General features: G+C 37.0%; 2 protein-coding genes and 1 pseudogene across 3 annotated transcripts in view; 1 reads left to right on the top strand and 2 right to left on the bottom strand.

Annotated features, from left to right (window-relative positions):
* LOC123245630 (olfactory receptor 10J5-like) overlaps window positions 1–17041 on the top strand; it is a 69640-nt gene extending 52599 nt beyond the window's left edge. Inside the window, exon 2 of the mRNA XM_044674597.1 lies at window positions 16104–17041. Within this exon, the coding sequence (XP_044530532.1) occupies window positions 16104–17041 (938 nt within the window). The remainder of the gene's footprint in view (window positions 1–16103) is intronic.
* A 20855-nt stretch (window positions 17042–37896) lies between these two features.
* Window positions 37897–38724, bottom strand: LOC123246047 (annotated as a pseudogene).
* Window positions 38725–49064: 10340 nt separating this feature from the next.
* On the bottom strand, window positions 49065–50082 carry LOC123245635 (C-reactive protein-like). 2 transcript variants are annotated; one of them, XM_044674603.1, is made up of 3 exons: window positions 49957–50082; window positions 49622–49750; window positions 49065–49261 (listed from the first exon to the last, which is right to left on the bottom strand). In XM_044674603.1, exons 1-3 carry the CDS (start codon window positions 50024–50026, stop codon window positions 49143–49145), a joined length of 318 nt encoding a protein of 105 aa, XP_044530538.1. In that variant the 5' UTR covers window positions 50027–50082; the 3' UTR covers window positions 49065–49142. The 2 variants fall into 2 exon arrangements, with proteins under 2 accessions (XP_044530538.1, XP_044530537.1); XM_044674602.1 differs by having other exon boundaries at window positions 49065–49750.
* Between the last annotated feature and the right edge of the window lie 22007 nt (window positions 50083–72089).

The following is a 72089-nucleotide window of genomic DNA, read 5'->3' as shown; positions in this document are numbered from 1 at the left end:
TACTTTGTGTCAATTCATGTAAGTTTTTCTAGGTTTTTATGAAATTATCCTGCTCATCATTTCTTATACCTCAATAATATTTTATCATCATCATATGCCACACCTTGTGCAACCATTTCCAATTGATGGACATTCCTTCAATTTCCAGGTCTTTTCTATCACACACACACACACACACACACACACACACACACACACACACACAAAGAAAGAAATAGAGAGAGAGAGAGAGAGAGAGAGAGAGAGAGAGAGAGAGAGAGAGAGAGAGAAAGAGAGAGAGAGAGAGAGAAAGAGAGAGAGAGAGAGAACTGCAGTAAATATTTTAGTAGAAATAAGTCTTTTCCCCTTTTTATCTTCTTGGGGTATAGACCAAATAGTGGTATTTCTGGCTCAAAGTTTTTGCACAGTTTTAGAGCTCTTTGGGCATAGTTCCAAGTTGCTTTCCAGAATGGATGGATCAGATCACAACTCTCCCAACAAAGATGTAAAAATTTTAAATATAATGTTAGCATGGAGATAACAGCAATATATCACATAGACAAGCATTGTGACCAGGTGGGATGAATACCAAGACTGCAGGGCTGGTTCAATATTAAGAAAAACTATCCACATAATCAGACTGTCTCAACAACAAAAACAACAAAAATAATATAATTTTATCAATAAATGTAGAAAAAGCTTTTGAAAAATGCTATGCTTATTCATTTCAAAAACACTACAAAGCATAACAACAAATGGATCTTTCCTTGAAATTATAAGTAGTGTTTAACTAAAACTATTGGTAAGCATTATCTATGATGGAAATAAGCTAAAAACCTTCCCAGTAATATCAGAGGTGAAGCAAGGATATCCATCATCATCATTATTATTCAATACTGTAGTAGAAATGTTGGATATAGCAATAAGAGAGAAAAAAGAATTGAATAGGCAATGAGGAAACAAAACTACCACTTTTGCAGATGATATGATGCTATACTTAAAGAATCCTAGAGAATCAACTAGAAACCTAGTTGAAATAATTAACAACTACAGCAAAGTTGCTGGATTTAAAATAAACCCCCATAAATTATTAGCATCTCTATATATTCCCAACAAAGTCTAGTAGGAAGAGACATAAAGAGAAATTCCATTTAAAATAACTGAAGACAATATGAAACATTTGAGAGTCTACCTAGCAAGACAAATCCAGGAACTATTTCAACACAGCTATAAAATGCTTTTAATACAAATAAGGTAAGAACTAAACAACTGGAGAAATACTAATTGCTCATGAGTAAACTGAGCCAATATAATGCAAATTATAATTCTACCTAAATTAATTTACTCATTCAGTGCCATACCAATCAAAGTACCAAAAAAAATTTTATAGAGCTAGAGAAAAATAATAAAATTCCTCTGGAAAAACAAAAGGTCAAGAATATAAAGGGAATCAATGAAAAAATATGAAGGAAGGTGGTTTTGTAGCACCACATTTCAAATTGTCTTACAAAATGGTAACCATCCAATGATTAAGAAACAGAGTGGTAGAACAATGGAATGAATTAGGTATATAATGCACAGTGGCAAATCACTATGGTAATCTATGCTTTGTTGTTCAGTAATTTCAGTCATGTCTGACTCTTTGTGACCTCATTTTGGATTTTCTTAGCAAAGTTACTTGATTGGTTTGTCATTTCTTGCCACCTTCCATTCATTTACAAATGAAGAAACTGAGGCAAACAAGTTTAAGTAACTTGCTCAAGGTCACACAGCTAGTAAGTTTCTGAAGCCAGATTTGAATTCATGTTTTTCTAACTCCAGGCCCAGCCTCTTTTTCCACTGCACAATTTAGTACCTTTTGCAATACTCTTTGACAAAAATGTGGGGACTTTGATAAAAATTGCTGGGAAAGCAGTCTAGGAAAGATTTACAATGTACATCAAGATATGGCCGAATGAGTACAAAGTTTTAATTTTAAAGGGTAATTAATAAGCAAATTAGGAAAGCATGGAAATTTAAAATTTTAAATCAGATTTATGGAGAAAGAATTTATGACCAAACAAGAGACAGAGAGCATTGTGGGATATAAAATGGATAATTCTAATTGCACTGAATTTTAAAGTTTCTGCACAAACAAAACTAATACAGCCAAGATTAGAAGGAAAACAGGAAAATGGGAAAGCAATTTTAAAGCAAGTTTCTCTAATCCCTCATTTCTCAAATCCATGGGATCTTATTCAAATGTATAAGACTATGAGTCATTCCCCAATTGATAAATGGTTAAAGGATATAAATAGGCATTTTTCAGAAGAAACCAAATTACCTATAATCGTGTAAAAATGTTCTAAATCACTATTGATTGGAGAAATGCAACTTAAAAAACTCTGAGATACCACTTCACACCTATCAGATTGGCTAATATAATAGAAAAGGAAAATGACAAGTGTAGGAGGGGATATGGGAAAATCGGGACACTAAAGCACTTGGTGGATTTGTGAACTGATCCAATTATTCTGGAGAGCAAATAGGAACTATGCCCAAAGGACTATAAAACTATTCATATCTTTAACTCTACAATACCACTACTAGGTTTGTTTCCCTAAGAAAAATTTTTAAAGGGAATGGTACCTATCTATACAAAAATATTTATAATATGTCTTTTTGTGGAAGCAAATAATTAGAAAATGAAGGGATGCCCATCAATTGGGAAATGGCTGAACAAATTGTAATATATGATTGTAATAGAATACTATTGTGCTCTAAGAGATTTTGAGCATGGTGCTTTCAGAAAAACCTTGGAAAGACTTATTTGAACTGATGCAAAATGAAATAAGTAGAACCAGGAGAACATTGTAGGCAATAAGAGCAACATTATCCTATGATCAACTATGTATGACTTATCTATTCTCATTAATATAACGTTCTAAAATAATGGTCCAAGATAATCCCAAAGGATTTATGATGAAAGATGTTATCTCCTCCAGAGAAAGAACTGATCTAATCTAAGTGCAAAGTGAAACATACTTCTTTTTACTTTTGCTATTTTTCTTTTTTATCTGTGTTTTTTGGCAATATGGCTAATAAGGAAATATGTTTTTATAACTTCACATGTACAATCTATATCAAATTGTTTGCCTTGAGAAGGAGGGAGAGAATTTGGAACTCAAAATTTTTTAAAGATCAAATATAAAAAGAAGTGTATGTAATTGAGAAAAGAATTTTAAAAAAGAAAAATGTAATTGAGAAATACTTAACAAAATTAATAAAATGGAAGATAAAAGAAATATTAACCTTGACATTGGGATTCCTTATAGTCTATTTAACTGTAGGCTAAAGGATTATCAAAAAGTGGTAGGCTCATTTTGGCTGGACAATCTCATGTAAGTGTAATAATGCCATCAATCACTAAGAATATAGCTCATTTGAGAACTAATCCAAAAGCAAATGACAGCAGCAGAAAAGTAGTAAATAACAGATTCTGAGACAGAGAATAATAGCTGATACTGATGTTGTATAAAGTACCTGCAAGACATAATCAAACACTGGAAAATGGAGCCATGAAAAGTTGTGCCATCCATGATACAACCCTACATGTGTGAGTTTTCCTATACTATGAGAACCCAGACACCGCTGCTGCCACCACCATCCCCAACAAATGTAGCACTGATCCTACAACTCTGAAACATGTCACTAGTAGGATGGGGCATTTTAGGTAGTAATGCAAATAGGGCACAAGTCTCAATCAATACATTCTATATCAACAGAAGAGAACCCAAGAATCAAATCAGCAAAGCTTTTTATTAGGAAAGAATATTGATTTTTTTTTTCTTCACCAACTTGTGATTTCATTGCTATGAGAAGTTTCCAGTAAAAAAAAACTTCATCTACCAATGCAGATCATCACCTCCTTTGTAATTTGTCATATCAGAGAGTTATCTGGGATACTAACAACCTAAGTGACTTGTCTAAGGTCACTCAGCCAGGATATGTCAAAGACAGGACTTGAACCAAGGTCTTTTCAAATATTCTAGCCACCACCACACATTGCTGGTTCTTACTCATATATGAACATATTGGGAATGGCTGTACATCTTTTTTTATATAATTTTTTAAACCCTAATATCTTATATATATATATATATCCTTCTATATTAATTTTCTTATTTGTTACAGGGCTAGGCAATGGGGGGTTAAGTGACTTGCCCAGGGTCACACAGCTAGGAAGTGTCTGAGGTCAGATTTGAACCTAGGACCTCCTCTTTCTAGACCTGACTCTCAATTCACTGAGCCATCCAGCTGCCCCCATGACTGTACATCTTACTGATACTCGGGTTGCAGAATAAGAAAAAAATGGCTGCAAATCTGAGATATCTTTAACTTTTAACTGACAGGCAATTTTCACTTAAGTATAATACTGGACTCCAGTTTTTTCAAGTTATTCTTTTCATGGTTGTAAATCCCACATGTGATTCCTTATGTCAACTACACAGAGTGCTGTATGAAGTGTCACCATTAAAAATGAATACAGGCTTAATTACCTTTGTTTCTAAAGGAAATACAGCTTTTTGCCACAGAGTTCTAATTATTTTTTCGTTATCCTCCTTGAATTCCCCAGAAATGAATCCCATCTATAATGAGGATCCCAAGCAACTTGCTGTTTGTATTCTAACTCCTCTGGGGCCCCAGTAAGTCTTCAAGTACAGAACCCAAGAGACTAGGGCTAGACAAGACAACTTCACCTCTCAGAGCCCCATTGCCACACCTCCTCTTTCTAGGGATTAAATCAAGTTTCTCTTTCTAAAAGGTAGATCATCAGGGCTCCGAGGAGCCTTGCATGAATCTATGATAGTATCAGATCCAGTACTCCCAAGTAAGAGGTAAGTGATATTCAAAAAATAACACATCTTGCTGTTTATTAGTAGTTATCAGAACCAAGATCCCCCTATAGAACCGCTGCAAACACCCCTGTGCACTGGTCTTGTTCAGTCACAATTAGCATCACTTCAAATCAATCCATCCTGCTAGCTGCATCCCCAGCCCTGGTCAGAAGCTGGAGATCCAGATCATGAAAGCAGCACAAGAACCTTTTGCAAATTGAGAACTTTCAAAAACCACTTGACTTACAGAATTGTTTGTTTTTAATACCCAGATTTCATAAGATCAAAGACCTAGAGCTAGAAAGGGTTTTAGAGGCCTTCTAGTCCAACCTCCTCATTTTGAAGTTGAGAAAAAAGAAAGACTACAACTCTCTTATGGATAAAAACATAGCTAAGCATCTGAGCCCAAATTTGAGTCTTCCTTATTTCAAGTCCAATAGTATTACTATTTTCTCTCTGGGCCCCTTCAACTATTTTAGGAAATCGCAAACTCCCTGTGAGGTCATTTCATCCATCCCTAGCATAATAAAGTGGTTTGTTTTTTCAAACCTCACATAAATGTGCCACAAGTTTACTATAAGCTATTCTTAGATAAAATATTTATAGAAAAATGCCTTTCTCCTTACTGCCTATTTGAGAAATTTCATATAACATCTTTACTTACAAATTTTCATCCCCTAAATAGCTCATCTTCATGCCTACACACTTACCTGACTGGTTCCTTAAATTGTTCTGCAACCCAACTGAATTAGCCTTCCTTAAGCACCTCATGTGTATAAAACATTACCTAAGATGTCAGGGGAGATACCAAGGGTAGAAAAGAAATGATGCTTTCCCTTATAAAGTTTAAAGTGTAGTAAAGGAATGCTACAAATAAACAGAAAACAATAATACAACATGCATTCACATGTATAAGAGGAAAGCAAAAAAAAAATAGCAGATAAGGTAATGATTAGGGGAGAACATTAGAAACTAGAAGTAGGAGGAAAACCAGGGATGTTCATTGGCAAGATTTTTATTTTATTCTCTTCATTGCCTCAGGACCAATCTTCCATGTGAGCTTTCCTTGTCTGTGCCTCTGGATTAATTATCTTTCCTTTGATTCTATGATCTGCATATTTCTCTTTTAAAAGATCAATAGATCATTCTTCATATAAACAATAATTTCTTTATACAGTGAGAGTTTTTAAACTGTTTTGTTTCATACATCCCTTTAGCAGGCTAATGGACACCAAGAATCCCTTTTCAGAATAATATATTAAGATAATTGAAGGGGAAGCTAGATTTTAGTTAGAGGTCAGTGAAAATCAAAATGTCATTTTTCTTCTCATCCAAGTTCAAGATCCCCAAAAATCTATCCACAGATCCCTTGAGAGTTCTTGTACCACAGGTTATAAACCTTTGTGTTGAAGCATCTTGCTCTTGTCCTTCCTCGCTTGCTTCTGTATTTCAAAAGGCTTGTGCTCTCATTGATCATTGACCAAGACTCCCTTCACAATGCAGATGGCAATACACCCTTACTTTCTCTTCCTCTGCCCCACTTTTTCGTGTCTTCTTACAAATCTTATGAAGTATGTTCTCCAAATGGTCTAGGATCCTTTTTGGTCTTTTAACATTATGTCCCATTTCTGAATGAAATTAAAAATATATATCTCCTCTACCCTTAGTTTCTGAAGAGTAAGGTATTCTTTCAACTGTCATCCCCACTAGGTTCCTATCCTCCTGCTGTAAGCAAACCTTGTATTTTCCATACTATTCTCATCCTACATGGTACAACTTTTAGCTTTTAAATCTTGTAAAAGCATGGAAATATTGATTTTTCCATTCCACTTCTATTTTGTGTAGTTTTTTGTTATATATCTGTCATTTCTTGATTTCTAAAAAGTATATGCACATACCCATAACTGTAGTACAAATTATTTAATAAAATAGTTGACAGTTATACAGCACTTTAGAGTTCACAAAGTGCTTTATATATGTTAAGTAATTTTATTTTCTCAACAGCCACCCCAGAATGCTCTTGCCTCCTCATTTTACAGATGAAGAAACTGAGGCAGTCATAGGTTATATAAGTTGCTGAGAGTCACAGAGCTAGTAAATATGTGGGTTAGGATTAGAATTCATATCTTCCTGACTCCAGCATTCCACTCACTATGCCACCTTTCAATTCCTTAAGAATTTACTTGGAATGCTGACCCTCCCATAGGCCTAGGAAGCCTTTTTCTGGTTCTGTTCAGCCATTGGCCTTGCTACACTACCATTTTTCCCTGCTGAAGAAATATGAAGCAGAAGAATCCTCAATGTCAGTGATCCAGTCACACCAGAAGGAGAATATGTCTACCCCAAATAAGCCAAAGCTACCTCTTACATGTTGTCCAGACTTCGACTAGAAAAGCAGAAGGTACAGTTAAGTAGCTCAGCAGATAAAAAGCCAAGCTCGGAAATAAGAAGCCCTGGGTTCAAATTTGGTCTCAAACACTTCTTAGCTATGTGACCTTGGACAAGTCACTTAACCCCCATTGCCTAGCCCTTCCTGCTCTTCTTTCTTGGAACTGATAGTATTGATTCTAAGACAGAAGGTGAGGGCTTAAAAAAAAGCAGAAGAAATGGATGCCAACATCTCCCATGTGCTATTTTCAGAGACAATTGTGGTTTTGTTTGTTTGTTTCCAAATACTATTCAAAGGCTCACAAGCAGTTCTACAGCTGCTTCAGTCTATCGGCTTAGAAAAGAACCTTGATTGAAGGAAGTGAATGGCAAGCGACACAAAACAGCATGAGCCACAGGACATGGCTCACACAGGCAACCCTGAGATGGAGGATGTGTTGGCAAGGATTTATCTCAATCTCCAAATATGGCAGATAGAGAATAGGCCAGAGGATAAAGTGGCCTGAACCAGTTTCAGTCCTATCCATATTCTGCTGGCCAACAATGTAATGTCTGAGAAGATCAAAATAGAATGCTCTACTTGCCTAGTCCTGCCTGTGAAAGGAAAATGTTGATACATAAGGAAAGGCAGATGTTTTCCTTTAAGGGATATGAATGAAAAGAACAACGTAGAGAATGATAAACACATAGCCTCATATAAGTTGGAAGAGCATGGTAGAGACAGTCCTGGACCCTGGCACTCATCCCATCACCATAATAAAGATAGTTAAAATATATATCATACCTATAATATGCTAAGCACTGTGCTAAGAGCTCCATAATTGTTAACTCATTTGATTCTTACAAAAGCCATAGGAGGTGAGGAAACTGAGGCAAATAGCAATTATGTGACTTACCAAGGGTGACATGTCTTATAAGTGCCTAAGACTGGATTTGAATTCAGGTCTTCCTGACAACAGGTATCCTACTTACTGTGTCCTACTTACAAGAGGGCCATTGCATTCTTGGAACTTGCTGGACTTTCCATCTTCCTTAGAAGTGAATTTTCTTTTATGCATTATCTCCCCCAATAGAAATGTGAGCTCCTTGGGAGCAGAAACTACCTACTTTTTCTATTTATTTCCCTCGAGTCTAGCAGAGTACTGGGCACTTTTTAAGTCCTTAACAATGCTTTTTTGTTCATTCATTTGTTCATTTGGGAATCAAAGGCACATCTATCTATTTAACTTGAATAAGGCATGAAACCACTCTGAGATTAAGTTTCTTCATTTGTAAAATGATGAATTTAAACCAAGTGTCTGCCATTCAAATCTAAGACACTATGGTCCTATGATAAAACTATCAGAGACATTGCTTCGGGAGCTCCTAGTGAGTTCTCCCTGTTCACGTATAGTTATACAAGAGCATCTTTTTCCTAAATGAATCAAGATATAAGTGGTCAAGGACAATCTTGAAGAGGAATATCACTAATACTAGGAGAGCTAGTTATATATACACACATACACACACACACACATTCCTGCCTTAGAAAAGGAAAGGATCTATGGAATCAACCTATAATTGAGGAACTTGTTTAGAGAAAGGTGCTAAAATGTGATTTGTTCTGTAGAGTATTTTTTGGTGGGGAGCTGGCTTTTATCACCAACCATCCTGCCTTCTCTATCCCTACCCTATGAGATACTGATTGAGTACAGGTCCACAAGGTTTGGGGGACTCTGAAGTTCTACCATATATGAAAGACACTGAAATCTGAAGACAGCTCCAAGTTCCCCATTTAATTGAAAGGAGATGACACTTAAGCTGGGTGCTGAAATCTTCCTTGATTTTACCCTTTCACCCCAAAAAACGGTAAAAAATCATGTGTCCTTCCTCCATAGAACCATAAAACTCTGTTTGGATCTCTCCATACATATCCAATTCTCTCTTGTATTATAATTATCTGTGGAATTGTCCTCCTCATCCAGCTCCAATCCACCAATTCAATTGTAAGTTTATTAAGAAAAGGGTCTGAATTATAGCTGAATGTAGGAGGAAAATGCTAAGCATCTAATCAACCCCCTACAATAGCCATGCCCAAAAATCAGTTGCCCACTTTCATCCATTCTACCTCTAAAATATCTCCTCTTATGTCAGCCAATCACATTCTATCTTAAGACATTTGTCTTCTATTGAACTATTTTAAATCTCTTATTTAACTTTATGTGTCTTGTTTCCAACCAAATTATAACATCCTTGAAGACTTAGGTTAGCTTAGACTGCTTTGTATCCACTGAAGCATCCAACATGATAGGCATTTAGATATTTTTTACTTCCCTTGTATCCTCACGCATGACTTGTTACAATGCTCAACGTAAGTATTTATCGACATCTCATAGATTTTGAGATCAACTAGTGTAACTCCATCATTGTACAGATGAAGAAACTAAAATCCAAAGCAGGAAAGATTATTTAATCTCATTTTTAAACTATTACCTCTGTGCAGATGATCCTAAATCTCTTATCACTACTTCTGGCTGCTCTTCTGCATCCCAGGCCTGCATTTGTACCATCTTTAGGACATATACACCTTTTACTCCGCTTTTCTCATCTTTTTCCACAAACAGCTGAAAGTCTCTTTATTTCCTCACTCCTCAATTTCTTATGAATAGTGGATAGAATACTGACCTTGGATTGAGGAAGAACTGAGTTCAAATCCTGCTCATATACTTGATAGCTATGTGGCTCTGGATCACATCACCTTTCTCAACTTCTATTTCCTCATTTGTAAGATGGGGATAGTAAAAGCACCTACTTTACAGGGATGTTGTGGGGATCAAATGAGATATTATAAATCTCTTTACAAACCTCGAAATATCACAGAAATGCAGCTACCATTCCTATTTAATAGGGTCAAACCAAGTAATACTTGTAAAGTCCTTTGAAAACTTAACTATCCACTATAAACACATGCATTATTATTATTATTATTATTATGGTTATGGTTATTGCTTGATGATAACAGCAAAAAATGACTAAACATGAAAGATTATTATTACTTGTTGTTTTTCATGAGAACATAAATATGTTTGTGTTGTTTATGCTGTTCATATGTCAGATATGACTCTCTGTGACCCCACTTTGGAGTTTTCATGGCAAAGATACTGGAGTTGTTTGCCATTTCTTTCTCTAGCTCTTTTTACAGATGAAGAAACTGAGGCAAATAGAGCAAAGTAACTTGCTCATGGTCACACAGCAAGTACATGTCCAAAGCTAGATTTGAACCCAGGAATATGAGTATTTCTAATTCCTAGCCTAGTGCACTATCCATTGCACCACCCAGCTGCCTGTGATTATTATTTCAAACTCCCTTTTTTAACTTCCTTCTCCTTTGGGATACCCAACCTTGAGGCGAATCTAGTTCCGTATAGACTTTTCACTTCACTTAAAATCTCTTCCCCATAGGTTTCATTCTCATTTTACTTTGACCTGCTCCTACAAAGAATGTGCATGGGTTTTTCTCCCAGTCAACACTATGTTTTACTTCTCCTTGGAAAAGGAGTCATAAGTCCCTGTCTAGCAACTTAAACGTTCCACTCAATTGTACTGCATAATTAAACCTTCCCATGGCACAATATGGCTCCCTGGTTTACCTTTGCTCTGAAATAATCCTTTTTAAAGAAAGATTTTTAAATTAGGCTATGCTAAATATCATCAAGAACAAATTCCTCATTTGAGAAATGAGAAAACTGAGGTCCTGAGAGATTACATAACTTTCCAAAGTGATTTTAGTTTTCCCTTAATTCAATTTTGTTTTAATTTATATCTTTGGTCTGTAGCCCAAACTAAGTTAATGCTTTTATTGGGAAAATCATCTCTAGGTCACACACTCAGACTTTGCCCTATGTTTCCAAAATGTAGAGGGAAATGACTGCTCTTTTTTTTTAATCCTTTCTTTCCGTCTTAGCAACTCTAAGACAGAAAGGCAAGGGCTAAGCAAATGGGGCAAAGTAACTTGCCCAGGGTCACACAGTTAGGAAGTGTCTGAATCCAGATTTGAACCCAGGTCCTCCCGGGTCCAAGTCTGGCTGGATACAATCTATCCACTGTGCCACCTAGCTGCCTTTGTGCTTATTTTTTAACAGATAAAAACAATTGAGTTAGCATTTCAGTTGAGAGGAGGCATTGTTTTTTGAGATTTAGTCCCATGATTTTATTAGCATCAATACCCCTTTTTCAGTGTGGAACTTCTCTCCACTAATAAATAATATTAATTCAGCTACAATTTTCAGTCTTAGACAGCTATTTGGGAGAGATGAAAGGTTAAATGACTTTCCAGTGATCACACAATCAAAAGTAATACTTGAATCTATGTCTTCCTGACTCCAAAGTCAATCATTACACAGAAGCAACAAACTTGACTGCAAAACTGTGTATGGCCCAAATCTGATTAAAATATAATTGAGAAATATTTAACAAAATAAATAAAAACATAATACAACATAGATGTGATTAATTTGTGGTTTTCTAAGTCAATATATTGATCTGTTTCCATTTGAGTTGGACACCATCATGCTATATCACAGTATCTCTCAGTTAAGAGATAGTTTGTGAGAATAATTAGTAAAAACGGGAAATTAATAGATTGTTCACTTCTTCCCACTAGATGCTGCAGCCCAGATTCTTCTCTGTTCTGGGACTGCTGTGTTTCCAGTGCCAAAACTGGTGTTTCTAACAATGAATTCAAGGTCCCTATTATTCTCCACCTTGTGGCCTACTGTTCAAGATCCATGAAGTATTTCCCTTATCTTATTCTAGGGAGGCCACATGGTGTGAAATCAGTCAGTCAATAAGCATTTATTAAGCACCTTTATTTGCCAGGGATTATCCTAAATGCTGGAGTCAGAATACCTGGATTTTAATCTGGTTTTGTCCCTTAACTATGTGGCAATAGGCAAATCACTTCATCTTTTGGGGACTTCGTTTCCTCATTTGTAAAATGAGAGATTAAGCTAGATTCTAGGTCTAAATCTTTGATCCTACAAAAGTAATTTATTTGGTGGTTTGACCCAGATGACAAAATTGCTAGTATTACCTGAGTTTATTTATACATTACAAAATCTCTTAACCAGAGTTCTCAGCCCTGACTGTGTCTGTCATATGTAAATACTCTCAAGTGTCTGGTTGAGATTTAATTTAAGATTATTCCCAATATTACTCTGTTAATAGAATCTTAAACTTTAATCAAGGCATTGCCATAGAAGCACCATACTTCTAAGTCACTCTGTAGCTTACAGGGTCTTTGTTTTACTAAATTAGTGACAATATGGTTCTTAGATTCCTTCATACTAAGGACTCCCTGAAGACAGTCTTTTGGCATGAAACAGCTTCTCCTAAATCTCTAATTTTAAAAAGAAACGGTCCTCTACATTAAGTGAGCTAGAAAGTTTCCTATAACCTAATATTTGGCTTTAATCTAACCAGATGTAGACAGAGTATCCTTCCATTCTGTTTTTTCTGAGTTTCAATTTCTTCAGCTATAAAAATACTTAAAAGTCTTAACTCACAGGATTAAAGTAGGGTATAATACAGTGTGAGCTAAGCAACTAATCTACGAGTATGTATTTGTTAAAGCACCTAACTCATAGGATTAAAATAGGATCAAATGTGATCATCTAAGTAAAAGTCTTTGAAAAACTACTTGAATTGAAAGTACTATCTAAATGTCAATGGGCAACTCTATGGTACAATGGGTAGCATGTTGGACCTGGCATTGGGAAAACTCTTCTTGAGTTCAAATCCAATCTCAGACAGTAGCTGTATGACTGGGCAAGTCACTTGACCTTGTTTGCCTCAGTTTTCTCATCTGTAAAATAAGGGAAGAAAGGAATTGGAAATCTTTTCAGTATCTTTACTAAGAAAACCCCAAATGGGGTCGAAAAAAGTCAGGCATGACTGAAAAACAACTCAACAACAATGGAATGTCAACAATTATCAACATCCTAGCATCATTAGCACTTTTTCCCCTAATCTGTGAAGGGATCCCTTCTGGTGACAATCCTCTATAGAATGATCCTGCATTCTTAAACCTCTTTCATAGTAGAAAGAGTATTTGTCTTGTAACTAAGAAGGCTTGGAATTCAATCTCACCTATGATATAAATTATGTGACCTTAGGCAAGTCACACCCTCTCTAAAATAGTTTCCTCGTCTGTATAATGGGAAAAATTCAACTAAATGGCCTCTAAGATCCCTTCTCACACTTTCCTCAGATTTTACTGCAAGAAGGAGGTATATTGCATTGTTAACTAACAAAGCAATCTACAAGTATATATTTATTAAGCACCTACCATGCACCGAGCTATCTAGGGGTACAGGATGTCCTCTCAGCAGGACAGTGATGATAGCCTCTAGCAATAGTGGATTGGTCAAATACAATTCCAGAGAATGTCAACAACCATTTAAATTAACCAGGTTTATACAAAAACTTATGTGGGTCAAGTGTGTCAGCTGCTTAAATCACCATCCTTAGCCCATGTTTACAAGAGGTATGTATAATCACATATGAACAGTTATTGTTGTTTTCCAAAGGATTTTCCCATTTTTCATGTCTAGAGAAAAGAGAAAAAGGATTCCTTTCAGGTAATATAAGAACATAGAAAAATAAAAATAAGTTGTTATCTTGCTTCAGTTCACTGTCAAAAGATAATACACAGGAAAAATAACTCATGTCTGATGGCTATGAATATGGGTCATAGAAGGAAAGGCTGGAGTGGCCCTCCAAGCTGCCTGTTGTGAGAATCCATGTCATTATTTGCAAAAGCTCCATGAGGCAGAGCTCTAACTCTTCCTTTTCCCCTCAAAGAACAGCAAATAGCAGCCATGATATAAAAGAAATGTGTAAAAATACCCATAATTTTTTATTTAAAAAAAAAAGACTAAAAAAATAAATAAATCCCACCTTCAAGTTTCAATTCTGTCTTCAGTATGTTTGTTGTTTATGGATCCAGCTGGGAAAGACTTTCAGCAGCATCTGTTTATTATATGCATGATTTGTTCATCAATCAAGACACTGTGCCCAGAACTGTTCTAGCCACTATAGAAAATCTATGTAAAGTCTAAGCTATAGACTCAACCCCAAAGGCTCTTAGAATCTGCTTGCAATGACAAGATGTAGGCATGTGACAAAGAGAATTAACACAATACAGAACAGAATTAATTCTAAGCCTGTGGCAGACCCTGAGTCCAAGCTTTATAGAAGCCTTATAGACAGAAATAACCAAGGTGTGTTGAAGTAATGGCGGAATGAGAAGGCAGTGTCTATTTGTACTGCAAACTGTGGAAGGCAACTCCAACACATTCATTATTTCTCCTATAATTCCTTCTATAAACAACAAATATGCTAATGAATAAGCTGATAGTACACCCAAAGGAGTCATATTATGAAATTTGGGGTGTATGTTTTATCTATATCTTGAAATGGACATATTGCCCCCAGCAGAATATAAATGCCTAGAGGATAGGGATCATTTCATTTTCTCTCTTTGTAACCCCAGAACCTAACACGGTGCTTAGCATAGAACAAAGAAAGTACAAGTAGATACTTGATAAATGTTTGCTAATTGATTGATTGATACATTATATAGGAACTATTAAGGGGGTCTGCATTTGCTGAACTTAGAAAATGGTCAATCATTGTGGAACATTGAATTTAAGACAGTGATACTAGGCTATTCCCAGTGCCGAGATGAAATAATAAGATGGTAGATGAAATGTAACAGTTCCTTAAAATGATAATTATGTCTAAGTTTAAACTTTAAAATTAAATGTTTTTTTCTTAAGTGAAAGTCTAAGTTACTGAGTTGAGGCACATGGAATCTGATTATCTCTCATCTGGAGTATCCTAAATACAGATGGGATGAGTGGAAACCAAGAGAAAGATATGAATACATAAACTGAGAGATCCTTTGATTACTTAAATATGGCAGGAAGAAGGACATTCCCAGAAATGTTCAGAGAACATGCCACCATAAAGTGATACCACAAACAAGTAGATACATATTATTGTGAATAGAGTGCTAGTCTTAGAATCAGAAAGACCCGGGTTAAAATCCTGCTTGAGATACTTACTGGCTAAGTAACCACCTCTCTGTAACTCAGTTTCTTTGGTGGTAATAATAGGGATTATGAGGAACATATGAGATAGGATGTATAAAATGTTTTGCAAAACTTAAAGCATTATATGAATATTAGCTATTATTATGTATTATTGATCAATTGGCAAATATTTATTAAGTTTTTGATGTGTCAGGCACTGTGCTAAGCACTGGGGATATAAAAAGAGGCAAAAGATAGTTCATGCCCTCGAGGACCTTACAAACTAATGAAGGAATTGGTGTTATTGTTCTCGTGTTGTCATCATGTATGACTAACTGAAAAAAAAAACAACCTTACTTTTTATGTTACAATCAATACTGAGTATTGATTCCAAAGCAGAAAAGCAGTAAGGGCTAGCCAGCTGGGGTTAAGTGACTTGTGTAGGGTCATACAGCTAGGAAGTATCTGAGGTCAAATTTGAACTCAGAACCCATCTTCAGGCCTGGCTCTCTATCCACTGAGCTATCTAGCTGCTCCCATGATTAACTTTTAAAAGGTGCTTGCTGAGACTCAGATGAAGCTCATTCTTAAATCAGGGATCAAAAAGAAGAACAGGCAGGGATTGAATTAATGATTTCATTCACTTTGCTAGAAACTTCCTGCCAACAAGAAGGTTACTGAGCACATTCTGACTAACATTATCTTTATATCTTTTCCTATATGATAAAAAGTCCACTTAAGGAAAACTCCTTTATGCTAACACTCTTAATTGCTTTCAGATACTGAGATTACCTAATGCAGAAAAAGAACCACACTGTGGTGAACATGTTCACCTTTCAGGGATTCTCCAGCTTCCATGAACACCAGATCACCCTTTTTGCAGTGTTCCTCATTTTATACATCATAACCCTGGCCAGCAATGTCATCATTGTGGCTGTCATCTGCATTGACCGCTATCTCCACACTCCTATGTACTTCTTCCTGAGCATCTTGTCCACTTCTGAGACCTTGTATACACTGGTCATCATCCCACGGATGCTATCCAGCCTTATAGGATGGAACCAGCCCATCTCGCTGGAAGGCTGTGCCACTCAAATGTTCTTCTTTGTCACTTTGGCCATCAACAACTGCTTCCTGCTCACAGCAATGGGGTATGACCGCTATGTGGCCATTTGCAACCCCCTGAGATATATGATTGTCATGAATAAAAAGGCATGTGCCCACTTAGTGGGTGGGGCATGTGTCATTGGTTTGACCATGGCATCTGTACAAGTGACATCCATATTCAGCTTGCCCTTCTGTGAAGCAGAGGTGGCCCACTTCTACTGTGACATCATCCCCATGATGAAACTTGCTTGTATAGACACAACAATCAATGAGATCATCAATTTTGTTATCAGTTTAGGAGTGATCATGGTGCCCATGGGCTTAATATTCATCTCCTACATCCTTATTATCTCTGCCATTCTCAAGATAGCCTCAGCTGAAGGACGGAAAAAGACCTTTGCTACTTGTGCTTCCCACCTCACAGTGGTCATTATCCACTATGGCTGTGCCTCTATTGCCTATCTCAAGCCCAAATCAGAAAATTCAATGGAGCAAGACAGATTACTTTCTATTACTTACACTCTCATTACACCACTGTTGAACCCTGTTGTGTATAGCCTGAGAAACAAGGAAGTCAAAGATGCTCTAAGGCGAGTCATGGGTAAAAAGTCTTCTTAACTAATAGGCTATTTTTCAAGCAGTCTTTGAGCCCATAAAGCTCATATGCTGACCACAAATATCACAAACAATCCAAGTGTACTAGAGTATACTTGAATTTGAAGCAAAATTCATACTTCTCTACTACCTATAAGCAGTATGAACTTGAGAAACTAGTGTTTCTCATTGCTGAAACATTGCTGAAAAAGAAAAGGGTACTTGGCTGGTCCCTGGGGATCCCTGATATCTATTTATTGATTGAATGTTTGATTAATTCCTACAGATTAATTTGGCTTGGGCAAAAATACCAATCCTTGTTTAGTTCACCTGGAGATAGAGGATTGGTTTTCCCAAATGGATTAACCAACAAATATCAAACTATCAACAAGTACTGTTGATATCTTGATACAACTATATGAAAGAAAGTATAGGCAGTGATGAAATGGATTGTTCAACTGCTCCTACTTGCTCTCCACACCCTACTACTGACTCATTGCCTATAAGAATCCAGTCTAAATGTTTTTTCTTTGATCTAGGAAGTTGTAACAAAAGAATCTATTACCATCACCCTTCTCCCTCCCTCCCTCCCTGTCTCCCTGTTTCTTTTTGTCTGTGCCTCTGTCTTTCTTTGTCTCTCTCTTGTCCTCCCCAGATCCTCTCAAAGAAAAAATATTAATGCTGTCCTTTGTGTTTTGGGAAGTAAGTCTTCCAGAAATAAGTTTATTAAACACTAAGTAAAAATTCAAGCTTGAATGAATGAATATTAAGCCCATTTCTTGTAAAGATTGTTCAGATTAACCTAATCTCTCCCTTTCTCATGCCCTCAGACATGTCTCTCTACCCAACGACAAACTGAAATAACATTTATAATGTTTATAATCTTGAACAAGGAAAAATCATAATATATTAAAACATATTGTGCATTATTGAAATATAGTTTGGAATTAACATTTCAGAACAATTCATTACTTAATTCCTTCCTTGACTATTGTCCTCAAGATATAAAAGGACATTCTGGCAATTTGTATTACAACCCTTTCTGAATAAGAGAAGAGGACTCTTCCCTGAGATTGTTCACAACAAACCAATGGCTTCAGGGAATGGGAAACACTAATATCTAAACAAGACAAAAAACAAGTTTGATTATCACCCTTAAAATCCATTTTCTCAAGAAAAGACCTTAGCTTTTATTCTGTACAATTTCCTAAAGGGAAAAATATGAAAAGAATTTTGGTCTGGAGAAAATATTATATCAATATTTTCAGTTGAACTAAAAATGGAGTTTTAATATGATTTCACCTCCCCCTTACCACTAGGGACAATGTTCTGGCAAAACACTTCAGGGTAAAATCTATCTTTCTTCTCCAGGGATGCTTTCCTCTTCACTGTCTCCTCCCCATTGGATTCCCAATAAGTATACCCAGACATATTGCTTATGAAGTTAAACTAAATATTAACAAACTTTCCTATGTCCAGAAAAAAAGGCTTCCGACTCCCATAAGAAAGCATCCAGATTGACATCTTTTCTTTTTTGATGAGCCTACACACGCTCACTCCCAGAGTTATGGACGTACTCGATAAGCCAGCTGCTTCTGCCCATGCTTCCACTCTCCTTGTTAGGGACAGAATGAGTCCCCTTGATCTACTGATTGAAATTGGGAAGTTGGAATTCTTGGGAAAGGCACTAAAATTTAAAATGTAAACTGAGTCTAATTTACCAATATGAAGATAATATAAAATGTGCCCACTTTCTTGACCAATGACTTCATGTGGCACTTTTACTAGAAGTGACCACAAGCACTATTTTTATTTCCCTTCAATTCAGTGTATCTGCACAGTATAGGATTTGTGACATATCCATAAATGGATTGAGAGTACCTAATTACAATAAATCGAGTATAATTTTATACAGTGTAATAAAGAGCAGAAAGAATTTCATTGAAAAGTAAAAGCTAAAATGGACCATTAGATTTTTATATAAGCCCATTTTATTGTATTGATGAGAAATCTGGAGGTTTTAAGTGATTTACCTGAAGTCATACAGCAATTTATTAGCAAAAACTGTTAAGATTGTTGAGAGTCAGAATAACCTTTTTGCACCAATGTGATCTTGTTATGAGGATAGAGATTGGAATAATGATTTATTCATTTCAGAAAACTTCTGAATGAGAAAAATCCTTATTCTAATGCAAAATTTCACGTTCTATCCTACTCATGATTTTAAAGTTGCCAAAAGCACTAAAAGGTTAAATGACTTATCCAAGATCACACAATCAATAAATGTGAGCTCAAAATCTCCTTGTCACCTACCAAGTAGTCATCAAACTCCTTTATTTAACATTCAAAGCTGCAGCATATTTCAACACTCTCCACCCTTGACTCATTCAAGCTCTTCTTTTTTCACAATTCCAGTCTTATTTTTAATGCTCTCAAGCAAGGGATAAAGAGCAATTTTAGAAAATCTTGGAATTCAGAAAGAGAAGGTTTTCTCAAGCATATTTGGAAAGACATTTGGAGAAACTCAAATATTCTGAATTGTTCTTTGAAAAACTAATTCAAGAATGTCTATTTTGCTGCCTTTTTCCCCATTGTAAATATCCCTGTAACAAGCAGTTATACCATCAAATTGAATTCTTTTACATCTAAAACAGAAAGCCTTTCTATTTTCTATTTTCTCAAGCTGTCATCACATCAGCACTAGCAGCTGACATGTAATTCAAAAGAAAAAGAAAACACTCAAAGTCAAATTTCTAAGAACCAACCTCAAAATGATTAATTGGAGTAAAAATATTAGAAGTAAACAGATCCTTTATGACCCAGCTCATTCCTTTCCCCAAAATCCTGCCTCTCTTCCTAATTTGTTTATTTCTCTACTTGGACTAATAGTATCCACCATCTTCCAAGTTACCCACCTCTGAAATTCAATGATAAGAATCATTATTCACAAAATCATGGAATTTTAGGGTTAGAAAGGTTCTATAAGCTCATCAAGTCCAAATCTTACTTGAACAAAAAAATGAAAATAAACTCTCCATTTCACCTTACAAATGGCTATCCAGCATTTTAAAGACAACCATTAAAAAGCAGCATACCTCTTCTTAAACTAGTCCATTCTACTTTTCAAAAAGAACTTGAATTTTCCTTGCATCAAGCTTAAAATTGTCTCTTTGTCATGTCTGATCATTGTTCCCACTCTTGCCTTCAGGGACCAAAAAGTTTGTTCTTTCCATCTTAATAGTCTTCTTATCTGGGCAAAAATCTCTGTTTCCTTCAATCATCCCTCATATGGCATGATCTTGATTCTTCAACTTGATATCTTCCTCTGAAAATGGTTCAATTTATTAACATCCTCCTAAAAATATGGTTTGCAGAGTAGATCACATAATATGTATGTGAGGTCAAACCAGAATGGAGTACAACAAAATTATCAACTCTCTTCTCTTGGACACTACTTCAAATCCTACTAACTTTATTTCCTACCATATTTTTATGTTGAGTTTTTGGTCTACTAAGACTATTAGGTATTTTTGTGTCTCACACATTGTACTTGTAAAGTTGATTTTCTGAACCTGTGGTTTGCTCAACTCTGAACTCATGTAAACCATAAGTTTCATTTTGAAAAAAACTCATTTGACTTGAGTCCCCAGCCCAGCCGGAAACTGAAAAGTCAACTGTATACCCTTTGAATCTTTACTAGTAAAAAAGCCAAGAATTATCAGTTTTAAAGCCAGACTTTCAATCTGGCTGAAATCATTAGCAGAAGAATAGATACATAATTACATTTATTGCCCAAGGATTATAATCTATTGCCTCTGAGATTCATATTACGAGGTAGAGAACAAAAAAAAGGTCAAGTTGCTGACAAAGCCTATCCCTCCAAGTTTACTCTCCCGGATTCCACCATTCTACTACCTGGATCTTCATTCCTCATATCTTCTATTTTCTTTATCTCTCCACAGTCCATACATCTAAAATCCCTCCAGTAGGTACCTAAGTATTTATCCCATCTTGAACTCATGAAATGCTGTCCTGATCTACTTTATTTCTTATGTTCAAAGTCTTAAAAGACAAACACATATGAATCTATCCTTTCTTTGTCCATCAGTATCACCATTACAGGTAGTGCCTACATAAATAAGACTTTGAGATAAGATAGTTGACTAAGAGTCTCAAGAGACAGGAAGTCCGAGGCCATATATTTCAGATAGGGAAATTTTTTAGAACTGCTTTCTAAAGGATGAGCTAAAGTTGAAATGGACTGCATATGTAACTCCTCAGAAACACTCATCCTTCTATATAATTCATATGGTAAAGAAAGGACAGCTTTCATTTATAGCTCTGCCTTTTTTGGTTGTGCTCTATTTATGCTGTTCTTGCAGTTGACTGACTATCTGTGGTCCCAAGATCCCTTTTCCTTCCTTCAGTAATGACTCCGTATGCTGTTCTATCTTCTAGGGGCTTGCTCCAACCTTTTTCAGTGGAATTCAGATAATCTAAATCATGGTTTTCAGGTAGTCCAATAATTCTTAAATTATCTCTCCTATATCTATTTTCTAGGAGAGTGGTTTTTTTTCAATAATACATATCATGTTTCCTCTGTTTTTTCATTCATTTAATTCTGCTTTATTGTTTCTTGATTTCTCATGAAATCATTAATTTCTAGATGGTTAATTCTGATTTCTAAAGCCTGATTTTCCTCTGTCAGTTTTTGGTTCTCCTTTTTCAATTGGCCCATTTCTTCTTGCATCACTTCCATTTCTCTTCTCTATTTTTTCTCTTCCTCTGTAAATTGATTTTTGAAGGCTTTTTTGAGTCTGGGTCCAATCCATATTTTTCTTTTGGACTTTGCATGTGTTCCCTTTGCTTTCATTGTCCCCTTCTGTGTCTATACCTTGCTCTTTGTCTCCATAAAAATTCTTTAGAGTTAGGTGCTTTTTTAATTATTTGCTCATTTTTCTTATCTAATTATGCATAGGCTCTGTTTTCTGGGAAGTTGGGGTACCCTCTTAAACTTCAGTACTTCCTTGATGTTATTCTCAGCTTATTTCCTGTGTTTTTATCAGTTTAATTTCTTGGAGGCTGGTGTGATGGTCTGAGGGCTGAGAGCTCTGAGAACCCCTTCCCCCTGCTGACTCAATTGACCCTTGAGATGTTGATGGCTTAAGGACTTGCCTCAGGCTTGGGAATAAGCTTTTGATCTCACTCTGAACTTGATCAGATCAGGGGCTAATAAAATTCTAGTCTCAGGTTTAGGCTCAATTTTTTGACCTCACTGTGTACTTGATTCAATCAGGTACACTCTTGATTGACCTGTTCTGGATTTCCACCCTTCGTTTGGGGCAAAAAGATGGGGGATAAGGAATGAGGGGCCCCTGTGAACTGTTTCCTTGCCCCAAAATGTGAACTATGTCTTCATCCCAAGCCTAGACTGGGATTTCAGCCCACTTTAGCCTGGACTGCTCTGGGCTGGGACTCCAAACTTCTCTACAGGTTTGAAATCTCAAGGGGTGTGGGTTGGCTTGGACCACCATTTGCCCAGGCAGGATCTCAGAATCTGAATGTTGGCTTGGGTTTAGGTTCCAAACCTGGGACAACAGATGGGGGGGGGGTGCAGAAAAGCAGAGCTGGCTTGCTCTTGAATTGTTCTTCCCTTCTTGCTATAGCCTCCGCTGACTCTGCTCTCCTCTCACCCCAGTGCCCCAGATGTTCTCTGCCTACCTTTTGTGTTTTTCTTTTCCTGATAATTATTTTACTCTGTCTCATTGGTTCTTTCACTCCTGTATTTGTGTTTTGTGGTGATATTTTAATCTTGGTCAGAGAGGATTCTCATGGTGACATGGAGCTGCTCTGGTTTAAGCCTCCATCTTGGCTCCACCCCCAGAAGAAGCTAAATTCAGATAATCTCTTTTGGTCCCCTTCTTGTTTATTTATAATGGTCTATCCCAGTGATTCCCAAAGTGGGCTCTACCACCCCCTGTTGAGTGCTGCAGCGATCCAGGGGAGCGGTGATGGCCACTGGTGCATTTATCTTTCCTATTAATTGCTGTTATAATTTTAAAAAATTAATTTCCAGGGCTAAGTAATGTTTTTTTCTGGAAAGGGGGCAGTAGGCCAAAAAAGTTTGGGAACCACTGGTCTGTCCCAAAGGAGATGTCCTGGAGCTGGGCAAAGCCAGGGTCTTTCACTTCCCATGTTGCTTTTTTCCTCTATCTTTAGTTCTAGACTCTTCATCATCCACAGTAACTCTGAATAACCAAAACATTGTCCTTGCTCTGCCCTCACTGTTAAATGATCATATGCCAAACCTCTACTCGCTTGTATAAATCTGTCATTGTCCATCTACTCCACAGTCAAAACTCCTTTGACTGTTTCTCTAGAGACAAGATAACTCTCTCCAGAGGGGCCTTTTCAAGTGTAATACAAAGTTAGAGTCCTTCTATCCTTCATGATGAATGACATAAAGGATCTGGGCATACATATCCCATTTGCTCTAAGTACCAACATGATTTCCATTCAATTTCTATATACACCCAAGCCACACGACTACATTTTTTAGAATGAATGAAAAAAATAACTTGTCAATCACTTGCTATATGCATAATACTATGCAAAGCAATTGAAAAGCAAGGTAGTCCCTTCTTTCAAGGAGCTCACATTTTATTGAGGGAACCAATATATACAGAATTTTTCAGCTCCAAATCAGATGGGGAAAGTCTCATGTTCCTTAAAGTGTGGGAGCAAGACAGATGGCAATGCATATTCTTTAATGTCATCTCTGTGGATAATCATATCCATTTCTGATATTGAACCATTTGAAAGTGCCAAGGATTTGAGTGGCAAGATCTTTATTTTCTGACTTCTCAATAACTTTGCTAAGAAGATTCTTGCTTCAGAACCCACAGAAGCAGGGATTGCTTCCCTGGATGATAGCTGGGGCAGTGAAAAGGAAGGGGACAGAGAGAACATACAAAATTAAAAGTGGGTCCCTGAAAGTTCTACATTATCTTTTTACATTTGGAATTAGAACTTTGTTACTTTCCTATTATTTTTGTGATATGTCCTGGACATGACTCAGAAGTTTTCTCTTCTGGTGGTAAGAATATCCACCAGAAAGGACAAACACTTTCAATACAAGTCTCTTATATTTATACTGATAAACTTAACATTTTACTTTCTATGACTAGTACCAAGGCAAAAAACAATTCTTGCCCTCAAGAAGTTCACAATCTAATGAGAGAGGTAATAAGCAAATAGATATATACCAGCTATATACAGGATAAGCAGAAAAATAATTTTAAAAGGAAAGCCATTAGAATTAAAAGAAATCAAGAAAGTCTTCCTGTAGAAGATGTGATTTTAATTGAGATTTAAAGGAAATCATGAGGCAGAGATGAGAATGAAGAGCATTCCAACCATAAGGGAACAACTAGAGAAAATAAATGTCTAGCATTGAAATATGAAGTATCTTATTCTTGGTACAACCAGGAGACCATGATCATTGTATTGAAGAATAAGTGGTGGAAAACAAGGTATAAGAAAAATTAGAGAGGCATAGGGAGCTAGATTGTCAAGAGCTTTTTCCACCAAACAGAGGATTTTGTGCTTGATTCTGATACTCCCAAAATTAATAATACTCACTGAGGATCAAGACTCATTAAAGAACATAAGATTTCTAATACAGTAATCATCATTTAGGAATGAATCCTCCTAGCAACTAAAGTGACTTAATATTCAAATATGAAATGCACAACTTTTACCCCAGCAATAAACAACAAAACTTCATTAACATGTTGACATTAACAGTATCATGGTTATCTTAAACCAATTGACTAGTGAGTTTCATTTTAAAGGTTCCATATTGGAGCATTTAGGAGACTCGGTGTATAAAAAGCTAGACCTTAGAAACAGGAAGTCTTGGGTTCATATCTGACCTCTGATACTTCCTAGCTTTGTGACCTTGGGCAAATCACTTAACCCACATTTTTTAAAGACTCCACAAATATAACACAATCTCTTTCAAGTCTCCACATGACTTTTAAATCTTTCACTACTTCTAGGTTCAAAGTACAGTTTGTGTCAGCATCAATTCAGATCTACAGCCACAAACTTCCATTAGTGTGATCTATGCCAGACCGGATCAAACAACACTCAATGCAGGAGACATTTTGTTAGAACAGAATAGCAAGACAAATAAGGTATTTTTAATCCCCTATATACAAAGTAACACAACCTCATTCAGATTACTATGCTTCAAGAATTACATTTCTAGAATTTTATTCCAAATGGAACATATCCCAGGATTCTATAAGCTTAATCTTTCAGCATCCTGCTGTGTCTTATTTATTACACCTCTAAATTGGATACTTGCTGGTCCACCATAGAGCTACCTGTCACCAGTTTCCAGAGCTTTTCCCCACCTAGATGTTGCTATTATTTGCTGAATTCTCCTCTAAGCTGATACCCTCTCAAAAAGAATTTCTTCTTCCACAAAGGCAGTTTCTTCTTCCTCACTCTTTTGCAAGACTGTCTATGTTCTATGTTAGTTCTTTTGTTAGTCAGACCCACAGCCATTTGCACAAAGCAGAGGAAGAAACTCTCTAAGTTCTTTTTGTCAATTTCATTTTCCCTTCACAAAAATTACTCCAGAACTGATTGATATTTAGTTTAAAATGATTAAATTTCTTTTAATTCTCATTATGTTCTGACAGCTAGCACTAAGGCTATATGAATTCCCTTGGACCTTCACTTACTAGTATTAGAATGGTGGAGTAGTGCTATGGTAAAGCTGTCAGCCTCTGCTCTGTTGTTGAATGTTGAATGTTGAAAACAATCCAGGTTGCTATCCTCTCTACCCAAACAGAAAGGTTATTGTGATTGTGAGCCATAATAACAGCTATAGTGTCTCAAAGGAAGAATGTGAGAGCCCAATTGGTCTCAATCACAGCCAAAGTAAATCTGAAATATGTTGCCTCTTTGAGCACTTATTTTAGGGAAAAGATATGGACAATAGAGCATATATTCAAAAGGGGCAATTTGAATGGTGGAAGATTGTAGTGTTTATTTTGAAGGATTTGGGGGAGGAGCAAGATATCAATCTCTAATTATTTTAATAATGGACAGGATAATAAAATTGTAGTTTTATTACTAAAAAAGAATTTAGAGATCATCTAGACCAACTTTCTCATTTTGCAGAAGCAGAAAGAAAGAGGTAAAAAAGACTTGCCCAAGTTCACACAGATAGCATATATTAATCAGGTTTTGAACTGATACCTTTGAACTCTCAGTACAAAGTCTTTCATCAGAATTTTCCAACTTAACCCAAGGAGGAATAGATAGAATTGTAAAGAGGGAGAAACAAACTTAATGGAGTAAAATATACTTCCCCAAAACAAGAATTATTGAAATGTAAAATGGGCTGCACTAGGAGGTAAAAGCATCCTTCAAGGGGAAGCCTGATAACCACTTGTCAGTAATATTGTGCAAAGAATTCTAATACAAATACAAGTTAGATAAATTGGTTCCTAAGGACCTTTCCAACTCTGGTATTTAGGCAAATTTACAAAGCACAGAATGTTGGGCTACTCATTCATTCAAGAAGACCTCTGCTGAAATCCTTTCTCTCACCTTGGACAAGTTATTTAACCTAAATCTCAGTTTCCTCATCTCTGAAAAAAGGTTAATAATATTTAAAGTACCAACCTCACAGGATTGTTAAGAGACTCTAATGAAATAATTTCTGAAAATGCTTCATAAACATTAAAGATCAATATGTATGACCTTCATTTACCCAGGTTTGGTTGTTTTCCTGCATATAAAGTGGGAGACATGAGTCTTAATTGATGGGAGAATGCTGAACCATAATTCTGTGTACTTAACATGAGAAGAAAAAAGACTTTGTCAGATTATTGGAATATTTCAAGAGGGACAATCAAAAAGAACAATCTTGGATTTTTTGAATGGTAGACACAAGATCTCCCTGGAGCTATAGACACATGAGAATCTCCTAACATGTTTCTTGATTTCACATTTGCAACCTTAGAGACTGCTAAAAGCAGATTCCCCTTGGTGAGAACATTCTCTCTCTCCTTTATTGAATTGAAATCTAATCTCACCAAAAGTTTCTTTACTTTCATGAATTCTTCTATCTATTCTAATCTGCATAGCTTCCTGATCCTTGTTTATTTTTTACTTTGGCAAAGAAGTGTATTAGCTATTTATGAAAATCTTTTGTATAACCAGCATTTGATGGGATGGAGCTAACCTGGCAATTTTAAGCTAAGAATACCCTCCCCTCAACAGCAATGAAGGAAAGTGGCATTGAATATAAGACCTAAAATGCTAGACCAAAAATTGAGGGGTTTTAGAAAGTATGGGTAAAATTGTCAGTGCTGGAACAAATAAGAACCAAAACCAAGCCCCAATCCAAATTAATAATTTAGGAACCAAGAAGGGTTTATTTATTTTACCAGCAAGGGAGTCCTACCTGTACAGGCAAAGACTCCCTAAAGGAACAAAAAGACAAAGCTTATACAGGTTTCAATCTAGGGAGGAAGTGAATTGGATATTGGGCAGTGATGGCAAACCTATTAGAGACAAGTACCCAAACTGCAACCCTCATGCCACATGTGAGCCCCCCACCTTGCCCAAGTCAGGGGAGGGAGGAAGCACTCCCTTTGGGCTAATGGGCAGAGGGATGGGTGATGAGAGAAATGTTCGCAGGCACTTGTGGAAAGAGGGGAGAGGAGCAGCCCCTCTAGCACATATGTCATAGGTTCACCAGTGTGGATAAAGGGAATCTCAGACTTGTTGTTGGGGTTAGTAACAGGAAAAATTCTTCTTTGAGTTAGCTATTTCTTACAATCATGTTCTAATAGATAAGACTATCCTCATGGTTTCCACAGTAAGGAAGATCACAATCAGAGTAGGACTTGCAATGCAAAACAGGGACAGGGCCATGGTAAAAGAACTACAAAAAAAAGGTAGTTGCTTTAGCTTTCTCTGATACCCACAATTCCCCACTTTGAGACTATAGTCTTACATTTTTCTTAACAATTTCCAAATCAGAATCGATCCAAGCAAAAATCTTAAGCAGCTTATAGAATAAGTAACAGTTTCATGTCTCATATAGAACTACTAAAACAAGCAAAATTATAATAAGATGAATAAAGAAATCCAATATAAAGCTGTAGCTTTAGGACTGTCAAGTCTTTTGGCAGGATATGTGATTTTTAGGTGTCTATGAATGGATGGGGTAGATTTGTAGAGGTATTTCTTTGACCATCTCCAGGTCCAGGTCATTTTTGGAAATTCTCTAGATAATGCAGGATATGTGATTTTTAGGTGTCTATGAATGGATGGGGTAGATTTGTAGAGGCATTTCTTTGACCATCTCCAGGTCCAGGTCACTTTTGGAAATTCTCCAGATAATGCTGGTTAAGACTGCAGGTGATAAGACAATATAATTTAGAAAAAAAAAAAACTAACAAAATCTAGTCGGATTGACCTTCAATAATTAGTTCATGTAGTAAAAACCAGTTCAGACTTCATGGAGCTAATCTCATAAACAACAGTGTTATAGGAAGAACATCAAAGTAGCCTACCTAATAAGGTAACTTGTATCCTGTTATAGCTATTCAGAGATGTTGGAACATTATACCAAGACTTGTTATGTAAAAATTACAGTTTTACTAGTAAATATTCGAGAGATTTGCTATGAAAGTAAAAAGGAAAGACATGATTGTAATATCAAGAACTGTTTCTCTAGGTTGAAGACTAAGGGCATAGAGTAACTTAACACAGGTATAACCCAATGAAACATCATTGATTCTATTTGATTTCAGGTAAGAGTCATAGATAACTTTTTAGAATATCCAGGCATGCTGTGAAATTCCATATTATTCACAGAGATTCATAGTCAGGCCCAGCATTAACCAGATGAACCTTGTATAATAGAGCCTCCATTTCCTTTCCTCCTATTCTCTCTCTTTTTCCTCTGTTTTAAAATCAATATTAAGTATTATTTCCAAGGCAGCAGAGAAGTAAGGGCTAAGCTAGTGATGGGGAACCTTTTAGAGAGACTGAATACCTAAACTGTAATCCTCATGCCCCATTCGAGCCACTACCTCAGACAGGGGAGGGAGGAAGCATTGCCATTGGGCCACTGGGCAGAGGCGCAGGTGAGGTGAAAAATGTCCTCAGGTGCAAATGGAGAGGGAGAAGGGAGCAGCCTCTTCTGGCCCACTCTAGCACGTGTGCCATAGGTTTGCCAACACAGGGTAGGCAATTAGGGCTAAATTAATTGCCCAGGGTCACACAGCTTAAGGAAGAGTTCAAAGTCATATTTGAACCCAGGTCCTCTTGACTCCAGACCTGGAACTCTCTCCACTCTGCTGCCTAGCTGCCTCTCAGATTTATAGAACTTATCTTCACTCCACTAAATCTCTCTTTACACTTTATCACAAGTTTTTATTATACTGTTACCTTTTGGAATTCTCCTGCATGGTCCATTCCAAAAGCTTTTGTTTACTTTGCTTCTAGTTTACATAAACAATATACATTATTTTACATCATTCACAGAAGAAAATACAGTAATAACAAAAAATATTTTCCCAAATTAAATTTTATGTACTTTTAAGTTGCTCCCAGATTTAAACATGTTTCTCTCTTTTGTGGTCAAGAAAAGAATTCATAATAAAACATTCTCAAACACCAGAATATTTTAAGCTGTAAATATATATATATATACACATATATATATATATATATATTTTAACTTTGGAACTGCACTGATAATACTTTCAAATTAGTTTCGGTTCCTTTCTTTTTTCCCCTAGTCAGTGAAATAACCTTCTTCCTTTTCACTAAAACAATAAATCTGTCATGTTCCAAGGAAGTTTGCAAACACAGAAGGGAATGAAATACAAACACAGTGAGGGGCAAGAGAGAAAAAAAAACAGACAAAATGGAATTGTTTTCGCTTTTTCTGCTAACTACAAAAGATATATATCAATACTTTTTTTGGAGATAGGTGATGAAAGGAAGCACTCTGCCACAGTGCTTCTATTACCCACAATGTTGAAAATTAAATACTTTCTTAGAAATGGGTGGACCAGATCTCAGATGAATGTATAAATATGATTTAGCTATTATAATTATAATTACATAATTATGTATATCACATATAATTATAATAATTATTATTACTTTGGTTTTAAAACTTCCATTTGAACACAAATATCTTGGCTTTAAATCTAGGGCTATTTCCTTCATATCACCATGCCTCTTAAAAGCATCTTACATATGATCATTATGGGGACACTCAAGCTATACACATAGATGATTTTGCATAGTTTAGTGTAACTTTGAGGAATAAAATTAGCAGAACACAAAAGCTATATTTAAAGTTGTTATAGCAATGTTATAAGTATTTTATAACAATTGAAAGAATAACATAAATATATTATACAATGTAACAAATATCATATGCAATAATATTGCATATACTAAGAAAGAATAGTAAAGTAAAACTAAATACTTTGTCATTTAAAAGGCCATGTTTCAGCAATATAAACTAATTGGAAGTTGACCTGCCAAAACAAATGAAGAAACTATATGAAGACAATTACAAAACATTTTTCACATAAATAAGTCAGATCCAAACAAATTAAGAAATATGGCTAATATGGAAATATCTTTTGCATAATTACACATGCATTATCTATATCAAATTGCTTGCTTTCTCCAGGAGGAGATAGGAAAGGAAGGGACAAAAGAATTTGGAACTCAAAGAATTTTTAAATGAATGTTAATGTTTTTACATATTATTGGAAAAAATAAAATATTTTTAAAAGCCATTCTTGAACCCATAGAAAAGCTGAGAAAAAGCATCATCCTCCCTTCAGTTCTATGGGTACAAAATATTGCATATACTGCTAATTTTGCTGAATAACTTTTTAAATTTTTTTATTAAATCTTTGTTGCAAGGGGATAATCTTTGGGTAAGGGAAGGTGATTGAAATATAATCAGAAACAGAAGTAATATAAAATCAATAAAATATAAAAAACAAGACTTCCATGCAAAGTTATAGGTGATAAGTATGTAGCCAGTCATTTTCCATCCTCATTTAGGGGTCCTTTCTGAGTCATTTTTTCTCTTCTCTCAATTCTTGTAGAGTAATAATCGTGGCACTAAAGTATAAGCTCAATGAAGATAGGGACCATGAACAGTTAGTACACTGAACACAAAAGGCCCTAGGTAGGTGGTTACTGAATTATGATTATATGTTGAATGTATTCTGGGAATGATAAATTAGGAAGACTTTTACTAAGTCTCAATCAAGGTAATAGGTGGATTTGGCAGTCAAGTTAGGACAAGTGTAAAATGTTCATTAGATCCAGTTGGTATCCATCTTATCAGTCTTGCTAAATAATGTAGTGAAAGAAATCTGTCCAATCTACAATAAAAGTAACTGAAGCATGGGGCAACTGGGTAGCTCAGTGGATTGAGAGTCAGGCCTAGAGATAGGAGGTCCTAGGTTCAAATCTGGCCTCAGACACTTCCCAGCTGTGTGACCCTGGGCAAGTCACTTGACCCCCATTGCCTAAAAAAAAAAATCACTGAAGCAGAACTCTGGGCCCAACACAATTTATTAAAAGGACCTGACCCCCTTTAATGAATGGCATCTCAGATCTTCCTCAGAATTTCAGATGTCTTCTCACTCACCAGTGTAATTTTTTAACCCTCAGGTCTAAGACAGTCCAGATGGTGTATCACAAAATACAGATTCTCATTGGTGATTCCAGGGTTACATTGGTGGTCCCAAGGCAAACAACAGCCAGATCTCCACCTAAGTCCAAGCAACAGGCAGAAGTTAGGCAATTGCCAACCTGGCAGAAGCCAACCCAATGTTGGACTATCAAAGGAAATGACAAAAAGTCAAGGGACTTCTGAAGTAACTTAGGAACTTTCTATGAATGGTTGGTCTAAAGAGAAATAAGATAAGAAACATCTTGACTTACAGAACAGGCAAGAGGTACATTCATCACTGACCAAAGGGTCATAACATGGGCCATCGAATGTTTTATCTCCCCAACTTGGGTGAGGGGAAAATGCCAGAGGCTAGCGGTCCAGAGGTCCAGATGATTCCCCTCTTCATGTTGGTATTTACTCATCAGGCCAAATGGATGGAGATACTCTAGCGAGTATATTTTTTCTCTATTTTTCTTTATTTTTTTCCCAGTGTAGAAATATGCTTTGCATGATTTGATATGTAGAATTTCTTGCCTTCTCAATGGTTCAGGAAGTGGAGGAAGAGAGAATTTGAAAATGGAAATAAAAATAATTAAAAATTTTTTAAATTATTGCTATTATAAATATGTAAATAGTTACATATAATATAATATAATATAAATAGGGAAAATATTCAAAAAATTAAAAAATAAAAATTATTGCTATTATACAGTTAGGTAGCTCAATGGTTAGAATACCAAAGCTGAAGACAGGAATACCTGCATTTAAATCTGTTCTCAGATACTTACTAGCTGTATGATTGGATTTAATCATTTAATCTCTGCTTGCCTCACATTCTTTATCTTTAAAATGAAGATAATAATAGCGCCTACTCCCAGAGCTATTGTAAGGATCAAATAAGAAAATATTTGTAAAGTGCTTTGTAAACATTAGAGCCTTATATAAATGCTAGCTATTATTATTTAGGTCATATTTCCATAGTACTTTAAGCATTCTAAAGTGTTTGAATCTTGCCAATATCCATTTTGTAATGATGCATCTGAAGCTAAGAGAAATTAAGTAACTTGGCCCTGGTCACACAGCTACAAGTAGGAACCCATGCATCCACCACCATGCTCATTGAGCTATAATGTATGTTCTCAGCTCTCTCCTCTTCTCTTGGGCCTGCTTGTGCCAGAGTTCATTATGCTCTAAGGGAGAACTGAATAGAGAAGCAGCACCAAACAGAAGTGAGCACTGAAGAAAGTTATGAAAAAGTCAGAGGATTCATTTTCCCTGGGGTTAAAAAAAAAAAAAAAAAGTCTTTAGGTTGGTAACCAGAAAGATACAGTAGAGTAAAGGAAGACATACCTAGATGAGACCGGATCAGGACAGACTCCATCCTGCCTGGGGTCTCTTTCATCATGATTGCTATCAATATGATCTTTTTCAAGTACACATCTGACCCTCTCCCTGCAACAAACACACACACAGTAACATCAGTGGTTCCCTTTCACCTCCAAGTTCAAAGAGAATGTTCCCTGTTTGTCTTTTAAAGCCCTTCATAAACACCTACCCTCTTCCAGTCTTCATATACCTGTACACTTCCCATCTACTCTTTCTCTAGTGGCACTGGCTTTCTTGCTGTTCCTTGAGCAAAGCACTCCATTTCCTAATGGCAGAAAGTTCCCCTGGAATTCCCTCATCCATGCAGTGCCCTCCCTCTCCTGCACCTCTTGCATTCTCTAGCTTCCTTCAGATCCCACCTACAATTCCACCTTCTACAAGATGACTTTCCTGATCCTCCTTAATCTTAGTTCTCTCCTTCTGCTGATTATCTCCAACTTGCCCTCATTATATTTTGTTTGCACATAGTTGTTTGTACGTTGTCTCCCTTATTAAACTATTAGTCCTTATGGGTATGGACTATCTTTTGTCTTTGTATTCCCAGCACCTAACATAGTGACTGACATTTAGTAAACTCGTGGCAAATGTTCATTGACTCACTAGAAAATAAACCACCCTGTAGCTGTCCCAAATTCCCCCTTCAACTCAAAGCCCCATCCCTAGCCAATCTTGCCTCAAAGTGACTCTCTCAAGTTAAGAGTTGCTATATCCAGGCAGTGTTTCTCTGGGATAACTAACTAGAGAATGATCTATAGGAAGTCAGAGCTTAGGTGAAATTGTTTTGGTTTGGTTTTGAATAGTGAATTGGAAATGATTACACTGGAATCACCAAAGATGTTGTTGGAAGGTATAGAGCCAAGATAACTTTAACTGCTACTTCTTGGCATCTTTTTTTTTCTACCAGTAAATAAGAAAAGAATGAGCCTTCCTAGTTAGAGCTCTCCCAACTCCCTCCTTGAATATAGAAAAAGAGAAGAGCAGAGTTACAGAGTTTTCCTTTTTTTAACTTCTATATATTTATAGCCTCTAGTTCACAGTCCAGAACTACTAGAAAGAAGGCAAGAAAAGGAGCTAGTAGATTACATTAAAATGTTCTCCTTTATTCTCCTCCTTTTTTAGCTCTCTTGATAACCCATTATGATGAGCCTCAGAATTTAGAGGATTTTGGATTTTGGTGGCTAATCTTGGGAGTCCCTTAAAATTGAAAGTTTCTAAGAGTGCTCTAAGTGTTTTAGGTTTTAAACTCATAGGATGAAAGGTGTTACATAATGAAAAAAGATTATAGTTATTATAGAAAAAGTATAAGATGGGGAGTCAGGAGACTTGGATTCTAGACCCATCTTTCTCTTCACATAAAAACAGATTTTGGAGTCAATAGGCTGGATTCATTTTTGCCTCTACCAATTCCAACTGCATGTCATTTAGCAGATCATTTAACTTAGGTAGGCCTAATGTCCTCCTTGGTAAAATGAGAGTACATGATCAGATAACCCCTGGTGTGTCATATTTATCCGTTTTCCATATGATCCTATGACCTGTCAAAAATTATCTGTCTGATCTTAAGCTAATGATTTCCCCTTTTTAAGCCTTGGGTTTTATCTATGAAATGGGAGGTTCAAACTAGATGACTTTTAATAACATCCTCTCAACTCCAATAATTCTATGGTGCCTAGTGGGCAAAGCTTCCAAAAGTGAACCACTTCCCTTCACACCACAGTTTATAAATTCTGCCTTGGAATTTGGAACCATGTCCAAAGGGCTAAAAACTGTACTTACTCTTTGACCTAGTAATGCCACTACTAGGTCTGTATTCCATAGAGATATAAAAGGGGGAAGGGCTTTTTGTACAAAAAAATATTTGTAAAAGCTGTTTTTGTGATGACAAAGAATTGGAAATTGAAAGAAAGCCCATCTGTTGAGGAATGGCTAAACAAATGAAGTAGATGATGGTGATGGAAAACTGTTGTACTAAAAGAAATGACGAACAGGATGATTTCAGAATAAGCTGGAAAGACCTACATGAACTGATGCAGAGTGAAATAAGCAGAGCCAGGAAAACATTAAACCCAATAACAGCAATATTGTGGATGGATCAAATGTGATAGAATTGGCTATTAACAGCAATACAATGATTCAGGATAATTTGGAGAGACTTTTGACAAAGAATGCTATCCATCTCCAGAAAAAGAACTGCTTGAGTCAGAATGCAGATGAAAACATGCAATTTTTCAAATGTTTATGAGGGTTATGGTTTGGGGTTTAGGTTTTATAAGATTACTCACTTACAAAAATGAACAATATGGAAATATGTTTTGCATAATAACACATGTATAACCCAAATCAAATCACCTGCCAGCACTGTGAGGGGGAAGTGAAGGGAAGGAAGGGATATAAGTTCAATCATATAACTTAAGAAAACTTTTGTGGAAATGTGTTATAATACGTAATTGGTAAAAAATGCTCTCCACTTCCAGAGAAAGAACTGAGGGGATATCAATGCAGATTGAAGCATACAATTTTTACCATATTTTCTTCACTTTTTTAATATGTCTTCTACAACGTGACTAATATGGAAATATGTTTTGCATGATTGCACGTGTATAACCTATATCAACTTGCTTACCACCTCAAGGAGAGGGGAGGAGTGAGAAAATTTAGAACTCAATGTTAGAAAAGGTATGTTGGAAATTGCTCAATAAATTGGCAATAAATTTAAAAAAAATCTGATCTCCCCTACATGGATCAGCTCTTTAAATACTTAAAGATGGTTATTATGTCTCCCCCAGCATCTTCTCTTCTTTATTCTAAACATAACTTTTTCCTTCAAGTGATCCTCATACTACATGAACTACAAACTCTTCACAATTCTGGTTACTCTCATTTGGCATCTTTCCAGCTGACTGATTTCCTTCCTATTATTTGGTTCTCAGAACTGAGCACAAATACTACAGGTATGATCTGATCAAGGGCAAATTAGTACATTGGAACTATCACCTCCCTACTTTAGGAAGCTAAGCAACTATAAAAAAGCCCCAAATCATACAACTTTTATAGTTGCTTTTTCACAGTATTGACTAATATTGAGCTTTCCATTCTCTATAATTATAAGGCCTCTTTCATACAAACTGCTGCTTATCCATGCCTCTTACCTTTGTGCTTGTGAAATATTTTTGATAACCCATGTGGAAATGTTTATATTTAGTCCTATTAAATTGCATGTTACAGCTTTACCTAAATATTCTAGGCTGTCAGGATCTTCTTGGGTCCCAATTATGTCATCTAGTATACTATCTATCCCTCCCAGTTTTATGTTGTCTTCTAACTTAATGAGCATTTTTAGATATAGCTATGTCCTGATTCAAATAATTGATGAAATATCAAACAATACAGAACCAAGAATAGGTCCCTTGGGTACCCCCTGCCCTATTTATAGTGATTGTTTTTCAAGTCAAGCCACAAAAAACATCCTTGAACCCATCTAAGAATGCTACAATCTAATCTATATCTCTCCATCTTTAAAACAAGAATAGCATGAGATAAATTATCAAATACTTTACTAAAATCTAGGGAAACATTTGTAGCATCCCTTTGATCTACAGATTTAGCAACTTTATCCAAATAAGAAGTATATGAAGTTAGTCTGGCATGGCCTGTCCTTAATGAAATCAAGTTAGCTCTTTTTAATCACTAAGCCCTTTTCCATATGTTCCCTAAACATCTTTTTCATGGTCTATTTTAGAATTTTCACTGGAATCAAAGTTGTGTTTTCCTGATAATTAGTTACAGCTCAATAGAAGCATATGATGAAATTTCAAATAATGCAGCCACTTCATAATATTCGTTATTTGTTATTAACCTGGACCTGTATTGGCTAATTCTACAATGATTAATGTCATATAGTGAGAAAGAAGATGATAAAGTGAGAAAAGCATCATTTGGAGGAGTCAGGTTATTTGGGTTCTATACATGCTCCCCTCCCCTTTACCCAGAAAGAGGAAGAGTGCTAAACGTGAAGCCCAAGTACATAAAGTTGAAATCTAATTTTATTATTTAACTCTTGGGCCACCTTGAGCAAATCATTTGACTTTTTCTGGGCTTCAGTGTCTTCCCTTATAAAATGACTAGACACCGTCTTTGACTCTTATTCTGTAAATTTGGCAAAAACTTGTTTGTGTGTCTTTGGGACAGTGATTTTCCCTCTGGCAGCCTAGAGTTATATTAATTAGAAATCTTGAACCTTTGGACTCCATCTCCCAGAATTCTTTTTCTTCCTCCAGCATTCCTTTTCCTGCATCCACACTTTTGCGTTTTCACGTGTTGTTTATACGTTTGCTGTAAACCACGCTCTTTTTTCTCTTTTCCCACAATGGCAGCTGAGTGAGCACCCTCTTTGCTCTAGCTTTTTTATTTTAGTTATTATTAATGAACTTTATAAAATATGATAGTTATATATTCATTATAATTCTCACAGAGTCTTCATCTGTAAAATGGGAAGATTTGCTTTAGATGGCCTTAAATGTCCCATCTAGTTCTGATATTTATGAACCTAATTATCAGTGGGCAAAGTTTCCAAAAGTAACTCACTTGCTCTTAGTACTACTTGTGCTCTCTCCCTTTGCTATAAGGGAAGAAAAAAGAGTATAGATGTAATAAAAGGAAGTAGCCATGAAAGCAGAAAAATAAAAACATAGCAGAATATAAGATGTGAAAATGAAATTTAATTTATTAGGTGAGAAGTGTCTCATTTCCACAGGTTTGGCTTCACAAATACATAGCCCTTTTTCTCAAAGTTCAGTCCCCTTCAGTCTAGGACATTAGGACTAAAGGTCCCACTGAAGTATATGATATTAATCTCTTCAGGTGACAAAGCAAAATCCCACATGAACACTTCTCCAGTGTCCCCCACCAGGGACTGTGTCTTTTCAAATCCTCCCCCAAAAGGATCCTGATCTCACTCAAGAATGATCTTTGACTTACTCTCCAGAGAATAACCTTGCTTTAGGACCTTATTCACCATGGGCTTCCCATTTTCCCACTGTTCAGCAATGCCTGACTCAGACTCACAACTGGCACAAAAGCGTGTTGGAGTAGGAGTGGCCCCAGGGACATTGAGCAACACCTCACTGTTACCCATTCCAAAGACTATCCCAGCCCCTCTCCCAAACAAGAGGATTTCATTAAAAATTGACTCAGTGGCATAGGAGAAAAGGCAACAGCTTTTGGCCAGATCAGTGTAGACTTTCAGGCACACAGTGAAGACCTTCAGAGGCTTCTTCAGTTGTGGTATCAGGATCACATGTGAATCTTCAGATCCTTTTGGGTATACAAAGGCTCAGGTCTGTGGGAAAGACAGAAGAGAAGGGGAGGAAGGTCAAGCTCCAGATTATTCATCAATTGGTTCCCTCATTTACATATAAAGTCAACTATAGAGAATCCAACACCTTTCCCATATCCCATATAAAAAAATACCTTTGACTTATTTTTGTAGAGCCTCCTCCCCCATACCATATCTCAAATGCAGCTGTAGAAAGCCTCTACCTGTTTGCACAAGACTACTTGAGAGACTCATGATGCCAGCAAGCACAAGAATAGTTTCTCCATGATTATTCTCTGCTTTTGCTCAATCGGGCCTTGAGAAACAGCCCTGAAGAGAACAGCTGTGGCTACGATCTTCAACTGGCTCTTTGAGAACTTCCAAAGTAAAGATCTGCTTGATGAGGCTTTATTTCCACACCAGTCAGGATGTCAGCAAAAAAAAAAATGTGTAAATGTTTTTCCAAGTTTGCAGATGAGGTAATTCTTATGTCTCCCAAGAATCAAAGAAAGAAATTATGAAGTTCTAATCAATTATTTACTTTTAATCAATTCCTTTTAATCACATATATCATTTTGCTTTTATAAATCAAAGTAGGTTAAAAAGTATGTATATGACTCTGTACAGATTGACCAAGCATGGTCCACAGTTGACTCCCCTATTAGCCACCTTCCCAATTTTTGCAAAGCTGAGATATAGGGCTCAGTTCCTGAGCTCAGCTGATAAGCTACATTCCTCATTCCTATTAAAAGCAGTGTTAAAGATAATAAATTATAATTACTCTATTATCAATTATAATCAGATGGGGCTAGGAACATCCATACCTTGGGAATTGCTAATCTGTTTAAAGTTCCCTTTTCCTGAAAAGGTTCCCTGTTCTTGTCAAAGATACCTAACACAAGACAAATTTCCATGATGGTAATGGAAATTCTTATAACACACAAGCCAATCAGAAAACATAAAACACCCATCTTAATCAATATCATGTTCTTCAAATTGTAATTAATGTTCCTTATTTATTGTTTATGTTCCCCTTTCTAGTGTTCCTCATTTATACTGATAAAAAATGTTCTGTACTCTCATGATAAGGACCTTGTACCTACTAAGGTGATCTTGAGCCAATTTTATTGGCAAATCACTAGTCATTGCTAATAAACTGCTTGGAACACCTTTGTTTCAGGTTCTTTTATTCATAGATTTAAATTATAACAGTTAGATATCGGATGGATAATTAGATAGACAAACAGATGGATGGATAGATAGATAGATAGATAGATAGATAGATAGATAGATAGACAGACAGACAGAGACCAATAGATTATGCTTATACATGGCAGTAAGTAATAATCCTTAGGTGAGCACCATTCCCCTTCTAAGCTATCCCTGACATAAATTTAAAAAATGGAAGGACCAAAGACTTTCAACTGATACCATAAGCTGGCCCATTATATATTGTAACAGGTTCACAGAACTTCAAAGGTAGAATGGCTCAGAGTTCTCAATGGATATGGAATCCACTCATATACACAAATCATGCCCATCTATACTCCATAAATATTTATCAAGACTAAGAGGCAATTAGGTAGCACAGTGAATAGAGCATTGGACCAGGTATGAGAAAGACCTGAGTTCAAATCCTATCTCAGACAACTGCTAGTCGTATGACCCTGGACAAGTTCCCTCAGCTATAAAAATGGTGACAGTAATGACACCTACTTCAAGATATGTGAGAGTAATTAAGAAATATCTAATGAAATTCATAAAAACAAATTTTAATGAAAGTCATTATGAAGACCAAATGAGTTAATATTTGTAAAACATTTAGCACATTGCCTAGCATATTGCTTTCTTCCTTACCTTGCTTGAATGCTACCAGTAAGGAAAAGTCTAAGACAGCCTACTACACATTTCTGTAGCACAAAATGTTGATTAAATCTTTCCTGGGGGGCAGCTGGGTAGCTCAGTGGATTGAGAGCTAGGCCTAGAGACGGGAGGTCCTAGGTTCAAATCTGGCCTCAGACACTTCCCAGCTGTGTGACCCTGGGCAAGTCACTTGACCCCCATTGCCTAGCCCTTACCACTCTTCTGCCTTGGAGTCAATACACAGTATTGACTCCAAGACAGAAGGTAAGGGTTTAATTTAAAAATAAATAAATAAAATAAAGTCTTTCCTGACATCAAGCCTATTTGAATCCTTAAATTCCTTTCATTTTTATCCAAGAATATCTTCTCATTTTTTAAAGGCAAAAATGGCAATACTGAGATGATACAGTTTCTCCAATAATAGGTCTACTGGAATTGGTCATTGATCAAGGATATTACAAATCAAGTACAAAAAAAATGGATTCAAGTTTATAGATAGTTTAAAAACTGTGTGATTGTTAGCATTCTCTGGACTCTTTCTAACATCATTATTTCAAAGGTAGAAGAGGGCTGGACAAACTGAGGACTCATTTACATTTTCTTTTTTTTCATGCATTTCCATTGTCGAATAATTCATCACTGAGCATCTAGACTACTGATAATGAACCTCTGCAAATTTAGCTAAATTGGTAGTAAGAAAACTGAGTGGGAGGCACCTACGTTACTCCTTGGACAGAGAGCTAGGCCTGGAGATGAGAGGTCCAAATCTGACCTCAGACACTTCCTAGTTGTGTGACTCTGGGCAAGTCATTTAACCCTGATTGCCTAGCTCTTGCCACTCTTCTGGCTTGAACTTAGTGTTGATTCTAAGGCAGAATGTAAGATTTTGTTTTATTTGTTGTTTTTTTTAAAGAAAGAAAAAAATATGTAACTATGGGAAAATATTCAAAAGAAAAATTAAAAAAGAAAAGAAAACTGATATGGTCTACTGCTAGAATTGTATTCCAGCATGAGAAAACTTGCCAGAGCTTGTATTCTTACTTCCTTCAGGAACTGTCTGGGAACAAGCAAAAGAATTTTAATCTTTCTTGTTGGCTTAGCCTTTCAAATATTGGAAGAAGTTAACATGTTTTCACTAAGACTTCTCTACCCTATTCTGAACTTCCTCAGTTCCTCCAAATGATCCTCATATGGAATGAACTTTAAGACCCTTGACCACTCTATATAATCTTCTCTAGAAGAGTTACACTTTTTAGCTTACTGTTATCTTTCCTAATATGTGGTGCACCAAACTGAACACAATACTCCAGATGTGGTCTAATGGGTGCAGAGTACAATGGGACTATCTCTTACTTTTTCTAGGTAATTCTAGTATTCTTACTTACTCCAAGAACCCACTAGCTTTTTGACCTCCATTTCATGATATTATGTGTTGCTTCCTCTAGGCTCACTATTGAAACTCCCACTTAACCCTAGCAGGTTGAGTTCCCAGCCCACTACTCTTCCTTCAAAGTCCTTGAAACCCTGAGTGTCTGGCATTTGTCTCCATTGGTATGTTCTCCATTGATTATTAGCCAGTGATAAATGAGCTTTAGAAATTTACTATGCAGATACAGAAAATATAGGTCTTTTAGAAACATGCCCCCAAACCAGGGGTTCACTCTCCCTTTAAACACAGAAGATTCCTGGGGATACTAGGATTAAAACTAAAGAATACATATGAATAATAAAGGGTTAATTCACAGCTGCTGGTTATTGCAAGGACCTCTCTTCATCCTTTAGTTGGTTGTTGCTTTGCATACTTGAAGAGGACCAAAATGACATCACTATGGTGATGTTACTTGGCATATAAATTGGCTTTATGTGAAGCAGAGTTACACAAAGTCATTAGCCTCACTTTCTTCCAGTGTCATACAAGGCTACTGACAAAAAAAAGTCATGATGATTGGCATTGACCCAGGATGCAGTTGATGACTTTGGCATCTTAGACATCTGACTGAGACAGTGCCTGCTTCTACCACTTTTGTGATAGTTAGAACAAATGGTTCTTAACTGCCCCTTCCACCAGGGGAAATATTCACATGCCTGGCCTGGGGTAGGCATCCCCTTAACTCACCAACAAGTTTGAGGTTCCCTCAGTTGCCCTCAACCTGGTTTAGCCCATTTGCCAAAATGATTTACTGAGATGAGGCTGCTGCACAAGCTACAGGTCCTTGGAGTCACAGGTAAAAACTGAGTGGCAAGGGGACACCAAAGAAGGAAAGTAGCCCTGAAAAAGGAGTCAGCAAGCCCTCACACCAGAGGAATTGGTCTTCCCTGAACACCCTGTACAACCTTCTGTGGAGTCCTTATGAAGTCTCTTTAGGTGCAACTCTCTGCCGGATTCCAGTGCCCTTGTAAATACCAAAATCTCAATGCAAACATTGCTGTCAGTCACTGCTCCTCCACAGGACACTGCTACTGGCTCAGGTGGACACTGCTACCAATACTAATAGGAATTCTAAATATTTTGCCATTTGCAAAGCTTTCACCAAATTACAGGGGAACAGAGGGAGACTGAAAGAAAGAAACTCCCCTCTTCCCCTCCCAAAGTCAATTCGCTTTCAAGAGTTCTTCACTCAGGGATTCCACATCTTCTAACTGACCTGCTGCTGCTGCAATCTGCAATTTGATATTGACTTACTGGAATCAAGGGTTTGTCTAATTCTTTAAGCCTATGAGAATTTAATGCCAGTTTGTACCCCTTTTGCTTGGTACACTAAAATCAGTCTTAGGGCTTTCAAAGGAATATTTCATATTGAATTTGAAAACTCATTCTCTAGTGAACTGGGTTTCAAGTCAGCCTTCAACTCTCGAATGGATTAAGAACAAGGCTTGAGGCTTATCTGTAATAGGGGGAACATATGCACAATCTGGGAGGACACCAGAAGCCTCTTGGCTCCCTGACACCCAGAAAATGCTTGCCTTGTGTCCCATATTACTCTTTGGTACTGAAAAGGTCAGCCTCTGAATTGGACTGAGGTTAAGTCCGGCCAATCAGGGACCCAGAAAAGTGACATCAGGAAGGGTATAAGTTTTGGATTGAGGAAGCCCCTATTCTCCTTTTAGACAAGGAACCCCAGGGAGCAGAGATGTATCTAGAGTGAGACCTTACATAGAGCTTGGGGAAGGATCGGCCAGGTAAGGAAATCTGTGAAAGGAAACAGCCAGTCACATCGTGATTGGTGCCTTTTTTAAATCTGACCAGCTCTTTTAATTTATTTAATAAATAATTATAAATTAAAATACAATCTCTAGAGAAATTTAATCTTAACAAGTCCATCACAAGACATTTCCTACGTGGCTTTATCTATTTTGATCCACTAAACTAGGAAATTCATTCCTTCCCAATTGATTAAGGACTTCACACCTATTTTTTCATAGGAAATTGCCAATAAATTCAACCTAGTATTGTATTATTATAGAGGAGAGGGAAAGTGTTCCCATTGGGGTGCTTGGCAGAGGGGCTGGTGATGAGAGGAATGTCCTCAGGCACATTGGAGAGAGGGAAGGAAGCAGCCCCCTCCAGCATTCTCTGGCACCCATGCCATAGGTTCGCCAACATGGGTCTATGCCTTTGTCCAAGACACAGATAAAAACAAAAATACTGTGCTACTAGAGACTTCTTATAAGGTCCACAATACTACTTTTTGAGTCTAGACCTTCAACAAGTTGTAAAGCCCTGAAATTGTATCACTCCCATCTACCTGTCTCTTATCTTTATACCTGAATAGAATAATATACTTTATAAAAAGCATAGCCAAAATTTAGGTAAACAATATTGACAGCATTTCCCAGATATATTGATTTAGTAATCCTGTCCAGAAAAAAGGATATAAGATTAGTCTGACACATGACCCATTTTTAAATTTTAATTTACATATAATATTTTTAAAAGAATTTTGAATCTCAAATTCTCTCTCCCTTCCTCCCCTCCCCTCCACTTTGAAATGAGATGGTAAGCAATGTAATGCAAAAGATGCAAGAGAGAGGTTTTTGCTCTTGTAGGGAGCCAACTGAAAACTTCTGGCAGTTAGAAGCCTTAGAATTCTGAGAGAGTTGAGTTGGTCCCTGAGGCTTGAACAGAGCAGAAGGATCAACCAGAGCTCTATTTTGGCTTTCGGTTTGCTATGGCTTGTGCCTTGTCTTTGGACAATTTGTACCTAGCCAATTTCTCTGGACCTCTCCCTGACTTCCATATTATTTCCCTGTTTCCCTGCCTGTTTTCCCGGGGCTCTGGGAGGAAGGGTGGCTTTGGGGTTTTTAGTAAAAAGACTTTGTGGATCTAGTTTTCCCCAATAGGCAAGTAGGACATCCTTGAATTCAAACTATCCCTTTAGTATATCCTCTACCTTAAAAGCAACCAAATCTTCCCAGGCTGAGAGAGCAGTTTCTCTCTCAGTCTAACCCATTCCTGAGACCCTCTCCCATCTTGAGTTTCTCCCTAGTGGCTGTCAGGAACCCCAAACCCCTCTATCCTTCCAGACCAACCCTGAAATATTAATAAACCCTTGGTTACCTAATCAAACCCTCTAGAGAATCTTTGTGTTGAAGAATTAGGCAAGGGTGAAGGGGAAGGAATAATTCTCTTTTATTACCTAAGGGAAATTGGAGGCATCCATCTTGGGAGGAAGTAGCTACCCAACACTTCCTCCTGAATCCCTTCAGTTTCATTGACAGGGAGGAGCCTTGTGTTCCTCCTTTGAGGACTTGAGAAACTGACAAGAAAGCCCTCAAGTCAGATTCAAACCACTTCTGACTGGCCCTATTCCTTGTGTCTGTATAAGTACCTTTCCTACCTGGAAGGATTCAGCCTATTACCCCAGTATCCTCTGTCTCTAGCTTGAGTGTCTAGTCTGTGTCAGCTGCCTCTCCTTAACACCTCACCCTGTACCCTTAACATCCTAATACCGCCTTGTCCATTCCTCCCTAAACCCAGCCATCCCTTTCATTCCTCTCCTATTACCTCAATCACCTTTTACCCCTCCATCACTCAGCAAGGGAAGATTACCCCCAAACATTAGTGTACCCTCCCTTTTTATCCATTACAGCAATCTGATATAGATTTTACATGCATAATCATTTTATGCCTGTTTGCATATTTATCCTTTTGTGAAAAGAAACTCAAACATCTATCAGATTAGATATTATGACAAAAAAGGAAAGGGGTGAGAAGAATGAAATGTGGTGAGAAAGATGACACACATCAGGAGGACCACGGAAGATGGTAGCAATCAGAGGTGAGGTTTATTTATCTCAGCTAGTATTTTATAAAGAAAGTGACATAAACTAAGGGATTAGGTACATTTTTACATGGACAATGGTTATTAATGATTTACAGACTTAGTACAATGACTTAGTTTACTTCATCAAAGGTCAGACAGAGTTTTCTATAGGATAATCTATAGGATTATCTATTCTATAGAACATTTTCTATAGGATAATTTCTATAGGATAATAATAAATCAAAGGTATATATGTAGCCATCTAGTCCAGATTCTCAGGGAAATATTTGCTTCAGTGGGTAGAACAATTCTTGCCAAGTACAACAGAGCAGGGATTGGAAAGGAGGGTTTTTGCAGACCTCATATGAGGAGTGATTCTGGCCAGAGCATGGCTTTGATTTTACTGGATTCCACTCTCACAACTGGGGGCTACATAAGACCACTTTACATCACCATAAAGAGCTTTAATTACTTTGTCTGAGAACTGCCTGTTCATATCCTTTGACCATTTATCAATTGGGGAATGACTTGTATTCTTATACATTCAAATGATATCTCTATTTCAAAAATGAGGTCTTGATTAGAGAGACTAGTAAATACTGTGTATTACTCTCTTTCCTTGCCTCTATTTAGTTTCCGACCACTACATCCTGCAATTTGCCCTCTTTTCTATCAGTCCTGCTCTTATCTTCTCCCCCTCCTACTTTTCTGTTAAGTAAGATAGATTTCTATACCTGACAGATTATGTATCTTCTTCTCTCTTTGAGCCAATTCCAATGAGAAGACTATTTCAAGTGCTTCCTTTCCCACTTTTCCCTTCCTCCCTTCCACTGCAAAAGCTTTCATACCTCTTTTATATTAGATAATTTACTCCATTATATTTTTCCACTCCCCTTCTCCCAATTCATGACTCTTTCTCATTTCTTACTTTTATTATTTTTAGATATCATCCAATCATATTCCACTCATATCCTTCCTTGCCCTCTATGTATACTACCCCAAACTGCCCTAAAAATGATAAAGTTCTTAGGAGTTACAAGAATCATCTTCCTGTTTAAGGATATAAACAGTTTAACTTTATTGAATGTCTTTTTATTTCTCTTTCCTGTTTACCTTTTTATACATTTCTTGCGTCTTTCCTGTTTACCTTTTTATACATTTCTTGCGTCTTGTATTTGACACTCAAATATCCCATTCAGCTCTAGTCTTTTCATCATGAATGCTTGAAAGTTCTGTGTTTCATTGGACACTCATTTCCTTCCCAAAGAATTATGCTTAGTTTTTCTGGGTAAGTGATTCTTGGCTAAAGGCCTAGCTCCTTAGCTCCTAGTTCCTCTTGAATATCTAGGCCCACCCATCCTTTATGGTAGAAGCTGCTAAATCTTGTATTATCCTGACTATTTGAATTGTTTCTTTTTGGCTACTTATAATATTTTTTCCTTGATGATGTAGCTCTGGAATTTGGATATAATATTCCTGGGAGTTAGCCTTTCAGGATGTCTTTCAGAAGGTTGATCAGTGATTTTTTTTTCATTTCTACTTTACCTCTAGTTCTAGATTCTTAAAGAATTTCTTGAAAGATGATGTCTAAGGTCTTTTTCTGATCATAGCTTTCAAGTATTGGACACAATGATTCTTAAATGATCTCTACTAGATTTATTTTCCATGTCAGTTATTTTTCCAATGAGATATTTTACTTTTTTTTTCTATTTTTTCATTCTTTTGACTCTGATTGTTTCTTGATACCTCGTGGAGTCATTAGCTTCCATTTCCCCCAATTCTAATTTTTAGAACATTATTTTCTTCAGTGAGCTTTTGAGTCTCCTTTTCTATTTGGCCAATTCTAATTTTAAAGGTTCTTTTCCTCAGTGAATTTTTGTACCTCTTTTACCCATTGGTCTATTTGTGTTTTTTTAAGATATTACTTTCTTCAGTATTTTTTGTGCTTCCTTTACTAAGCTATTGACCATTTTTCATGATTTTTTTATCTTTCATTTCTTTTCCCAATTTTTCTTCTACCTCTCATATTTGATTTTTAAAATCCTTTTGGGGATCCTTTATTAATTATTTTTGGGTTTTGGACCAATTTATATTTTTCTTAGAAGCTTCAGATGCAATAATATTGACTTTATTGTCTTCTGAGTTTATTTTTTAGTCTTCCCTGTCACCAAAGTAACTTTCTACATTATTTTGTTGTTGTTGTTGCTTACTCATTTTTCCTAGCCTTTTTCTATTATTTTAACTTAAAAATTGTTAAAGTTGGGCTCCATAACTGTGGAAGAAGGAACACTGTTTCAGGCTTCAGGCTCTTTATGTAGACACCTTCACAGCTAGCTCTGGAAATCTGTAAGCTTTCAGTTCTTTTGAGGTGATATGATCTAAGGAGATCTAAGTAGAAATGTTTAATATTTTCCCAGGTTGCTCTGATCCCTAAGTAACCACAAGTACTATGTGACTATAGTTCCCTATTCCCTAAGATTGTAAGTGATGGTGTGTGCTAGTGTTCCTCCTCCCCCTGAAACTGGCTAAGGACTGTGACCTGGATCTCTGTATGGACAAAGTAACCCAGAGCCAGTAAAGGGATCCCTGTAACCTTCTGAGCAATTGTCTAACTTCCCCACATCATCTGTAGCTAAAAGCTCCCAGGAGACTTTGCTGCTGATTCAGCTGCCCCCAAGGCCTGCTGACACAATGTGACCCACTTTGGCATGCTGTTTGTGCTCCACTTCCATTTGGGTGCAATAGATCTTTCATGCAAGCCTTCTAAATTGTTTTGGGCTAAAAAATTATTTCATCTCATTTTTTGTGGGTTATGCTACTTGAGAATTTGTTTTGAGATTTTACATCATAGTTGTTTTGAGGGTAATTTGGCAGATATCAGGTGTATCTGTGTATCTTCTCCTCGATCTTGGTTATGCTCAATCATGTGACCCATTCTTAATGTAACTATGATAACCCTTTGGAACTACCTTTTCCATTTTTAAGATATTCCTTACTATCTCTTTAAAGATTGATTCTAGATTTCCTTTGAAAACTAACTTACAAGAGGGGGAAGCTGGGTGGTTCAGTAGATTGAAGGCCAGAACTAGAGACAGGAGGTCCTGGATTCAAATCTGGCCTTAGACTCTTCCTAGCTTGTGACCCTGGGCGAGTCACTTAACCCCCATTGCCTAGCTTTTACCACTTTCCTGCCTTGGAACCAAGACACAGAATTGATTCTAAGAGGGAAGGGAAGAATTTTAAAAAAATAACTTACAGGACTATAGCTTCCTCATTCTAGGCATTTCCCTTAATTAATTATTGTGACATTTGCCCTTCTCCATTCTTGCTCATTCTGAAGAAGCTAGTGTACCATCTTCTTTTCTGTGATAAGGACAAAATATAGAACCCAAAACTTATATCTATTATAGTTTTGTCCCACAAGTTAGCTGGGCATGTTGAGAAACTCAAAGATGGCAGGGACTGAGATGTATGGAAAATGAAGTTTAATTTCTTTAAGGGGAAGGAACAATTAGAAGAGCTTGAATCTCATCAGGGAACAAGAGCTCAGACCCACAGCTTTGGCTTAATGACCACATAGCCCTTTTTCTCAAAGTTCAGGCCCCTCCAGTCTAGAACATTAGGACTAAAGGTCCCACCAGTGTATATAATATTAATCTCTGTGGGTGACAATGCAAAATCCCACATGAATACATCTCCAATGTCCCCTACTAGAGATTGCTTCTCATCAAACCCTCCCCCAAAGGAATCCTGCTCTTGCCCAAGGATAATCTTTGATTGTTTCCCCACAACATATCCCTTGTTTAGAGATTTCCTCGCCATTGGCTTCCCATCCACCCAGAGTTCAGCAATGCCTGACTCTGACTCCCAACTGGCACAAAAGTGTCTTGGTTCAAAAGAGGCCTCAGGGACCTGGAACGGTACCCCAACATCACCTACAGACAAGCTATACTTGCTGTTCCCTTCATGAAAGAGGAGAATCTCATTATATCGTGTCTGAGTAGCAAAAGAAAAAAGAGAATAGCTTCTGGTCAGTTCACTGTAGACTTTCAGGCACACTGTGAAGGCATTCAGGGATTTCTCTAGTTGTGGTATCAGGGTCACATAGGAATCCTGAGATTGTTTGGGGAACACAAAGGCTTTCCCACTCAGGTCTGTAGGAAAGGAAAAAAGGGCAGAGGAAGAAAGTCAAGTTTCAGACAGTTCATAAATTAGTTCCTTCATTTGCATATAAAATCAAGAATCCAAAAACCCAAAGAAAATCCAACACCTTCCCCACATTTCATACAGGGCATTCCTGTCTTTGTAAAGTCTCCTCCCACCGTATCCCATCTCAGACACAGCTAAAGAAAGCTCCTACCGTTCTGGGGAAGAGCATTTGAGAGACTCGTGATGACCAGAAAACACAGGGGCAGCTTCTCCATGTTCATGCTCTGCTTCTATTCAGTCAGGCCTTGGGGAGGAAGGAACAGCTATGGATGAAATTGCTGACTGGCTCTCTGCGGTCTCCCTATGTAATGATATGCTTGGTGTGGGTTTATATCCACACCAATCAGAATGTCAGCAAAAATCTGTAAATAATTTTCCAAAACTACCTTTGCGGACCAGGAGTCAGGACTGCAAAGGCAGGATCACCTCTGGGCGGGGAAATCGATATGAGTTATTTATTAGAGGGATGGTTGTAGTTTTAGCCTTGGCAGGTCACAAATAGAAGAGGTAGGAATGAAAATAGCATTGGGTCCTGTTGGGAAGAGTCTTAGGACCATATCTTTGATGTAGAGGCAAGAAAACCAGACCACCAAGCCCCATTGCAGGTCATAAGGAATAAGAAGGAACATAATTTCCTAGTGGCAAGACCATGGCTTCAGTCTAGAAGGAGCTACCATATCAAGGACACCAAAGCAGTACAGTCACCGGAAAGTAGTCCTGAGGTAAATGTTAGATTTTCTTTAATTCTGAAAAATAAAATTAGGCAATGTCAGAGCCTCTCACTCTTCTGCTGTTGTAGTTACAGGTCAGAGTGGGGAAGGCCTCCATTAGCCATCTAATCCAAACCAGAGGAACAAATGAATTCCTTCTACAAGACACATTACGAGTAGTCTTCCCACTTTTGCCTAAAGGCCTGGTATGATAAAGATGTCACTATTTCCTGAGGTAATCTATCTGCTTTTTAGAGGTCTTCCCTCTCATCACAGCCAAGTATGCTTTTTGTAAATGCTCTGGGAGAAAAGAGAAAAAAAATCTGATCCTTTTTCATCTTTTTCAATATTTGAACCCAGCTATTCCCCACCCTTACTTTCAATCAATCTTCTGAAGACTAAAAATTGCCATTTCTTCAATAGATCTTATGAAATTTATGTCCTTCACCATTCAGCTTGCCCTCCTCTGTACTTTATCCAGCTTATTGATGACTTCCTAAAATGTAGTACTGAGGACTGAATGTAATACTCCTGATTTGGTTTTCACAGGTCTGGATACCGAAGGAATACTATCTCCTTATTTGTGGGTGCTTGCCCATTTTGATGCAGTTAAAATAAGCTTTTTTTGCTGCCACCACCATACTTATGACTCATATTGAGCTGGTGGTTCATTAAAACACCTAGATCTTTTTAAGATAACCAATCACTTCCCCACTTTGCATTTGAGAAGTAGACTTTTTTAAGCCATTATATAAGATTTTAGATTTATCCATCTGACATTTGATCTTAAAAGAAGCAGTTAAATGTTCTAACTTGTCAATATCTTTTTAGATCCTAATTTAATATCTAGGGCTTCAACTGTCACTCTCAACTTCATATCATCCAGTGTATTAGGAATCATTCCCAGGGTGGCACCATTTGTAAATTTGATGAGCATTTGATGGCCAGCTAAATAATATATTAGATAAGATGTTGGGCCTAGAGTCAGGAAGACTTGAGTTCAAATCTGACCTCAGACACTTTCCCAGCTATGTCACTCTTGGCAGGTAACTTATCCTCTATTTGTTTCAGCTTTTTCATCTTTAAAATACAGAAAATAATAGCACCTACCTCCCAGGTTTTTTTGTGAGGATAAAATGAGATAATTGTTAAGAACTTAACATAATTTCTGGCTCATAGTAAGGTACCATATACCTGTTAGATTGTTATTATCCCATTTATACCTTCCTCCAAGTAATTAATCAAATGTTAAATAGGCCTGGAGTATGCCTCTGAAGAATTTCTGCTAAATTGATATTGAGCATTTATGACAACTTGCTGGGTCTGGCCATTTGACCAGTTCTGAATTCATTTCATTGAGTTTTCATCTATCCCTTGCCTCTTCATCTTTAAAAAAAGAAAAATCATAAAATACTTTATTAAATATTTTATAAAAGTCAAAGTAAACTGTAACACAGTATTCTACTGCTCTCCTAGTTTAAAAATAATGCCCTCTTCTCAAAAAAAAAAGATTAGTCTACATGACCTATTTTCTTTGAAACTCCACTTCCATTTCTAGATTTTCAGCAAACATCTTTTTAATTATATAGAACTTCAGGCACCAGAAGAGATGGAAGTTTAAGGATCCCTCAACACTAAGGTCATCTAAGCTAGTTTAATTCCTACCCATCTCACCCCAAAAGCAAAAAGAAAAGTCAGGCTTTTTTTTAAGAATTTAAGTTCATTTAATTAATTAATTAGTTAGTTAAGAATTTTTTTTCACATGGTTACATGATTCATGTTCTTTCTCTTCCCTCCTCCCACCCCTCTTCTGTAGCCAATGAGCAATTCCACTGGATTTTACATGTGTCATTGTTCAAGACCTATTTCCATATTATTAATATTTGCACTAGGGTGATCACTTAGAGTCTACAACCCCAATCATATCTCCATCGAACCATGTGATCAAGAAGTTGTTTTTCTTCTATGTTTCTACTCCCACAGTTCTTTCTCTGGATGTGGATAGCGTTCTTTCTCATAAGTCCCTCAGAATTGTCTTGTATCATTGCATTGCTGCTGGTAGAGAAGACTATTATATTCAGATGTGAGTCAGGCTTTTCCTGATACATGCTAGCTCATTATTGTATCTACCTACAAAGTCCTAGTGAAAATCTATTAAAATTTAGCCTGGGTTTGGTTTATTTCTATGGTTTCACCAAAAAGGGATTAATGAGGTTAAATAAAAAAATGTGAAAATGTGAAAAAGCAACCTATTCATCCTAAAATACTTGCCCAGGCTATAGGTAATACATGTTGGATTCAAGGACTCAAAGAAACTTAGAGAAAAAAAATATGTCATTCAAAGGATTTACAAAAACCCTGAAATCAGTACAAAACCCTAGCATTGCTATTATGCTCACCCAGTTGGTAAAGACTCCTAGTAGATATGGTACTTTTGAGGAGACTATATTTTCACCTTGTTCTGTATTGTCCAAGAAATAGCTCAAGGTCTAAATCATTTGTCCAGTTAGGTCATGGGTTGGGTTTTAATGTTCCAGGATGATTTTATCAGTGGTCATCTCTTCCTCTAATAAGTGGCATAGTTGGGGGCAGAGCCAAAATGGTAGAGTAGAGGCCACCACCAATCTGAACTCTCCCAAGATTCCCCTGCAAACAACTTTAAAATAATGTGTCAAATTGAATTCTGGAGTAGCATGGCAAATAAAAGGTCAGAGAGAGACACTGTTTCCAATCCAAGAAAATTTAAGAAGTCAGAAGGAGAGATCTGTGGTATTGGGGGGGTCAGCCATGAGCACATACATCAACAACACCAGGAATGGGCATAGGAGGAGACTGCAACAGCAGCAGCAACAGCTTCAGGAGCTCTCAGCCATGAGACAGTCATGTGATTGGATAAATGGTCAGAAAGATATTACCAGGAACCCTGAGGTGGCAATGGGTACAGGACTAGATGCTATTTGGCAAATGTGCTGACCGTATGCAGTTCTGAATTCCAGTAGAGAGAAGAGCAATTATAGTGGTAAGGAAGCAGTGGTGTTTGTTGCAAAACCAAGGTAAAGAGGAACACTAGTTTTTGTGGCTGTAAAGAAAAAGAGGTCTTTCCTGGGTAAGGTCCAGAGTGCAGATAATGAAAACAAATACCACTCTCTCCCCAGATAACACCAGGAAATACCAAAATTTTACAGAGCTCCAGATCAAGCACAGAAAAGAGCAGTATGAAAAAAGTGTGAAGCTTAGGGCAGTACCTCCCCATCCCCAGGTGAGCAAAGCTCAACTTTAACATAAAATTCAAAGTCAATTTTTTTAAAGGCTGGGAAAATGAAAATACAATCAAACAAAAGAACCTGATAATAAAATCCTGTACCATAAGGACAAGGAAGATAAGACACAAACTTGAAAAAAGCTAAAAACATGAAAACGACTAAAGCAAATCTGCAAACAAAAAATAAATACAATTTGGATACAAACACAAAAAGAATTCCTAGAAGAGTTAAAGAAAAATAAAAGTAGTAGGGGGGAAATGGGAGAAAAATTATAATGATAAAAAAAATTATGAAAAGAGAATTAACTGTTTGGTAAACAATCCAAAAAATACTAAAGAAAATAATGCCTTAAGAAATGTAATTGGGCAAATGATAAAAAGAGGCATAAAAATTCGCTAAAGAAAAAATTCCATATAAAACAGAATTGACCAAATGGAAAGAGTTGCAAAAGCTCACTGAAATGTGTGAAGGAAATCAATGAGTGGGGAATGGCAGCCAGAAAAAGGCAGCAACAGAGTCAAGAGATCACAAGACAGGGGGGCAGGGTAGATGTCCCCTGAATTGCCCCCTGGCTTGCTCCCCTGGGCAAGAAGCCACAGTTGGTTCCTGAGAGGTGAAGTGTGAGAGTTAGTGGGCAGAGAAAAAGTTTCATAAACTGAGGCAAGAGTGGATTTCAGTCTCTTCTGTGTCTGTTGCTGGCTGTACTTCCCTGTGAGCGTAGCTAGGAGACCCTAATAACAGCCATAGTACAGCAAGCTAAATGGAGTAATAAGGAAATATCTTCCTTCTGTTTTTCCATCTTTTTCCCCTGCCACTTTTGTTTTTATAAAATTATTAATTTATGGCAAATCACATAATTTTCCCTCTTACAGAAGAAAATATTATTTAAAAATTAAAATTGGGGGCATCTAGGTGGCTCAGTGAACTGAGAGCCAGGTCTAGAGATGGGAGATTGTAGATTTAAATCTGGCCTCAGATACTTCCCAGCTGTATGGCCCTGAGCAAGTCACTTAGCCTGCATTGATAGCCCTTACTCCTTAGTAATGCAATTCTGTTCTCTAATAAAGACTTTATTTCCTCAAATGTATGAGAATAAGATATATTTCCCTGTTGATAAATACTCAAAAGATGTGAACAAGCAGTTTTCAGAAGAAATCAAAGCTCTCTATCATCACATAAAAAATGTTCTAAATCAGCATTTATTAGAAGATGAAAATGAAAACAGGTCTGAGGTACCACTTCATACCCATCAGATTGGTTAATGTGCCAGAAAACAAAAATGACAAATGTTGAAGGAAATGTGGGAAAACTGGAGCACTAATGCACTGTTGGTGGGGTTTTAAACTGGTCCAACCTTTCTAGAGAGCAAGAGCAATTTGGAATTAGAGCAAAATGAGCAGAACCAGGAGAACCTTGTACCCAGAGACTGATACATGATGGCACAATCAAATATAACAGATTTTTCTACTAATAGCAATGCAAAGATACAGGACAACACTGAGGAACTTATGAGAAAGAATGCTATCCACATCCAGAGAAAGAACTGTGTGAGTAGGAAATGCAGAAGAAAAACATATGATTGATCACATGATTTGATAGAGATATGGCTGGAGTTTTGGCATTAAAAGATCACTCTATTGCAAATATGAATAATATGAAAATAGGCTTTGAACAGTGATACATGTATAACCCTGTGGAATTGCTTGTCAGCTCAGGGAGGGGGGAAGAAAGAGGGATGGGAAAAATCATGAATCATGGAATCATGGGAAAATATTTTAATTAAATTTTTTAAGATTTTGATAAGGTAGAACATGGAAACAAATCTAAAATAAAATAAAATTGATTCAAGACAATTCCTACTACTCATAATGAAAAATATCTTCCAACTCCAGAGAAAGAGCCAATGGAGTTGAATTCTGACCAAAATATACTATATTTTAGTTTCTTCTTTTTTTGGTTCAATATCTCTTCCATAAGGTGACTGACATGGAAAAATGTTTTACATGATTGTACATGTAAAATCTATATCAGATTGCTTACAGTCTCAGAGAGGGGTAAAGAAAGGAAGGGAGAGAATTTGGAACTCAATTTTTTAAGTATGTTAAAATTTGTCTTTACATATAATGGGAGAAATTAAATATTATTTCTTTTAAAAAGAGAAGTTAAATATCTCCCCCCAAAATGAAATGATGAGGATACTTTCAATAAAACCTGAGAAATCTTATATAAACCAATGTAAAGTTAATTGAACAGAACAAGGAGAACAGTGTACATCATAACAGCAAATTTGTAATGCTGATCAACTGTGAAAGATTTAGCTGCTCTGACCAATTTATAATAATCCAAGAAATTCCAAAGAATTCATAGTGAAAAATACTATCCACCTCCTTGGAGAGAATTGATGTACATTGTGTGCACATCAAAATAAAATTTTTATACTTCATTTGTCTTGCTTTTTCATTGTTTTTGCAACACAGCTAATATGAAAATATGTCTTGCATGATTTCACCTATACAATTTATATCATCATGCTTGCCTTCTCAATGGGTGTGGGAGGGGCTCAAGGGAAAGAAAATTTGGAACTGAAAAAAAATTTTAAATGGATGATAAAAATAAATAAGTAATACTTAAAAAATAAGTGACATAGTTAGAAGTAGCTCTCATTGCCAGTCATCTAACTTTGAATCACATGAATTCTTTAGCTCATGAGACCCCAGTAAGGATCACTATGCAGTTACCTGAGCTCAGAGACAGAAACACAAAGCAACTATAAAGTATTTTTAAATCAATACAGAAAGATAAATTATTGGAGGTCTTTGCATCATTCACTTGTAGGCTATGCCAATATAATAAAAATTTCAATGTTACTTATTTTTCATATTATATAAGAATAACTAGCATGTCATTGTTGTTTTTTAGCCTTCATTTTCCAAGAGTATCATTGACATCACAATTTGGGGGTTAGGTTAAAGTGTATCCAACTGTGGCTAAGCAAGTCCAATACAGTCTTGGAAGGCTCTACCACACATCGAGCACAAATAGTTTATTAAAACTTTTGAGATGGAGATGTTTCTATATTTTGGTATCTCATGTTTCCTTTGTGCTACTTTGATTCTTCTTTGCTCACAGAGCATATCTTCTTTGATGTGGACACCTTGTGCTGGGTGTCCTGTGCTTTCCATGTTTCACAATCAACACTAAAGTTCTTAGAGACTTTAAGAGTGCCCTTATATCACTTCTGACCTCTGTGAAAGTACCCATCTTGTGTGAGTTCTCCATAAAATAGTATTGAGTTTGAATGTTGGTTCAGTTGAAGAGGGCATCTTGGTATTTGGGACCTTATCCTGCCAGGTAATCTTCAAAATCTTCCTATAAATAGGTCTTGATCGATGACATATGTAAAACCCAGTGGAACTGCATATTGGCTATGGGAGGGGAGTGGGAGGAGAGGAGGGAAAGAACATGAATCATGTAACCACGAAAAAATTTTCTTAAATTAATCAATAAAAAATATATTTAAAAAAAGAATCTTCCTATAACAATTCAAATAGAAGTGGCTCTTAGTTTTCTGGCATGGTGCTGGTAGATTGTCTAGGTTTCACAGACATATAACAATGAAGTCAGCACAATGGTTCTTTATAGCTTCATTTTGGTATATGGCCTATAACTTCTTCTCTCCCATATTTTCTTTCAGTTTCTCCCAAACTCTGAGCTAGTTCTGAAAATGCATTCATAAACCTCATCATTTAAGTGGGCATTCCTGGAAAATATACTGCTAAGGTAAGTGATTTTATCCACAGTATTCAAAATTTCTCCATTTACTGTAACTACTCATTCCATGTAAGGAACATGTGTGGTGCTGGCTGGTAGAGAAAATGTTTGGATTTTTTTTGGTGATGTCAGGCCAAGATTAGCACAGGTGGCAGAGAACTGACCCTTACTGTGTTGCATTTCAGACTTGGAAGCTACATTAAATGCACAATCATCTGTGAACAAAAAGTCACACACCAGATCTCCCTTCACTTTAGTCTTGACTTCCAGCATTGTCAAGTTAAATAATTTATCACCAGTGCAGTAGCTGACCTTGAAGCCATTTTCATCCTCATTGAAGGCATCAAGCATTTCTGAAAAACATCATGCTTTTAAAAAGCTTGGGAGCAAGCCCATAGCCCTAATTCACTCCTTTGGCAACTAGGAAAGCTCAAAAACATCATCCATTACATCAGAATTCATGAAAGCATGGTATCATAAAGCTGATATGTAATATTGATGAAGTTCTCAGGCAACGACATTTTGGCATGATCTCACAAACCCGCATGACTGACAGTATCAAAGACCTTGGTCAGATCAATGAACGTGATATACAGACCTCTGTTCTGCTCCTGGCATTTCTCTTGGAGTTGTCAGCCAGCAAGCACCTTATTGACCATTGATCAGCCTTTTCTGAAGCCACAGCTCTTGGGTAGATGACTATCTTCTCAATGAAGGATCTTGCCGGCAGTCACTAAGAGAAGGACTCCCCTGAGAATGTCAGAAGACAACCTGTTTCCTTTTCCTTTATAAATATGGGCAGTAGAGACATCCATAATCTCCTAAAGGATAATCTCCTCTTGCCATAGAACCTGGAAGATTTCAATCAGCTTCTGTTTGAGCAGTAATTCACACAGTTCTAGATTGTACATCTCTGCAAACATATATGTGGAACTTTAAAGTTTGCAAAGCACTTTACTAATAGAGTTGTCCCTCACTATATCATGGTTCACTTATTGCAGTTTCACTGTATTACAGTTGTTTTTTTAAAAATATATCTAATTCTGCATCACAGAGTTTTCACTATATTGTGGGATTTTGTGGATGAATACCGTACTGTTCACAATAGAAATGCAGTACACCACTACCACTTGCACAAATGTGCCAACGTGAGATTGTACAGGGCACTCTATTGACTGAAAGGCAACCAACCATAGCACTATGTTCTGTATCCTGGGCACTGATTGGCTCAGTGTTTATAAGAATGTGGGAATGGTTAATAAGAGTGTGAAAAAGGTTTATAGGAGAGTGGGAAGAGTTTATAAAGCCCTAATACCTAATATATTATTATTATTATTATTATTATTATTCCTATTGACTCCCAGAGGAGCATAGGGCCACAACCATCTCATGCCAACAGACTCTGTTCTGGACAACTTCCCCCAACTGGGCCCATGTCACTCCGACAGTCCCTGTCTCGTTCTTGGCATATCTCCACCAGGTCTGCCATCCGATGTCCAAGATGTGACGCAGGCACCCGTCAACAAAGACCTGGAGTTTGTTGACTTTTGCCAGCACGTGTCATGGACTCTGTTGGAGAGCAATCTTCCAGACTAGGCGATCGTTGGTTTTGTTGGTTTAATGAGGTTGCAGTTTCTTTAGCAAGTAAGATTTTTACGGGGTGAGGTTGCTAGCCTCGCGCCCAACCCTCCTCCTTTTTCAGCTGGGCTTGGGACCGTCCTTGGCGGAGTTAATATATATATACATATATATATATAATATTATATATAATATAATAAAATAATATAACATAGCATAACATAACATAACACAACACAACACAACACAACACAACACAACATAACATAACATAACATAACATAACATAACATAACATAATATAATATAATATAATGCTGCTACTTTGTGGATTTTCATCTTTTGTGGGAGTCTCTGGAATGTAACTCCCACAATAGGTGAGGGATCACTGTATTACCTCATTTCAAACTCAAAACAACCCTTCAAGGTAGGTGCTATTATTATCTCCATTTTTCAGATAATAAAACCAAGGCGAGAAGAGTTTAAGTGAATTGTTATGGGTCACACAGCTAGTCAGTATTTTGAGTCTGGATTCAAACTCAGGTCTTCCTAACTCCAAGTCCATGCTCTATACACTACTAAGAAGTTATTTTACAGAACTGAATAAGAAAAATAATAAAAATCCATTTGGAAGAACAAGAAGTCAAGAATAACAAGGAAAATATTTAAGAAAATATAAAAATGAAGTCTAAGTATTACCATACTTCAGACTATGCTATGGGGGAAAAAAGCAGGAATCATCAAAACTATTTGATACAGGTTAAAAAAAAAAACAGAAAATTCTCTCAATGGAGGAGAGAGATATGCAATACCCAAGAACAACCTATCATAGCTTCATACATGACAATTACAAGAACTTTAACTATTGAGATAAAGACTCTATTTGACCAAAAAGCAGGAAAATTAGAAAGTAATTTATCAGAAATTAGGCTTACATCAAATTTTATCATATTCAAAAACAATTCACAAATAGATATATGACCAATACATAAAAAAACCTAATCATAATCAATGAGTTAAGAAGCATTTATTAAGTGCCTACTAAGTGTCAGATACTGGAGGTACAAAGTCAAAAATTAAACAGACTCTACACTCAAGAAGTTTATATCCTATCCTAGAGAGAAACTATGTATATAAATAAGAAATGGACTTATAATTTCACTGGTATAGTGAACCACTAGGTGAAGGTAATTCCCTCTACCAATCCAGGCAAGCAACTTCTCTGCAACTTAGTGTTAGTGTTAACAGGCCACTGAGAGGATGTGAAGTGACTTGCCTCAGTACACACCAGAGGCAAAACTTAAGCCTAACTTTTCTTGTCTTTGATATTTGAGGGCAACTTTCTATCCCTGCTATGAGAGATACAGAGAGAGAGAGAGACAAACACAGAGACAGAGAGACAGAGATGTAGATATGCCACATGTTTTGAAAATTATTTTATTACATAAGTCTAGACAAAACATATGCAAAATAAATAAAAGGTAATATGTGAGGGAAAGTATTAGAAGCTGGTGGGGAGAGGGGAAAATCAAGAAAGTCTTCATGTAAAAATATTAGAGAATGGAAGACATCTTGTACAATTATTGGTAGGGGGAGAATTCTTAACTAACCAAGGACTAGAGAACAAACATAGAAGAGAAAATGTACACTTTGATTAAATAAAATTTTAAAACTTTTTCATAAGCCCAAATCAATATAGGAAGAATTAAAAATAAAGTCATTAATTGATAAAATATGAGATAGTAAATGATAGGCTGTGAGAAGATAGGCATACAAATGCATTGTTGGTAGAGTTGTTATCTAATCCATTCATTCTGGGGAAAAAAAATTTTAATTATGACCTAAAAAATTTGCTAAACTGCCCTTTGATGCAGCAGTACCAGTATTAGGTATACCAAGGAGATCAAAAGAAAAGTATATATATGCATACATATACATAGGTATGTATGTGTGTATACATATATGAATAATGAATTAAGAATTCTTCCCCTACCAATAATTGTACAAGATATTTTCTTCCACTCTCTAATTTTCTTTAGATGAAGATTTTCTTGATTCTTACCTCTCTCCACCAGTTCCTAGTACTTTCCCTCAAATATTACCTTTTATTTATTTTGCATTTAACTATATATAAACAATGCATACTTGCATATATTACTACATATACATGTATTGTTTCATACATGTGTGTATGCTTACATACACATACATACATATATGCAGGCCTACATATGTTAAGAAGTATAAAATGTTTAAACCTGCCTTATTTATAGTATGAAAGAACTGGAAGGAAAGTAAATGTTGATCATTTTGGGGATGGCTGAACAAATCGTGGCATAATATATTATCACGCTATAGGAAATTATAAATGTGAAGAATTCAGAGAAACTTGAGAAAATACTCTGAACTGATACAAAGTGAAATAAGCAAATTAGAAGCGCAATTTATACAATAACCAAAATGTCATAAAGGAAAGCACTGAAATACCTTAGAACTCTAACCAATGAAGTGACCAGTCATGACTTCAGGGGACTTGACAGTGAAGCATGTCTTCCTAATCTCAATAGAGATGATGACTAGGCAATGAGGCATATATTTTGAGATATGGCCAATGTATTCATTTTCCTTTACTATACTTATTCCCTTGCAAAAGAAGCTTCTATTGAGGCAGGAAGAGGATTCATTGAGAAATGATATTAAAAAATTAGTAAGGGGTCACAGGGATGATGAATGGTAAGCCAGGATGACAAGGGCTAATAGAGATAATGATTAATAAATTTTGTCACTGTGTACTCACAAGAATCACAGATAATATGCCAATGGGGATATGGCCAGATTGGTATAATGAATAGAGTACAAATGAGATGGAACCAAAAATGAGTAATGGGTTGAGTTAGCATAAATCTCAAAGAGATACAAAGGAAAATATCAAGGTGATGGGGGTTCATAAGCATGATGTTGTTTCCTATGGACGTAGGTATGCTGAAACGATGTTTCTCTAAAGCGTCTCAAACCCATCCTAATTAATCTGCTCTTCCTTTTATCATTCCCACCCCTCCTCATGACTTTTATCCCTTTCCATTCCTATTTCCCTATTGAGAAATATTGATTTCTATACTGAATTGAGTGTGTATATTTATTCTTCCCTCTTTCAAATGGTTCCAGTGAACGTGAGATTTAAGCATTGCTTGCCATCCCTTACTTCCTCCTCCACTCCAAAAGCTCTTACTTATATCCCTCTTTTATGAGAGAAAATTTTCCCCATTCTACTTCTCCCTTCCCACTTCTACCAGAGTATCTCATTCTTTTTTTTGAGATCATCCCAACATAATTGACTCCTTTTGTCTATTATCCGAATTGTCCTAATGATGATAAAGTTCTCATTAGTAATATGTTTCATCTTCCCATACAGGAATGGAAATAGTTTAACTTTATTGAGTACCTTATCATTGCTCTTTCATGTTTACCTTATTATGCTTCTCTTGAGTCTTGTTTGAATGTCAAATTTCCTGGTCAGCTCTGGTCTTTTCATCAGGAATGTTTGAAAATCCTCTATTTCATTAAGTATCCATTTTCCCCCTGAAGGATTATACTTAGTTTTGAAGAAGTGTATTACGTTAAGTCAAAATTTGAACTATATGATATTTGATAGTGCATTTTTTGGTTTTGTAACCAACTGATATAAAGTTGCTTTCTTTTCTATGTAAAGGGAAAACTTATATCATATCAGCTTGATTTTGAAGAAATGATAAGATCTTTTAATGGGAGTGGGAGGGAGAAGACTCTAGATATTATAGAGAGAACTTTCCTTCATATGGTCAATTTAGTTCAGCAAGCATTTGAGTAGTAAGCACCTATTAAGTGCTGAACACTATTCCAGGCACTTGGAATACAATAACAAAAAATGAAAACACATTTCCCTCAAGGAACTTCCATACTATCAGAACTTCCATTTCACTTTAAATTGACAGACAAATAAACAATAATTTCAGTGCTGAAGCAAGGAGATGATCCTTCAGCCCTTCATCACCTTGGGCAGATCACCCCTAAGTCAAAATTTCTAATAGATTCTTTGACATGTTTGTCTCCATCATCCCTTAGACCTGAGCAGCCCTATTCAAAAAGTTTCAGTTATTTCCCTGCTTTATCAGGTGACCTCCGTCTCCTCATGAAACACTATTTATCTTGTTTATATATCTTTCATGTAACTACAAACTGATTTTATTTGCCCCTTGCTTATCTCTGCTAATTCTCTTCTTCTCCAGATGTGTTCTCTCATTATCTGAACTTAGACTGGAGCTCCCCACTCTGTAATCTCATCATGTATTTTCTTTCATCCCAGAAGTTTCCAAAAGAGGCCACCAAATGGCATTTTTCTGGGAATTGACTACAAGGCATATTGGTTTATCGGACTCTGTTGGATTGCACAAGGAGATAGTCGCTTTACAAAACATTCCAAATACAAGAGAGGATTTCAACATATCCCATGAATGAAATGTTCCTGTTTATAGAGAAGTCAAATCTGTGACTGGGAAAGAAGAACAAATGGTCCTCTCAGTGGCATTCAGGAGGTCATCTTTTTCTATATCCACAAAATTTTAGTTCTCAAAAGGCAGCACCAAAAGTTTTTCTGGGTGTGAGATAAAGATTAGCACGTTGTCAGCTTCAAGGAAAACAATGTGGATCTGCAGGTCAAATCCTGGTTCTGTGACTTAGTACTTGTTTGACTTTTAGCAAATCACTTCAAAGTAAGACTTCTAAACCCCATTCTCATGAATGTATGAATGGCCTTGATTCAAATCGCCCCATGAATTATGAGCAGAAATGCTAAGGAGTATAAAGCTGGTTTTCATAAGGAAAATTCTTCATCATGAGTTTCAGAGATAACTTTGACTCATCTCCCTATCTCTCTTTTCTTCAGATACAATTCTATAAATAAATGCAGACAATGTAAATTCTAAAGATTGCTATCTGAGTTCTGAAAAACAGTGTGATTCATATGCTTCTGTACTTGTCCAGGGACAACAGAAATGGCAACATTTGAAAGGCTCATTGGCCACTAGAAACTCCTAATATTTCAACATTCCCAACATATTTACAAGGCAAAGTCATTGAACTTCACTGTGACCAGACAATGTACTTTTCCCATATCAGTACATCAAGTTATGTTTGCTCTAATGTATGTAAAAGTTTATATTGTATTAGTGTCATACTATGACATTGGGATGTGTTGATAATATTTCAATTATGATAATTTCATTATTCTTTACCTTTCTGGGCCCATACCAACCCAGCTCACCTATCATCCCTGTGAGCCCTCATCCAAAAACCAGTGGAGTTTTCTTCCTTGAATTTTCAAAGAAAACACAGTAGTAGAGTCATGCCCTAGAAACCCAATAGAGTGATCTTATACAATGGGAATGTATTCAGCTTGTTATTGAGAGGTTATTCAACTCCTATCTTAGAAGCCATTATAGGAATTCAGAATAATTACAGAGCAGTGTGTCATTATTGGGAGACCCAGAGCTAAATTAAGTCACTGAAAACACTGATATCCTTTGATTGCAAAACACTTCTTGCTATCTGTATTTTTCAGAGCCACAAAAGCTCCTGTTATTCTCCCAAAAAAGAATACAAAATGTGGCAGATGTTGGCTGCATACATGTAGTTGTGAACTTCATCAAGGAATCATATTTCAAGGCAAGCTTGTCTCCACACTATGAAATGAGTTCTCATAGATCTTAGTTCTCTTTTTCTTATGCCAGGGCCATAAGCAATGATAGGTGATGAAGATAAAGTGGAGAATTAGCCTGGAAGATCCAATATAAGAGCTAGACCTGAGGAGTAACCAAAACTCTATTAATTTAAATCAAAACAGAGCCAGGGCTAAGAATCTTAACACAATCCAACTGAAGCCAAAGCTAAGAGTCAGAAACCAATACAAACACCCTGGACAATAAACGCTAGGCAGAAATAATAAAGAAATCTTGAAAGTAAGGTTGATCCAACCACCTGCCAGAATTACAAGACTCAAAATGCAGAATGAGAGATATATTTTTGGACACAGTCAATGAAAGAATTTGTTTGGCTTGACTATGCATGTTTTTGTAAAGCTTTCTTTTTCTTTTCTTGTTTACTTCATGGGGAGGGAAGGGTTAAGAGGGATAGAAATTAGGGTTTGCCAATTACTTGGAAAAATATTTAAAATATTTTCAAAAAATTAAGTGAAGTAGCTTCTACCTCCAAGAGTAAAACTTGTGTTATTTCTGATTGGAGCAGAAGCAAGTTAGTCTGGGATACAGCCAGTCTAAAACAAGCAGGTGGGAACAAGTGAGCTGTCATAGGCAGATGGTTCAGAATAAATGGAAAACCCAAGTTCTCCAGCACCTTCTGATCTTAGATGGAAAGCTGTTTCTTTAAGTTTAAAAGGTTTTTTTAACCATTTTGGATAGAAATCAATCTAAAAGGTAATATACAGTTTCCCAACTCTTTCACAGGATACAATATGACATGACATTTTTCTTAATGATTCACTCTCATCACTATAAGTCAAAGCAAGTCAGTGAGTATTTATGAAACAACCAATACCTACTACATACCAGGTACCATGCTAAGTGCTGGGGATAGAAAGAAAGGGGAGTGGGGGAGACCCTGCTTTCAAGGATCTTGGAATCTGATAGGGTAGAGAGCAAAAAAACAACTATGTACAAAAATATATGCAGGATAAAGTAGACATAATCTTAAAGGGAAGGCACTAAGATTTTATGGAGGTATAGGAACGGTTTCTTTCAGATGTGGGATTTTAAATAATACCTGGAGGAAGTCAGGAAATGGAATAAAGAGGGGGAAAGTAGGAAGGCAAAGTAAGGAGGGAAATAGTAAAGACTTCATTCGAAGCAAAAGAAGGTAAATCTTATACAAGGAATAGCAAGGAAGCCAGTGTCAGTAGATCATAGAGCATAAGGGAGAGAATAAGGGGTATGAAGACTAGCTTTAAGAGCCAAACAAAGGATTTTATATTTGATTCTAGAATTAATAGGGAGCTAGTGGAGTATATTAAATGGGGAAGAAAAATGAGGTCACATGGTCATATTTGCATTTTAGGAAGATCAATTTGACATACAAGCAAGGGCTGGTATAGTAGATATAGGATTTGGCAACTGATGGGGGTGGGATAGGATGAAGGGGGTTGATGTTGAAGGTGAGGAGTCAAGGATGCCATCGAGGTTGCTGATCCAGGTAACTGAAAAAATGGTAGATGGTACCCTAGAAAGTAATGGGAAAGTTAGGAAGAAGGGAGAGTTTAGGAGAAAAGATTGTGAATTCATGTTTGGATATACTAAGTTCAAAGGTGTCTGTAAGATAACCAGTCCTGAGTATCCAATAGGCAACTGGAGATAAGAGACGAGAAGTCAAGGCAAAGATTAGGCCTGGACAAATAGGTATGAAAATTATCTGTAGAGATGATAATTGAATCCATGGGAGCTGAAGAAATCAAGAATGAAATAGTGTAGAGGACCCTCAAGGGCCCAGGACAGAGCCTTGATATCACCTACCATCATAGCTAGCACTAAGGTAGTCAGATTTTGCTCTGAGACTTTGAATTTAAAGGATTCTGAAAGTACTTCCCAGTTGAGAATCTGGAAACCTAGCCAGTCCAGCCCAGCCCAGCCCAGTCTTGCCCTTCTCCACACCTATTTCTGTAGAAAGAAAAACAAGGGACAAAACAATAACATTATTGCCTTTGCTATTGTTACATGGTTTGCCTTTGGATCAAGCCTAAATCACCAAACATGAAGGCACCCCTAAGGGAACTTGCCTGAGCAGGTACTTTGTCTGAAATGCAGGTACTCTTTATTCTGTATAACCTTAATAGGCCAGAAAGGCTGCTTCTTAAAACCTATCGAAACTGAGACAATCCATCTCTTTCTGGTTCACATGCTCTTTCCTCCTCAAGGTTATTTCTTCATGAATTTTATGTCCAGATGGTAAAGTTGACAGTTCCACCATATCAAGGCAGCCAGGAATTGAACTAGTACGAGGGGAAGAATTTCTCTTTTACCTCAGCTACAAAAAAATGGACCTGGGGTTATTTATTTCTCTTCTATTCCATTTATCTTTCTCAGACCCCACTGGACCCAGGAGATTGGGTGAACTTGGAGCCAGAAGTGTAAATGGGTTGTTGAAATCAGCTAGCCAGGATAGCCCAGAGAAACCAGGGCCTTAAAATTCTGGGTTACCCAAGTCTGAACTTGGAAATGAGACTGTGTGCTCCATGGGAACTGAGCTAAATTGTAACCCAAATCTTCTCTCCAGAGATTAGAGCATGTATGGAGAGTGAGGGAGATTATGCCTCCCACATTTGGGGGAGTGACTTTAGACCTTTGTAAGTATACCTGTGAAGTAAATATTTCTTTGTAAAGTTAATTTATCATTGGTTTAATGGAAGTGAGGTGCCAGGTTCCTTCACACACACACTTAAGGGAACACCATCTGTGGTGTTAGAGCTATTTTCTGAGAACCTAGACCCCACAAATCTCCCTTAAGTGTGCAAGACAATGGAGTGGGGGGTTTTGTGGGGTGTCAGGTGGAAATGTAACACACTTGGCTTTCAGGCAATAGGTAGGGGCCAAGGTAGCCAGAGTTACCTTATGCCCAAAGCAGGAGTCAAAATAACCTTAGAATTAAAATTACTTGGCTCTTTCTCTTCTTGTTTCTACCTAGTTCAAAATCTTTTAATGACCAGCATTGTTTTAGGCCTGTAGTTAGGCTCAACACATTCAGGCCTCAGTATGATTTTTATGGACTTGGCCTTTTCTCAGAAAATTGGTTTGTTTGCTTTCCCACTGGGTATATTTTCACAAAATGGAGCCAAACCAATAAGATTAGAGGGGTAAGCTTAGAGTTGCTGCTGTGATAATGGCTGAACATTTAATTTTCATTCCTCCCATGTCAACTTTCATGAGATCCATGTTTGCCGCAGGTTTGTTCTAAATGCCACTATTATCAAAGGAAAATCCTTTCCCAACAAACACCAATGGAGAATCATTTGCATTTGGACTGCCTATATACTGAATCTTTAAGAAGACAACAATGCACAGGAGTTGGTGGAGCCATGGGGTTTCAGGGGACAATGGCAATGCCAGGCCATTACTACCAGTTCCAAGGCAGCGGGGATGGCAGGTGAGAGAAGGGAAGGCCAACATTCTTCTCTCTCTACTCACCCAAGAGGTATTACAAAATGTTGAGACCCTCTGCAAAAGCCAGAGTGTTGGTGTTTACAGCAGGTGCTCTCCCCTGTCAGTCAATTAGAATATATTAAGCACCTACTATGTGCCAGGAACTAAGCTACATGCTAAGGATTAAAAAAAGATGCAAAAGCCAGTCCCAGTACCCAAAGAGCTTAGAATCCAATGAGAGAGATAACAAATGTATGTGTGTATGTGTTTTTAAATAAGCTAAAGGTAGGATAAATTGAAAATAACTGACAGAGGGAAAACATCAAAATTAAGAAGGTTGGGAAAGGCTTCCTGTAGAAAATGAAATTTTAGTTGGGTCTTAAAGGAAAGGGGAGAAACCATTAGGCCTATATAAGGAGGAAGAACTTTCCAGACGTGAGAGATAGCCAAAGAGAATATCCATAGCCAAGAGAGTCTTATTTGTGGAACAGCAAGAAAGCAAATGTCACTAGATCAAAGGAAAAGTAGCAGAGTAAGGTATAAGAAAACGGGTAAGATAAGCAGCCTAGGGTTTAAGGGCTTTGAATAACAGGATGTATAATCTTTTAGGTGATAGGGATCCACTGGAGTTCATTGAGTGGGGGAGGAGAGAGTGACATGGTCAGACCAAGGCTTTAGAAAAACCTCCTTAGGGGCTGAATAATGAATAAAATGGGGAGAGGCTCTAAACAGGCAAAGCCACCAGCAGGCTATTAAAATAGCCCAGATGTGAGATGATGAGGTGCCTGTACCAGTGTATACAGAGAAGGAGGTATATTTGAGAGACTTTGCAAAGGAAAAAATCATCAGACCTAAGCAAGAGGCTGGATATAGGGTGTGAGAGATAGTGAGGAATCTAGGATGACACCTAAGTTGTGAGCCTGAAGGACAGGGAGGATACCCTGATACCAAAAACACACACACACACACACACACACACACACACACACACACACACACACACACACATCACTCCCTTCTTCCCTACTACTCCCCTCCCTACTCTCCACCCATGTAAAGAAGATTGAACCACTATGAATCACTTGGTAAGAGTAGAGAGTAGCCAAAGGGCATGGCTGGACCCAGGTTGGCAACACTGTGTCAAGAAGCTCTGTTTCTCCCCTAAAAAATTGATTCAAGGGCATGTTTCATGGATGTGACTTCATGTGAAGTCTGTATTGCCTCAGGTACAAATACTGCTAGTTAAGGTTCTTATTATCATCCTGTGTCAATGTGCTGATTTATTTTATCCTCGATGATGCCCTCACCAGATGGCCCTAGACTGCTGTGATTTTTTTAGTTTTTTTAATCTAATTCTTAGTTTATCTTCTTTCTTACTGCAAAGCAGTCGATTGTCATTTCTTGCTTTTCTGTGGGCCTTCTAGTGGCCCCTCTTTTCTCAGTTCTAATTTTCTAAAGCCTGAAAAACCAGAGAACTAGTTTTATTAAAATTGTTTGTATTGTAAGAGTAAGCATGTCACCACCCTACTCGATAAACTCCAATGGCTTCCTATTGCCTCTCCGAATAAATACAAAATGCTGTTTGGCATTCAAAGTCTTTCATAATCTAGCCCCTTCCTGCCTTACAAGTCTTTTTATGCCTTCCTCCTCCATTGGTACTCTTCATTTAGTAATACTGGCCTCTTTACTGTTCCTTGAATAAGACACCCCATTTCTCAGTTCTAGACATTTTCCTGGCTGTCCCTCCTTCCTGAAATGTTCCATCTCTTACTCTACCTGTTTCCTTTAAGTCCCAACTAAAATCCTGCCTTCTACAGAAAGCCTTTCTCAAGCCCTCTTAATTCTAATGCCTTTCCTGTGTTAATTCCTATTTACCCTGGATATAGCTTACTTTATATATTTTTTTCTTGTTGTCTCCCCTCATCTGATTGTGAGCTCCCTGAGAATAGGCACTGTCTTTTGCCCCTTAGTGCATCCCCAGTGCTTCGCATAAAACCTGGCACATAGAAAGTACTTAATAAATATTTACTGATTAAGTGAGTGAAGGACTTCTATAAAGTGTTTTACCTTTAGTTCATTTGCTTTGTGGTATCTATTTTGCCTGTATTTAAATAGATCTGTTGGTCTTTTTGCTTCCTTTTTTATTTTTGGCCATGCTCTAGAGAGACCAGATAGATGAACTACAGATAGAATATGTGTTATTGTGGGGAGGATTTTTGTTTAGTCATTTCAGTTGTGTCTACTTTTTTTTAAGCCCTTCTTTTCTGTCTCAGAATCAAAACTATGTGATGGTTCCAAGGCAGAAGAACAGTATGGGCTAGGCAATTGAAGTCAAATAACTCACCCAGGGTCACACAGCTAGATGTCACTTTTCATCCCCCTATTTGGGATTTTCTTAGCAAAGATACTGGAGCGGTTTTCCATTTCCTTTTCCAGTCCATTTTTACTGATGAGTAACTAAGACCAGCATGGTTAAGTGACTTACCCAGGGTCACATAATTAGTAAGTGTCTGAGGCCAGATTTGAATTCAAGAAGAGGAGTCTTCCTGGCTTCAGGTCTGGCACTCTGTCTACACATTGCTCCACCGCTTTTCAGTAATGCCTAGGATGCTCCACTTTGCCCTTTTTACCTATTGATTTCTTAACTACATTGTAAAGTACAAATGAAATGTTGTTTCTTCCAGGAAGCCTTTTCTGATCTCCCAGATCAATAACAACTTTCTCCCTAAGAACTCATATAGCACTGGATTGTGTAGCTCTAATATATGTATCATATAACAGGTGTTGTCTGCATTGGGGTCTTATTCCCCTACTGTAAGCTTCGTGAGAGTAAATAATCGTCTCTTCTCTAAATTTTGTATTTCTGCTTGTACCTGGCAAGGGTTCTGCCCACAACAAGAGCATGATAAATAGGTATTGTATTGGCTATAGTGGGGTTTTGCTTGGGGAGGGGATAGGGAGCATTGAAAATGGAAGCAAACTCTGGCACAACCTTATTTAAGACCAAATGGGAGAAGCTAGATGGCTCAGTGGATAAAGAACCGGGCTTAGAGATGGGAGATCCCAGGATCAAATCTGGTCTCGGATATTTCCTAGCTGTGTGTCCCTGGACAAGTCATGCCCTTACCACTCTTCTCACTGGGAACCAATACTTAAGTATCAACTCTAAGATGGAAAGTAGGGGTTAACAAAAACAAACATTGGCAACCTAAGTTTGGAATCAAAGGCCTCAAATTCTGCTTTTGTCACATGGGGAAAGTCAAACCTCCCTGCCTCATCTATAAAATGAAAGGGCTGGACCAGATGCTCAGCTCTAAAGCTAGGATCCTATGATCCCCGCATAATTGGAGCTGGCACATACATGGAGCACCCCTGATGGCTTCTGTCCATTTGGAGAAACTGGAGAGTTATGATTCTGTGTAATGGATGGAAGGGCCTTGAAAGGGCATTAGCAAATGAGTAACTGTTTTTGATCTGCTAAATATGTGATGAATGGTGGCCTTATTGATTGGTTGCATAGCCAGAACTGGGGGTACCTTCAAAAATACACTTCCATTTAGTCATGTCAGTCACGTATAACTCTTTGTGAGTCCATTTGGTGTTTTCTTGGCAGAGATACTGGAGTGGTTTGCCATCTCTTTCTCCAGCTCATTTTAAAGATGAGGAAACTGAGGCAGGCAGGATGAAGTGATTTGCCCAGAGTCACACAGCTAATAAGTGTCTGAGGCCAGATCTGAACTCAGGAAGAGGCATCTTCTTGGTTGCAGGATCCGCTATCCACTG

Source organism: Gracilinanus agilis, chromosome 4, assembly GCF_016433145.1.
Source record: "Gracilinanus agilis isolate LMUSP501 chromosome 4, AgileGrace, whole genome shotgun sequence".
In the NCBI taxonomy this organism is placed as follows: domain Eukaryota; kingdom Metazoa; phylum Chordata; class Mammalia; order Didelphimorphia; family Didelphidae; genus Gracilinanus; species Gracilinanus agilis.
The sequence above is the reverse complement of the archived record's forward strand: the minus strand, read 5'-3'. Positions and strand labels throughout refer to the sequence as shown.

What these genes read in the sequence shown, in the direction of transcription:
- LOC123245635 (XM_044674602.1), bottom strand. Translation starts at nt 50,026, where the DNA reads ATGAACATGGAGAAGCTGCCCCTGTGTTTTCTGGTCATCACGAGTCTC. An exon ending in AAATGCTCTTCCCCAGAACG is followed by an intron (nt 49,751 to 49,956) that starts GTAGGAGCTTTC and finishes CCTTTCCTACAG; the next exon opens with ACCTGAGTGGGAAAGCCTTT.